The sequence below is a fragment of the Miscanthus floridulus genome, chromosome 8 (assembly GCF_019320115.1).
Source record: "Miscanthus floridulus cultivar M001 chromosome 8, ASM1932011v1, whole genome shotgun sequence".
Taxonomy (NCBI): domain Eukaryota; kingdom Viridiplantae; phylum Streptophyta; class Magnoliopsida; order Poales; family Poaceae; genus Miscanthus; species Miscanthus floridulus.
This window is the reverse complement of record NC_089587.1, coordinates 219,214,588-219,286,676: the sequence shown is the minus strand read 5'-3', so window position 1 is coordinate 219,286,676 and position 72,089 is coordinate 219,214,588. Positions and strand designations below refer to the sequence as shown.

General features: G+C 47.7%; 3 pseudogenes; all 3 read left to right on the top strand.

Moving 5' to 3' along the window:
- The first annotated feature begins 15,796 nt into the window (after window positions 1–15,796).
- On the top strand, window positions 15,797–18,054 carry LOC136475012 (uncharacterized; annotated as a pseudogene).
- Window positions 18,055–18,191: 137 nt separating this feature from the next.
- LOC136470664 (uncharacterized) lies at window positions 18,192–19,757 on the top strand (annotated as a pseudogene).
- Window positions 19,758–38,172: 18,415 nt separating this feature from the next.
- Window positions 38,173–40,356, top strand: LOC136470663 (uncharacterized; annotated as a pseudogene).
- Window positions 40,357–72,089: the final 31,733 nt, after the last annotated feature.

The following is a 72,089-nucleotide window of genomic DNA, read 5'->3' as shown; positions in this document are numbered from 1 at the left end:
TTTTTTATAAATTTACTAGTAAAACTTAAAAATGATTTTTTTCCCTAAAAACGACTTGTGTTATATTTTTTCTTTTTAGGATGGAGTACTAGATACTATATATACTATTACTTCTGTCGACAAAATAATGCAATCCTAGGTGTATTCTTAGTTAACGTATCTAAAGTTTGATCAAATATATAGCTAAAATTATTAATGTTTATGACACCAAATAAATAATAGTATAAATATACATCTCATGATATTATAAATGTTGATATATTTTTATTTATAATTAGTTAAATTCAAAATACCTTAACTTGGCATTGTGATAGAATTGCATTGGAGTACTGCCATGTTCAGTTTCAACTAAAATATAATTCAGACAAACTTTTTAGACTTTGTCCAGTGATGGGTTTCGAGCTATTTAGCCTTTGAGCATACACTCCTAGTTATATATATATATATATATATATATATATATATATATATATATATATATATATATATATATATATATATATATATATAAACGTTATAGCCATATCTTAATACTAATATAAATAAATACTACTCAAAGTTACCTCGAAGACCACAAAAGTTATATATAATTCGTTTACATGGTATATGGTAATAATACAAATAAAACTATTAACTTTGTCCCTTCTTTTTTTTTTATAGGTGCTCCTTAGTGGCAGGCTGCCAGCTGCAGTGATTATGTACGTGCTCGATCGATGGCGCTTTGGACTGGGATCCACATGCTTGATGGCTGGATCAAATGCAACAGCCAGTACGTACGTATACTCTTATGCGATGCTTAAGGCTCTCAAACAATAGAATAAAACAAAGCAGAAGGATTGCTTTCACTCTACAAAGGCATACCTAGCTTCTTTGCCGACTCTACTTGGCATCGTATTAAGCAGGAAAGAGCTAAAAGGCCGAATGCAATGCAATGATGGGAAGAAGCATCATTGAGGAATGGGAGCTTAAGCCAGACCTAGGAGATCACAGCTGGGTATTGAGCAGCCAAGCATGCGAAGCAAGCGCTTTAATGAAATCCTGCGGTGAAACCGACAGATAACCTTAAGATAAGTAGGCCGTGAAACCAGTTCATTGTTTTATTAGGTAGATGCTGGATAACCGTGCTCCGATCCTTTTGTTTTTGCTCTCCTCTCTTTTTTGCAGGGCCTTTTCATCCCTAGCTTAGCCAGCTCTTTTACCGAATTTCATGCACGCTGCATGTGATTTCTCGCCCAATAATGAGCTGGTAAAGGGCGTTCACCGGAACACTGGACGCTGGCCGGCTGCTGCCATAACATTACACTGGAGCATGTGAACAGTTGCGACTGTGTCACGTACGTAGACATCAGTGGAAGTGGTAATACAGACGGAAAGTAGGTCAGCTCATTGACGATGGTAGGCGGCATGGCAGTTCCGATCCTACTGTAATAAGCAGAGAGCTAGAGTACGTACCCGACGCATCCAGTTCTTCCTCTCTTCAACTTGCCACGGGCTTTAATATCTGGATGGGACGGCAAGCAATTTCAAGTCCAATGGCGCGTAAAGCCGTGATCCAATTGCAGTGTTTAGGCATGGTTTAATTCGAGGGCGTAAAGTTTGAAAGTGTCACATCAGAAGTTACAAGCAAGTATCGCATAGGTTGTTTGGATACTAATAAAAAAAAACAAATTACAGAATCCGTCAGTAGAACGCATGATAAATTTATTAAGCCTAATTAATCTATCATTATCACATGTGTTACTGTGGCACCATATTGTCAAATCATGAACTAATTAGACTTAAAAGATTCGTCTCGCAAAGTAGTCGCAATCTATGTAATTAGTTATTTTTTAGTTTATATTTAATATTATGCATGTGTCCAAATATTTGATGTAATAGAGCATAACTAAACACGCCATTAAACACATTTGAGCCTGCAGTGTACGCTGGTCCGGCCGTCTGGATAAGTACATGGCCAACTACATCAACCAGTACATGCATGTGTATCGCCGCAAGCACGTCATTATGGCAAACAGTGAAAAATCTACTACATCTCTTAATTACGTTGCTGGTACAGGCAGATGGATGGATCATGGATCGATCGCCGTCGATCCATTCACAATCGTCTCACCTGGGTGCGTGCTAGTGTGCTGTTTAACTTTTTAACCCTGCCCTGATCGACACGAGTTCGTTGCGCGGTTAAAAAAGTTCCATGCACGGACGAGATGTAGTATACGGCTGTCAGCAAAAGTAGTAGCAGGAGATGGAAAAGGCGTGGCTGGCGACGAAGAGAGCACAAACGCGATACGACAGATGAAAGCGGCAATACCTTTCTCTTCGTTCTTCAAGTGGCATGGGTGGATCCGTGCGTCTGACTGAGCATGCCCGCGTGCGGCCGGGCGGTGCTACGGCTGTACGTACTGATCTCCAACGCCAGGCAGCTGTGTGTACAGCGCGGGCGTCGACGACGACGACGGCGACGGCGACCGGCTCCCTCCCTGCAGGCGGGTGCGCGCCGCTGTCGCGGCCGCGCTGCCACTCGATGGATCCATCGATCTCCCCGACTCCCCCTTGCCGGCCCCACGCCAGAGATCTTGCAGGCGACGCCAAATATTCTCGACCGGGACGGAGGCCAGGCTGCATATGCTTCTCTTCTCTTTTACTACTCATTGCCTTGCCGATCGATCGAGAGTTCACTTGGCGCTCGGATGAGAATGAGACCGAGTGGTTAAAGTTAGAACACAAGGCGCACCAGCAGGCAGGTTACAGGGCGCAAGGCGCGCCGCGACCACATCTTTGGCGGCAGTACTGAACAGCGACAGTGTGATAGAGAGTAGCTGGAGGGAGCCGGTAGATATGCTTGTCAGTCAGGCTGGGCAGGAAAGGATTGACAGAGAAGTACGGTTGCTACTTGCTAGCTCTGCTCCATCCATCCATCGATCACCGTGGACAACTGATCGACTGATCTGAAAACCTACCACCCGTTCCTTTTGTTGTTGTTGTTGTGTGTGTGTGGGTTAGGTTAGGGCGCGTTTAGATGCAATTTTTTTTGGTTTAGCTACTGTAGCACTCTCGTTTGTATTTGGTAATTAGTGTCTAATTATGGATTAATTATGTTTGAAAGTTTCGTCTCCCGATTTCTCACCCAACTGTGCAACTAGTTTTTTTTTCGTCTACATTTAGTACTCCATATACCGTAAGATTCGATATAATGACACTGCGCAAAAAATTTTAGGAACTAAACAGGCCGTGTGCAAGAGTTGCAGTGGCAGCATCAGCTCCGTAATGGTCATAATTCCCGGAGAAAGACATGGCATGCATATTATTTTCAGTAGCAGTACAATAACCGACGCCAGACTGCAATTGCAAAGCGAGGTAGATTCCTCCTTTGAGTAATTAATTATCGCAAGCATGATGTGTTCCTCTGATTATTTGACGACCTGCTGTAGCATATATAGTACTATCTCCGTTCCAAAAGAATACAATTCTAGCACAGTGTCACGTTTTAGTACCTTAAGTTTGACCAATTATAGATAAAAAATATCCATATTTATGATACTAAATAAATATCATCAGATTAATTATAAAATATATTTTTATAATAAATTAATTTAAAGATATAACTGTGAATATTATTCACTAAAGCCTTGGTCAAACGTGAATAATTTTTGTGACACCTAAGTTATAGTTGCATTTTTTTTCAGAACGGGGAATGTTCAGGGGGCTTCAATTCGTTCTGAGAATTTCTTGTTTGTTGCATGGTCATGCATGTCAGCATGTGTGTACATGTTTTGCTTGCTTTTATGCTATGCTAGCTTTCTAAGCACTTGTCACCATCACATCATATGCCAAAGTCCTCTCCCAATTAAAGTGAAGCTAGAGACAGTACTCCAAAACAGCCATCGAATTCCAGCTCTATTGATGGAGCTCCCTGTCTCCTTTAGCTTTTAGATGAGACTTTGGATGCTGCTGCTCTGCTCGGGACCAAACATGGAGCCGCCCGCCCGGCCCAATTGATCCTTGGTTTCAGTGATCAGAACTTGTCCCCGTCCTCCTTTCCTGTGTGCCCCAATTTGCACGTGTACGGCCGTGACCCGTCGACATTAGCAGCACATCATGAGCCAAGCAATTAAGCATTTTTCTTGGGAGAAAGAAGAAAAGTCCAATATTGACGGGCAAACTACCTGGCCAAGCTTTGGCGTCTCCAGCAACATAAGCTAGCACTACCTCTAAGCTGATTGATACAGAGGAGAAAGAGACTGCAGCAGACAATCTTAAACACCGTGCTGTAAAAGAGAGAGATACCATGAAATGTACGAGACTGTGTCTTCGCTGCACGCTAGTCTTTTGTCTTTTACACTACTTAACCATTAAAAAATCGATTAAGCTAGTTCTAAGCTCTACTATTGGAGACGCTCTTAGAAAAAAGTGCCTTTTAACTTTACAACTACTAGTGGTAAGAAAGAGCGCATCCATCAATTTCCTCGGATGATAAACATACCAGTGTGACAGCTGCTGCTGACCGAGGGACTATTTGGCTGCTGTGGAAAACACAAAACGGCCACTTGCTGATGAGAGGATCCGGAGGAGGAGATGCACGCTGACAACTGAAGGGGGTAGTGTCAAGGTGTTAATGCAGATAGGGATGGAGGGTAGGCTTTGCCAAAGGCTTTTTGGTGGTGTTCCTCTCAAAGCATAAGGGTGCGTTTAGATCCAAAAATTTTTTGGATTTTGGCTCACTGTAGCATTTCATTTGTATTTGATAATTAGTGTCTAATTATGGACTAATTAGGTTCAAAAGTTTCGTCTCGCGATTTCTCGACCAACTGTGTAATTAGTTTTTTTTTCGTCTACATTTAGTACTCCATGCATGTACCGCAAGATTCGATGTGACAGTTACTATACAAAATTTTTTGGCAACTAAACGGGGCCTGATCTTGCTGTCGGGAGGGAGATCTCCAATCCTACTATCTACCTAGGATCAACTCTCAGCGCTAGCTAGCGCTAGCGGCTCAGTCCTGAATCCTGATCGAGCTCACCAGCCAGCCAGGGCAGCCACCACCACCACACCTCCTCTTCAGCTTCAAGCCATCCTCCACACTTAGGCAGTCAGGCTGAGCTTGAACGCAGCAGGCCCCGCCCTGGCCCTGCTCATCAAGACAAGCAGGATTCAAGAAAGGGACCGTGGTGGGTGGTGGGTGCTCCTACTGCTCACATGATCCGGTGGAGTAAGAGTTAGAGATATTTATTAATAAGCCTGTGTTGATTGGCGCGGAAGAGCCATACAAGACACAGTTGTGGGGTACAAGGTTGCTTTCAGCGAGGGGTATGTTTTTGCCTGCCCTTGGAATGGAATGTGTATAATTGCATGCTCAATTATTTCCGGGCATCAGGGGATTCAAGTAGGCAGGCAGGCATGCCCAGAATTAGATGAAATGGACAAGAACAAAACTGACGAAACATGGCTACCGGAAATTGGTATATCTGGTCACATTGAAATGGTCAAACCGTGCTAGAAACGCTGCTCAGCGTTCTCTTGCCTATAAACGGCCTGTTCCCTTCTTGGTTTTAGCCTGGGTTTATCAGTCATGATACAATATTTTTCTCTCACAATGGCCATGTTTGGCTTACCTTATATTCGGCTAGTTCGGCTTCTTTTTTCAGTCAGAACAGTATTTTTCTCTCACAACAATTCAGCTAGAACAATGTTTTTCAGCCAGTTTCAGCCAAATTTTAGACCAGCGAACGAGTCCAATAAATCAGTATCAGCTGAGCTTATCAGCCCAGAAACCAACCAACGAGAATACGCAGAGAGGAGCACATAACAAATGAGACACAAGTAAATTAAACCCTCTGTGGCCTGTGCAGAAACAGGTGCACGGACCGTCCTTCTGAACATGCCTGTTCCGACTTTACTCGACCTCCAGTATTCACCATTCAGTTACTTTCAAGGTCCGTGCCTCTTCTGCCCTGCCCATCCCCGGCCGCAGCACGCACAGTGGCAGAGATGCCCATGCATGCCCGCTCAAATTCCACTCCATTCCGAGCAGTACATCCCATTCCTGCCCGCTGACGCTGTGGCCGTACATCTCGTACGCCCACGGTTCACGGCCAATCTGTCGAGCAGCCGCAGCTGCCTGCACCCTATGTCAACACCGAACCAGCTCCCATCTCCCCCGCCTTCGGCGCCGCGACGGGACGGAACCAACGACGACGACTAATGAGGCTAGGACGCGCCTCGCGGTCCGGCGGCAGTAGGCACACGCGCGCACTGCCGTGCCCGTGGCGGACGTGACATGTCGGCATCGGCGCGCACTGGCGGCACCCCTGCACCAGCCATCCGTTTGGTCGCGCTCTCGCCGCGTTCGTTTCATCCAGCCCCGTCGGACAAAATATCCAGGCGAGGACGGAGACGCATCATGCATGGTCCCTCACCACCCCGGCGCGCGACACACACACGGACACCGCAAACGCCACGTCCTCGGCGCCGGCCGCGGCGAGTACAGCGCCATGACGACGCCTGCCGCGTGCTGGGCGCTGGCGGCTACAGCGTGGTACGCCGTACGTACGCGCGCCGTGGCCCGTGGGCGCCGCCCGCCCGGCGAGCACGAGGCCGGGACGAGTTGTCGAGTTCGTAGCAGCAGGTACGTACGTGTAGAAAACAGCTAGCAATCCACGGATGAGCAGACGCTGACGCTGGCTGTAAATAATCCGTTTGAGGGTGGAGCTACGTAACACCCTCGGTATTAAGCACTTCATAAAATCCTAATCATAATCATCATCATGCATAAGCATTGTGGTATAAATGCATTTCATGTTTCATTTATAGCATATATATATGTTGCCTATGTAATGTTTTATACGTTACATGTTAACAATAATATCAACTAAGGAACTTTATGAATTTATATATGTGAAATTGCTTAAACAAATAAATTTTGCTAAAACAAACTTTTTAGTACAAAGTGAGTGCTTTCATGTAGAATCAAAATATAATGGTGTTTCTAAGTTAAATATGTTGAAATTGGACTCTAAAGATTGAATTTAATGTTATTTTTCCCTCAGCATTTTTGTCTAAGTCATGGAAATCAGTGCTAAGTTCAAACTTTGGTGAATTAATAAATAAGTTTTCATAAATAAAAGTTGTCCAAGTGTTGTTCCATTGTTTGGTTTGATGTTTGTGCTTTGATAACGAGTCATTGGTTGTGATGTTTGATCAGTAATTAGTTCTTAATAAATTGCTCAAATGTTGCTAAGCAAAACTGTTTTTCAAACCCTAATTGAAGATCAGTGGTTCAGTTTCGAGGTACCCATGTTGTTCACCCTAACTGAAGATCAGTAATTTGTTCGAGGATTCTTTAAGCAATGTTGGAGAGGAGATCAAGATGAACAACTTTCGTTTTTGGAGCTGATCAAGTTTCTACATGTAATCGGGAGAAAAAGGAAGAAGAAGATGCCATGTCAGACATGAACAGTGCCCTCGGTGCCGTCCCTCTCTTTTTTCTCTCTCTCTGTTCACCGGTGTCCGCCGTGGCTGCTGTGGCGTTTCTCGCACGTGGACTTGCGTTTGTTTGCGTGGCCGAGCTCGCAAAGGTGCTGCCAACGTCGTGACGTCGCCCTCACCTTTAAATACCGCACGCGGCAGCCGTCTTGCTCTTTTTCGCTTTCAGCGCCGCCACGGTGCACCTCAGTTCGCCAGCAAAATTCGCCGCCCTCACTTCACCTCCGCCCGCTCCATCTCGCGGATAGCTCCGCCTCGTTCTTGCGCTTCGCCTGAGCCCGCCGGAGTTGGCCAGAGGCCATCATCTTCCTCACGGCCATCCGCCATCACCGTCGTGACCACCTTACCGTGGACAGACCGCTCGGGTGGGTCTCTCGACCATCTCTCTTTTGCTCTAGCTTCGCCTTGATTCCATGGTGGTGATCGGCTTCTCCTTTTTATCGCTATCGTGTAGGACGCACCGGAACGCCGCCGTCTTCTCCAGTTCGCGCCGCTGGATCCGCCCTTAACGCCGGCAATGCACCTCCGTTCGTCTCCGCTTCAACCAAGTAGCCGGATGTGACTGCGGTGAGCTCCTGGTGCTAACCCGAGCCCTATCTAGGTCGATACCGCAGCGCTGTCGCTGCGTCGCCGCCGCGCCACCGCGCTCTACGCCGCCGTGCCGCCATGGCCGCTAGTGAGGTCGTGCGGGGCTCTAACTCGTTCAACCGGTAGCCTAGGCATGTGTGTGAGGTCGAGGGGAACACGTAGGTGCAGGTCTCGTTGTTGGCGAGGTCGTCGTCGGTGAGGTTGCTGTCGGCGAGAACCCGCTGGTTAACGGCCGTGCGCGCCGTGGTCAACGCGGGCACACTGTGAGCTGGCCACGGGCCCCGCCTGCTAGTCTCTGTGGCTGACTGTGCGCGGGTAAAAATGATTTTTTATTCCTTTTTTATTATCTAAAAATGAATAAATGTGCTGAATCTTGTAAAATTCATAACTAAATAATTTGAGCTGATAAAATTATGAAATTTTTTATGTAGCCTCTTCATGCTGTTATCTACCTAGAAAAAAAATATGAAATGATGAAAATCAATAGTTTTTACATGTTTAAAATTTACCTCTTTTAATTATAAAATGGATCTTATATAATTTTTATAGGCTAAAATAATAATCTTTTGGAGATGATTTTTTTGTGTATACCTTACATGCCTAGACCTGCCTTCATAAGAATTTTGGTACTGTTTTAATAATGTTAGTTATTCATCTAAATTTAAATACCTTTATTCTTTATTAATAATTACCAAAATGATTAAGATAAACCCTTAATTAACTTTGATGAGATTTTGGGATTGATTATGGACCTTGGAACACTAACCCCTTTGATGTTCCTTGGCAACTTAATCACTTCCTTGTTATGATCATAATCAACTTAGTGATAATGATAATAATAACTAAAACTGCTTTTTGCTAACCAACTTGAATAGTATCATGAAGGAAAGTTGTACTCAAGTTTGCTAATCTTGTTTGAATTCATTCATACTCTTGGGTACCTCTCATCATGCATCATGTTTAGCACTTCATCATGTTAAGCATGTATCCTTTATTCACGTGTAGTGACCAAAAGCGAGGAGGTAACCGTTGATCAAATCCCAGAAGAAGAGCATCCAGTAGTGGAGGTTAGGTTTGACATCTGTGGCTCATCGGGAGAACCTAACACCTCTACTAACCAAGGTAAGCCCCGGAGCATTTAAACCCCTTGTGTTTTACAAATGTTATTACACTTTAAGTCCTGTGCTTTGTGCATTAAGTGATTAGGGTTTGGTTGATTACCAACTACTGCATGCCTACCTTGGTATTTCAATCCTTATCCTTGTCAACATTGCAGTAAAGATGATAGGTTAGTAATGCTTAGCCATGCCTATCTAATTAGAGTTGAATGATGAGTTCATCATTCGCAATGGTTTTATACTCGGGAAATATTCTGAGGTGAATAATGAATATGGATAAATTGGACACCGTGCGGGACATGGGTTATGTCTCTGGTGGTTAAGCCAACAGGGTTGCCTGGTCGTGCTTGTCCCCGTCTGTGTCGGTTAATGACCGTTCATTGTTGGCCCTTGGATCAAGATTTTTGCAGTACTAGCCACATACTCCGGTAAGCATGAGTACCTCGCCTATTCCATTATGCGAACTGATAACGCACACTGGGAGTTGAGAGATGGCGGGAGTAGCGTGTACCCACCCTACAAGATAACCGTCTGGGACGGAGCAGGGCGGTGGAGTACTGTGCTCCTGGGTGGTGCGATCCAATTCATTTCTTGGAGGATCCGTGGGAATGGTTGATATATGTAGGTTAGGGACCTGCATATATCGTGTGGTTGGGAATCCCCAGCTAGGTTTTAATCGGTTCGAATCGCCGTTTGCTCTATGGTAATAGGAGACTTGATTCTCGCACCATCATCGTAGTAACTAATGAAACAATGGTACTTATGATCATGAGAAGTGTTGGTTAAAGAATTGATTGACTTAGATCAGGTGCAAACGTGAGACTTATAATGACTTAACTTGAGCTAAAACATTGAAAGTAAGGATAAATCTTTAGTAAGCTTTTATGCAAAAGCAATTCTTGATTCTTACTAAACCCTCCTTGTACCCCATAAGCCTGTATATCCTTGGAGTCTTTTATTTTCGCCGAGTAAGTCTTGCGGAGTACAATTCAGTACTCAGGGTTTGTTAACCCTTGTTGCAGGTGAACCCCAACAGCATGTAGGCTTTTGTCCCTGTTGTATGTCGGTTCTGGCAGATGATAGCCAGCAGTAGATGTGTCGTACTCTCATCCTTGGGCAGGATAATACCTTCATGTAATGAATAAAGTTGTATTCGTTTGAGAAGGCAAAAACTTATGGTTTGTAAAACTTAAATAAATGGTTTGTAATACTTTCGCTCTTTAACTTTGATGTAATATATTTATATCAACTGTTGTAATACTGCAATATCTTCTGTAATGATCCTGATCGGATGTGAAAAGTGGATGATTCGAGATCCCGAGAACACCCGACAGACTACCAGAGTTGTGTGAGTCCCACGCATAATGGTAAGAAGTTTTTAAGGCAATGATAAGTGCGTGTGAATTATCATAACTCTGTTCTGCCACAAGCTACCACGCGCGCTGGCTGGGCCCATCGGGTTGCATTGTTGGTTGGTCGTGGACGCATACGAAGAAGCGTCGGCACGGCACGTACGGCAGCAGATGCACATGCGGAGGCCGGAGGCTCGCTCGCCGGGACAGGCATGTGGATGCCGCCGCGAACCACCGCGAGTTATTAGGCGCTGGCGCACGGCCGGAAACTGATCGATGCCGCGAGCGAGCGAGGTCGCGGTACGCACGCACTCGCGCATGCCGTAGCGTGCAGATCGGCATCGTCTGTTCGTAGTACGTCGCGGCCAAGTTATGTGCTGGGCGGGCTGTTCGGGTGCACGGGGAACCGGCCGGCCGGCCAGCGCGACCGGCCGAGGCGCGCGCGAGTCAAGTCGTTGCCTGGACTCGGTTGCCATGCACTTTGACATGCATTTGCTGACCTCGTGACGAGAGAGATGTTCCGGAAAAGCTACAGGAAGCAAAATTTATGGGAACGGCAGGGTACGAACGAGAACAGATCTGAAATTTGTGCGATCGTCGTCCTTGGCTTCAGCGGTTCAGTACCACGGCGCAGCGCAATTCAATTCCTCGGCGGGGATCCACAAGTGGTAGGAAAGCCGTGCATGCTACTGTCTAGAGCTCCAGCAGCAGCATGAAGTTAGGCAGACTCACTGAGCCCATGACGTCCCCGCCCTGACTGCCTGCCTCTCCTTTTTTATGGTGAGTGAGACGACGCACATAAACCACTCTGAGCATCATTTAAACGTGGTCCTGAAGTAAGGCCTTGTTTACATCGCTGGCACTGTAGTACTTTCGTTTGTATTTGACAATTATTGTCTAATCATGGTCTAACTAGGCTTAAAAGATTCGTCTCGTAATTTACAATCAAACTGTGTAATTAGTTATTTTTTTATCTACATTTAATACTCTATGCATGTGTCCAAAGATTTGATATGATGAAGAGAGAGTAAAAAAACTTAGAATCTAAACAAGGCCTAAACCATAGCACTGCATCTGCGCGTCGTAGCATGCCATGCATGGCAGAACACACACAAAAAAAAAAAAAAAGGAGCAAACGGGCAAGTAGTACATACATGGGCCAGGCTCGTTTGTTTTCTGGTAGTACCAAATGTAGCTACATTCTTATGTTGCAGTGTCAATGTGTCATGAAATATATTCATGGTATGTATTGAAATTGCACCTACCTTGCGTTTGTACGTATACTATACTACAGTTTCCTCTCTCTCTCTCTCTCTGTGTGTATATATATATATATATATATATATATATATATATATATATATATATATATACACACACACACACACACGTCTTTGTCCTTCCCTCCTGCACTGCGTGCTGATTGGATCGGATCAGACACTGTGCCATGTGCATTGTTGCTAGCAGTAGCAGGACCACTGATGCTGAATTGAAGTAAGAGACAGACTGTTCGTTTCCTTTAGATTATTGTTCTAGAATCATAATAGTTACTGTTTACTACCTGTCTAATATTCAAACAAATTATGATTTGTGAAGTAGTACAAGTAGAAGGTGGCCTTCAATGCCCATTCTCCACTTGTCCGTACGTGCCCCAGATAGATAGATCAGCAGGAACCCAAGATCTGACATAAAAACCAGCTGCATTCTACACTTGATGGTCGCAACATGGGCAAGGTTTAAGCGCAGCGAATGTGGATTACAGACGGGTGGAAGCTTAAGAATTCCGTTCCGGCACCAGCCGGAATGGTCGGCATATCTCGTACTGGTGCCGAAATGCCTTCGTACCATACCGGTATTGAAACCGGCTGACACTAATCAACACTGGTCAATACTGGACTACCGGTCATAGTTGTATCGTCTAAAACTCAAGTAACATTTTATCTGGTATACAATTTCATAAGCTTGTTGAACCATACGCTAACTTCATCTAACTCGATCTATATTCTTTTAGAATCATATTTTGACTAAGGACACGTTTGGTTCACACGGATTCGAGTCCCGGAACTGGTCCGGCTAGGAACACTGCTGTATTTTATACAGTCAAGTATCACCGGGAATCGTTCTGGTTAGGGTTGAATCTAACCGAACGGGCCCTAAAGTTATGTATAAATAAAAAATTACATATAATTATTTTTAGGTAGATATATGTATATGTTTTATTGAACTTTAGAATAATATATCAAATATAGGTAATGCTTGGTTCAAGAGAAAAACGGAATGGACATCTGAACCAGGTTTTATTATAAGTACTCCCTTCGTCCAGAAAAAAAAACGCAATTCTAGTTTAAAACTTGGACACGTGTTCAGGTTCTAAGCTAGAATTGCGTTTTTTCTAGACCGAGGGAGCACTGGATGCCGTACAGGTACAGGTACGTCGCCACGCATGCACCTTATTCTAGGGCCTGTTCGGTTGGTATTAAAATCGGCTGAAACTGATTTGTTGTGAGAAAAAAATACTGTAGATTTTAGCTAATAAGTCGGCTGATAAGTTGATGCGAACAGACCACTCCAGAGAGTCTGTTTTTCTTTATTTCCGAAAAAAAAACTCGTAGCCAAGTGGACGACCAGTGCTGTAATAGTACTCGTATACATTAATTAATTCAATTCAATAAGACTTTGCCATCGTGAGTCGTCAGTTCGGGCTCCTGCACAGTGCAGGATATGTCCAGTTCTAGGAAAACATTTCGTTGCATGAGAGCGACGCCATAGCTGCAACAAACACAACACAACACAGGCTGCTAGATAGCTTCCTCTTCGGTATAGATGTTCATGCAGGCCGAGGCACGATGGCACGGCACGAAGCCCGTTTTTTAGCCCGACACGAGCATGGCCCGACCCGGTGATGTGCGGGCTCAGGCTGGCCCGGCCTGAGGGAGCAGGCCTTGCCTGGGTCGCTGCTTAGGCCCGTGGGCTGGCACGGCACGGCCCGGCCTGCGCCGGTCGGCCTGGCAGCGGCCCGACCTCCCCTCTCCCCCTCCTCACTCCTCCCCTCCCCGCGGCCCTGCGCGGCCCAGCTGGCCGGCCTCCCCCCCTCTCCCTCCTCACTCCTCCTCCCCTCCCCGCGGCCCAGCGCGACCCAGCTGACCGGCCTCCCCCCTCCCGGCCCACCGGCCCCGCCTCATATATAAGCCGCACCCACACGCCGCGGCCGCGGCGGCTCTCCCCGCGCAGCCCCACGCAGCCACGCTCCCACCCCCGAACCCTAACTCCTCGTCTCCGTCTCCTCCACCTCCCCATCTCCCCGTCCCCATCACCCCGTCTCCAGCATCAGGCATGGCTGGCGCTGGGCGGCCCCGACCTGCTTGCCCGGCGGCCACGGCGCCTCCTCCATCCCCACCCCAGGCGCGCTCGTGGCACACATGGCGGCCCCTGGAGGCGACAACCCCTTCCTTCACCAGCACAGCAGCGGCCCCTTCCCCCACCACCAGCAACGGCGGAGGTGGCCCCTTCCCCACCAACAGCAGCGGTTGCGGCAGCCAGTTCCCTCACCGGTAGTTGCGGCGCCTTCCCCACCGACGGCAAAAGCGACGGGTTCCTGTGCAACGCGGACGGGATGGGGATCGAGAGCGCGGTGCCCGCGGTGCGGGACGCGGAGGCGCTCCGCGCGGGGCAGATCTACTTCGTGCTGCCCGCCGCCGTGTGCCACTACGGCCTGCGACGCGAGGAGGTCGCCGCGCTCGCCATCAGGGCCTCCGCCGCGCTCTCCTCCCGGGCCACCTCGGCCACAGCGCCCGACCTACCCTCTCTCCCTTCCCCTGCTGATGCGGGCCTCGGGCCGGCCTGGCCTGTTAAAAAGGCCGTGCTTTCCAGGCTGGCCGGGCACGGAAAGTGGCCCGACGGGCCGTGCCTGGGCCGTCGGCTAGGCACGGTGGACTAGGGTGACACGGTCTAACGGCCCGTCGTGCTCTACCGGGCCGTGCCGGGCCAGGTCGGGCGGCCCGAATGGCCATCTTTACTCTTCGGAGAACATGGCCGACCAATAATGCACGGGTTCAACAAGCCAACAACTGACAGACAGGTACGTTTTGGGCCTCTCTACTCTTGCTAATATAACTAGTTAGGAGTAGTACTTCACAAGCTAGCGGTAGGCTTAACAGTTAAGGCCGCATTGCATTAGCATCAAACCATGCATGCATCTCGGCTTTGATTGATTGATGGCATGGGCATTGGGCATGATGTTTTCGAACAGGGAAGCTAGCTGCTGCTGTTGAGATGGGTGTAGCCCAACCAACCACAGCACCTGTCTGTGTCTCCATGGATGGTCCATGTGCGTGCGTGAGCTGACCATGCATGTAATGTTCCACTGTGTCCAGACGTTGACATGACGGGAGCCTCGGATCATACAAACCTGAATGCATATCTTTTCAGGAGCAGTAGCATGGGCCTGTGTCTATCGTGCCAGCCTTTTTTTTTTCCTTCGCCGACCCCCCTGTATATATATAAAGAAAGATGGGGAAAATTCAGAAGGGGCAAAAAAGAAAAAAAAAGGTTATAGGAACTGCGGTCCGATCTCGCGGGCTCCTTGTCCTTGGCATCCGTCGCCGTCGCGCTACGTGACGCCGGGCGCGCATGTGTGGTGGCGCCCGCGCCACGGGTCCTCACGACACGAACCGAACCGCGCGCGCGGGCGGCATCGTCGCGTAAACGTCGGAAAGGTACGTGGAGCGAGAGCGAAGCTGATGGGCTCGTCCACCACCGATCCGGCTATCCGGGAGCCGCGTTTCGTTCCTCCCGGCGTGGCCGATTGGGCGTCACACGTCGGTCGGTCGAACACCCGGGGACCGGCGGGGTGTTTTCCCCGCGTGAAAGGCACAGCTCTTGAGGCTGTTGAAACAAAGAAAAGATCGAATCGCGGCGAGGTTGCAGGTTACTGTTACCGCGAGAAACGGCGACGACGTCGCTGTGAGCCGACTCCGCAGTCGGCGCACAGGAACAGAAGCTGCCACGGCCGGGGGAACGCGATGGCAGATCGATCGCTGTCTGCCTGTCTCAAGTTGGGGGAATCGCGTCAGGGTTATGGCACTCCCACTACTAGACAAACCCCCATTTAACGACGGATACCCACCAACGTTTAATTTATGTGTTGCCGGCAACAGCAGCAACACATGTAAAATGTTGGAACAGGTTATCCGTATCTCAAAGTGTTCCAACGGTAGCGTACCTGGTTTCAACGAGAATCGAACAGCTGACCTCTTACATGCCTTCTATCCACGTTGACCAACTGAGCTGAACTCTGTTTTGTCCAACTTGGATTCACTAATTCTTTTATTTAAGAATAGATGTGAGTAGGACAAAACCCTCTTCGTGGTTTCCCCAGGGTCTACAGCCTAACTACAACAGCCGTCGCCGCTCTGCGTGGTGCCTTGGTGCGGTACCCTGCCCGCCGCCCCCAGCCTAACCACAACGGCCGCCGCCGCTCTACGTGGTGCCGCCGTGTTCTTCGTGGCTCCATGCAAGTTGTGCGACACCACAATGGCAGCAGTGGCGAACGCGGCCACCGGCGAGATAGCGACTACGAGCGCTGAGCAGCAGGCCGGTACGTATGTTTTCAAGTCTCCAATTTCTTAAGCCAATTAACCTGCAAACCACACCCTCTTTGTCGTTGAGATCATGCAATTTGACCCCAAATCATGAGCTGCGAGTACTCCATTCAATTAATTAAATCGAAATCAAGGGTCATGCTTGCCTGACTTGACTATTGTGTCCTGCTAGCTCTTTATTGAAGCATTACTGTTAAAATTCAGTCACAGCATATGACCACAATGTTTGTAATGCTCAAGTTGCTATATGCGATTCTTAGCATTGAACTTACAGCCTCTATTTATTTATACAGCAATAGCTTTTTATGATTTCACAATGGATTTAAAAATCATCAAGCTTCTTTTGGGCTATCCTAAAGATTCTACTCGGTACATAGCTGGTGTAGAAGGATTTGTTAAATTTGCATTTGAAGATAAGGCCGAAAATACCAAGATTTATTGTCCATGTCATACATGCGTGCATAGTAGTCTCCTATCCAGGGATAAAATATATGAACATTTGGTCTGCAATGGGATACTTGAGAATTATGAAGATTGGGATTTCCATAGTGACCCTTCAGTACAACACACCGTTGATGAACAACCACAATCTCAGAATGAAGAAAGGCATGATAACATGAGTCAGCTGCTTCATGATGCATTTTATCACATGTATGATGACATACCTATGACAGATACTGCAAATCTTCCGAATCTACCTGTCAGCGGGCCAAATTTAGAAGCAGAAGAGTTCTATAAATTGGTTGAAGATTCAAAAAAGCCTTTATGGACAGGATGTGAATTAACGTTGCTAACTTTACTTGTGCTTTTGTTCAATGTAAAATCCATGAACAAATGGTCAGATAAATCATTAGGTGATCTACTTGGTATTTTGCAGAAGGCTATTCCAAATGGAAAGGAACTGCCCAAAAAATTTTATGAGGCTAAGAAAATTATTTCCCAATTTGGCTTGGGCTATGAAAGCATTCATGCATGCCCAAATGATTGTGAACTATTTTGGAAAGACAAGAAAAATGATGATTTTTGCTCAAAGTGCAAGGCTTATAGGTGGAAAGGTATGGAACCTGAAACCAAACTAACAAAGAAGCAAAGAAGGAAATCAACGCCTTGTAAAGTATTAAGATACTTTCCTATTAAAGACAGGCTAAAAAGACTGTTTATGTGCAAAGAAACAGCACCTCTCCTAAGATGGCATGATGAAAAAGCACATCAAGGACGGTGCACTACGACATCCAGCTGACTCCCGAGCATGGACAGACTTTGATGAAAAGTTTCCACAAATTAAGTCAGATCCACGGAATATTCAATTTGGCTTAGCTACCGATGGGTTTAATCCATATGGGATGTTGAGTTCTAGATATAGTTGTTGGCCAGTTGTTTTGGTAATATATAACGTGCCTCCATGGTTTTGCATGAAAGAGCATTATCTATTGTTGTCTTTAATAATTTATTGTTCTACTAGTCCCGGGGACAAAATTCATGTGTTCCTTAAACCACTTTTGGAGGACCTAAAAGATTTATTTCAAAATGGTATGCCAACATATGATGCATCAAGAAATGAAACTTTTGATTTGAGAGCAGCAGTGCTAATGACCATTAGTGACCTACCAGGCTTGGGAATGCTTGCTTGTCATATGGTTCATGGAAATTTTGCATGTCCACCTTGTGGTGAAAATGCATGGACCAAACGTCTGAAGCATGGCCGCAAAGCTTGTTTTATGGTTCATCGTCGATTTCTTCCTCTTGACCATCCTTTTCGTTTGGATGGGAATTCATTTGATGGAACAGTGGAGCTTGGAACAGAGCCTCAAACTTATTATGACCGTCCAATTTTGGATGAAATCACTACATTAGGTGATTTCAAGGAGTCAAAAACTTGTAAGGCATTAAGTAGTCTTTTCACATTGCCTTACTAGGACAATCTTGATGTGATGCATATAGAGAAGAATGTGTTTGAAAATTGTTATGGTACACTATTTGGTTTAGATGGAAAGTCAAAAGATAATTTACAAGCTCGTCAAGACCTCAAAGAGATGAACATTAGAGAGGACCTCCACCCACAAGAAAAACCTTCAGGCAAGTTCTACTTGCCACCTGCAAGGTTTGCTATGTCTAAAAGTGAGAGACAAACATTTTGTAAAGTGCTTCGAGACATAAAAGTTCCCGATGGCTACTCTGGAAACATATCAAAATCTATAAATTGTGCTGAAGGAAAACTTATTGGTCTCAAAACACATGACTGCCATGTTCTACTTCAATAGCTCATGCCTATTGCTCTAAGGGGCATTATTCCAAATGATATCACAACAGTAATGTTTGAGTTGTCTGCTTATTTTCGAGGAATATGTTCGGAAGTGCTTTGGGTTGATGACCTTGACCATTTGGAACAATCAAGTAAAGTTACAGTATGCAAAATGGAGATGATATTTCCTCCTGAACTTTTTACAGTTATGGTTCACTTAGTCGTACATTTAGCAACTGAATGTAAGATGGGTGGACCAGTTTGCTATCGATGGATGTACTTCATTGAAAGTACTTCATTGAAAGGTACTGAGTCTAACTAATACAAGTTCATTTCTTGGATCATTTGTTATATATAACCTACTAAATTGATGCTTTTTCCATATGTTGTAGGTACCTATGTAAACTGAAGTCATATGTTTGTAGGTACCTAGAAGGTTTCTCCACAAAGCATAACAAACCATCAAGGAATGATGAGAGCCAGGATCATCTTGAATCTAACTTATATGGACATAATTCCTCTTTGTTTCCTCCTATAGGAAAACCATTGGGAAGACCATCTAGTTTTATTTTAATCGATCTAGAGAAACTGCAAGCACATAGATATGTACTATACAATTGTGAAGCTATCATTCCGTACTTGAAGTAAGTGTTACTGACACCTATCAACATATTACATATGTTCCTTTAAAACTGAATCCATGTTAATTTCCATTTTAGAGAGTATGCCGCTGATCTCAAAAGAAGAAATCATCAACGCCGTCTATCTTTGAAACAAATTGAGAATTTTCCTGACTGGTTCAGACAACATGTAGGTATCAGGGTTTGTTTTTTCTTAAAAAAATAGGAAAATTGACTTAAGTATATTTTGTGATCATACAGATCATGCAGTTGGAGCAAAAAAATGGTTGCGATAGCATTGATGAGGACATTAGATGGTTGGCTCACGGCCCATTGGGTGCAGCAAGAAGACATAGAGCCTTTAGCATCCGTGGTTTCAGATTTAGAGCCAAATGTTATGACAAGGTGACGCAAAATAGTGGAGTTGTTGTGACTGCAAAAACATCAAGTTATTCTTCTGCAGGGGATACTAACCCTATCTTTGGAGATATTACCTACCACGGATGGACACTTAATATAGTTGAGTTAGAGTATTATGGAAGATTCTCAGTGGTGTTTTTTAAATGTGAATGGGTTGATGTTACTCGAGGAAAGGGAGTGAAAACAAATAAGTTTGGTTGTACACTTGTGAATTTCTCACAGCAAATTCACAAGGGTGACAAGATTGAGCATGAGCCTTTTGTATTTGCGAATCAAGTTGACCAAGTGTTATATGTCGAAGACGAGTATAACAACCCAGGATGGTCAGTTGCATTGAAGATGAAGCCTAGAGATGTATTTGAAATGGGAGAAGAATGGAATGATGTAGAATGTGAACCTTATCATGTCAGTACTCTTGAGGACGTTTTTGCTAATGCACATAATAGTCATTCATGGACTAGAAGAGATGTAGAGGGTACAACTGTAGAGGCAAAAAAAGGTAGATCCTAGTACAAGTTCTGATCAAGAAGATTAGCTCAACAAAATTAAAGGTCAGATATGTTTGATTTTTGTACTGTTTAATATTGTATAGTTGTACTAAGATTATGTACCAACAGACAAGTTTCTTTTTAACTGTTTGTATTATTCCGCTCATGGTCCAGAAACCAACATCATCGCTGCAATGCATGACATCTTGAGCTGTTTTGCCAAGTTGTAATTTTGTGTATTCCTCTGAGTTTTTACTCTAGAAAACTTCAATAAACGTGATGTTCAATGTTTGACAATTTTAGATTTGAGAATTCACAATATAATTGTATGGGGTCACAAGTTGTATGGTGTCAGCAAAACAAAGATCACATTTGAAATTTGAGATTTCAGAATATAATTGTTTATATGTCCATCATAAATCTATTGGCAACAGGCCCATCATCTCTGTCGGTAGGAAATATATTGAAAAAAACAAAAAAACGCCTTGTGAAGGTATAAGATTGAAATGAAATGTCTACAGGTGCGCCACAACTTAGGTGCGATTTCTAAAAAAACAAAAAAAAGCCTTGTGAAGGTATAAGATTGAAATGGAATGTCTACAGGTGCGCCACAACTTAGGTGCGATTTCTAAAAAACACAAACAAAAACACCTTTCAAGATGTGATTTCTAAAAAACAAAAAAAAAGTTGTGATTTTTTTTTAAAAACAACTTTCATCATGTGATTTCTAAAAAACAAAAAAAAACACCTTTCAAAATGTGATTTCTAAAAAACAAAAAAAACTTTCATCATGATTTGATCCCACGACCCTCAGCCCCCAACAAACTGAACACATCTCTACCATTAGACTACACATGCATTTGTTAGTGTATATATATTTTTATCAATATTTCGTAACCTTGTGATAGGTTGCACGAAAAACTTCATAACTTTCTCATATGATGTCCGATGAAGACGAACTTTATATCAAAGTTGTAGTACTTTTCGAGATCTACAACTTTATAGTTCAGACTTTTAGATTTGAGGTCATTTGGATATTCAAATATGTATCATAAGATTTATAGAGTTAATATCAAATGAGTCCATATGCTCTAAAGTGACAAGTGAGTGTGTGTGGTAGAAAAGGATCTCGGATAGAGAAACAACCAAAATAAAAGTTGGAGATCTCAAAAAGTTATAAAACTTTGTAGTTCACAACTTTTTTATTTAAAGTTGTTTTGATGCTAAGTATTTGTTTCACCAGATTTAATAGAAGTTAATACCAAAGGAATCCATATGCTTTATGGTCATAAGTGAGTGTGTAGTTGTATATAAGAATGTCGGATGGAGAAGTGACCAAAACAAAAGTTGTAAATCTCAAAAAGTTATGCAATTTTGTAGTTGACAACTTTTTTCATTTGAAATCATCTATCATTCAAAAATTATGTGTGAATTCTCACATTTAAAATTTGAATTTTCCAAACAACCTCGGATGGACAAATGACCAAAACAAAAGTTGTAGATCTCGAGAAGTTATGCAAGTTTATAGTTGACGACTTTTTTCATTCGAAATCATCTATCCAAGAAAAAATCATGTGAATTTCCTCACATTTGAAATTCGAATTTTTCAAACAACCTCAGATGGAGAAATGACCAAAACAAAGTTGTAGATCTCGAGAAGTTATGCAACGTTATAGTTGATGACTTTTTCATTTGAATTTATTACGGTCCTGAATACTCATTTCAAAACTAGATAAACATAGATTCAAGCACCTAAAATATAGCAACTCCCTTATTATTTACTTTTAAGTAGAATGCCAAGTACCAAGAAACTATTTTTCATTAATATTTTTCTTATTAATAGAAAGTAATATAATTGGCCACATTAAATTGATGCCACTAGTCATTACTTTAAAATAGACTAATTTGGTACATATTATTAATACTATCACAAAACCAATATATGTAGTCATTACTCATAAAGTAACTCTTAGATAGCGAAATCTAGTAGTATATTTTTTTAGATACAAGGACCGTACAGGATGTCCATCAACTGTTCTTTTAGATAGCTAAATCTTATTGTCGGTGTAGAAAGTGACCAACTAGTGAATATTTGTAGTTTGCTGTACATTGTGATCGGAGGTGGCCTAGCACTCAATGACATAGGATTTATACTGGTTCGGGCAATGTGCCCTACGTCCAGTCTGGGTCAGTCGGTGACTTTATTCCTGAGCCCAAGTGCTCAAAGTTTGCAGTGGGGTTACAAACGAGAGAGAGAAAGATGGGGTGTACAAGAGGTCTGGTCGGCTTCGATCGGAAGGGCCGAGAGTGACAGGAACTTCGCTAGGAGCTAGGTGTTCGAGCATGTGCTTACGGTCGAAACTTGGTGGTTCAGCGGTTATGAGGTGTTGATGTCGATCTAAGGAACTCTGGCTTCCTTGAATCGGTCCCCTTGTTGGAGGGAGTGCATCCCCTTTTATAGATGAAGGGGATGGCTCTACAGGTGAGAGGAAGAGGGTACGAATGTCTTTAAGCCTTGCTGCCCATGCTGATGAGGATTGTATAATAGTAGGCGCTCCCAACACTATTGATGTCGCTGTAGAATGTCAGATGTGCACGGGAGGTTGTGCTATCTTCTTTAGGAAGGATGGACGCTGGTACCTGCAAATACTATTTGATGCCTAGTGGCATGTGAGGAGTCGCGCTATGTTCACTTGGTATGGCAAATCCTGGTGCCTCGGTCGTGGGGTCAGAGTCGGAAGTAGGGCTAGGGGCAGGCCTTCCGATCGGAGGCCTGCTGGAGCCTGAATCGAGCGATCCGGTCGGATAGGTGGGCTGAAGTAGCCGACGAGCGGGCGCTGCTCTTCTTGGCCCTGGCCTTCCGGTCAGTTGCTGGACCGCCCCCTTGCCCTATTGTTTTTAGACTCTTGGGCCGGCCCATGAACTACATGTTGTTTTCCTGGGCCGAGCCCGGGCGTGGAAGCCGGTCCCCGAGGGACCCCGGGTTTATGAACTCGACAGGAGCCCCCGGGCGATTTGAGCTGAATCATCTGGGGTTTTTTGTCTTGCCGATAGGTGCTCGCGAGTGCACCCGCGGGTGTAGCCCCCGAGCCCCCAGGCGGTTCGGGCAGAACCGGCTGGGGGGTTTTCTACATTGTCAGCGGGAGAGGTTTTGTGTCATGTCGGTGGGTGCGCGCGAGCGCACCCATGGGTGTGCGTTTTTTTAGTTTTGAGATGGAATTTGTTTAACCATGGCGTTGTTATACAACCGAGGCATTTTTAGGCGCGGGGATTGGATCGTGACAGAACTTACTGATCCCGGCGTCGATGCGCGCCGAGGATCAGGCGATGAAGTTTAGTTTGAGACAAAACCTGGCGTCGGTGAGCGCCATGAATGGAGACAACTTAGTTTGGATGCGACAGAGCTTGCTGATCTTTGGCGTCGATGCACGCCATGGAATCGGGTGAGGCGGAGTCACGGGTAGACCCAGGCGTCGGTGCACGCCGTGGGTTCAGGCGAGGTGGAGTCATGAATAGACCCAAGTGTCGGTGCGTACCGTGGATCGAGAGAGTTAGTTTTAGTTAGTGAAGCCGTTACGCGAGTTCGGAGTCGTGGTCCTAAGAGCCGTAGCCAGATGTCGCCGATCCTATCGACATGAGTTTGGGGTCATGGTCCTAAGAGCCATAGCCAGATGTCACCGATCCTATCAACGTGAGTTTGGGGTCGTGGTCCCAAGATTTCTTTAGAGCGCAGTCAGAAGTGAAGCTGTTACGAAGACGTTGTTAGTTAAGTTAAAAATCGGACGAGGCGGTGCTCGTGGATCCTAGCATCGGTGTGCGCCATTGGACCAGGCGAGTCGTAGTCGTTGATCTAGCGAGTTCAAGGTCACTATCCTTGGTGTTTTTCTTGAGCCCTCGAGCCCTATTGGGCCTTCATGGGGGTTGATGTGAGTATTGTGCGTTACCCCATCCGGTTCCTCACAACCGGAGGGGCTGAGTTTTATCGCCTGTCCCGATCGCTTGGGCTCAAAGACTAGCTTGGTGAGCTCGCTAACGGGTGTGATCGAGTGGAATCCGGGTCTATGTGAGTATTCCACTACTCCTTTACCTGCAACTCAACAGATGCCTAGGTCATTCTGGAGACCGACCCAGGTGGCCTAACGGCCTCCCCTTCGATGGAGATTCTATGGGCCTGGCGAGAGGTTCATGATCGAACGAGAAGGTTGAGATGACCCAGTCTATCGGACTCGGCTAGGGCCGCACAATGCTCATCTATGGTTTTCTCCCCTGGCTCTATTTGGTTGCTCATGTCGAATGAGGCAAACCACCGCTTCGTGATGCAACACGGAGCGTTGTGATGCATTTCACTGCACATGCGATGCTTAGTTCCCGAGCCCCCGGGCGGTTCATGCCCTAACCGTCTGGGGGGTTCAGGCGTATGAGATGAATGTGCGTATGGATGTATGAATGATTTATAAATAAATAGAGGGGGTTTTGGTAATATTTACCTTGCCAACTGGAGTGACGGGGCTCGGAGAGCTTCAGTCGAAAATGTCCGACCAGGACCTGTGCTCGTCGTTTGAGACAGAGTCGGCATGGCGTGCATGAGGCATCCCTTTGCTCCTTACCTGTCGCCTAGTGTCCCTCCTAGGTGATTCGATCGACTTAGGGAGGTCTGGTGGTCTCTTCTGGTGGAGATTTCATTTCTGGTCCCTACACCCACGTGCGGTGGTGCTTCGGTTCCTGTGCCCGTCGTGTGGTAGTGGTTGATCGTGCGGTAGTGGTGGGCCATGGCCAGGCCATGTCCCATCTGATTAGGAGCCATTCCATCGAGTAGGGTGCGTCTCATCGGTTTAGGGCATGTCTCACCTACATTAAATGGAAAAGAGAGAGAAATTCTTGCTCTGCCGCTCTGCCTTCCCCGATTGGCATGTCCTTCCTTAACCGCTATTCCCTTTCTTTTAAATAGGAGCAGGGAGAGGGTTTTTGTTTCATTCTTTTGCTTGCTCTTCATCTGCCGCTGCCTTCTCTCCTCCTTTTTTGTCGTGAGCGTTCCTGAGAGCCACGGAGGTTTCTAGGAAAGAAGGGGGAGAGAGCAAGGGAGAAGAGAAGAACTCACTGACCTTTTTTTGATCTAGAGCGAAATGTTGGACTAGCCGGCGTCCAACGTGAGGAAGTTGGTGCTGGAGGCTTTTGTCGCGAAGGGGTTTCTGCCGCCGCAGGAGGTGGTGCACTAGAGGGTCCCTGGAGGGGAGGAGTTCCCGCAACCTTGTCTCGATGAGGTGGTTTCTTTCCTTACCTTCCACGAGCACGGATTAGGATACTCCGCGCACTAGTTCTTGCGTGGGCTCCTCAACGAGTGGGGCCTGGAGCTGTAGCATCTCAATCCAACGGGGGTGCTGCACATCGCTGGCTTCATCATCGTCTATGAGGCTTTCCTTGGGATGGAGCTGCACACGGATCTCTTCTGGATTTTCTTCTCTAGGAGAGCTATGGCGGACTAGAGTTCGGCCGAGATCGCACTGGTCGGAGGCTTTAGCCTACAGAGGAAGCCACATGTGGGAGGCTCGTATCCTATGTACTCCCCATGTGATTCCAACTGGGGATGGCATGGGGAGTGGTTCTACATTAGGAATCCAGCGAGGGCGCCATTTCCAGCATTTACTGGCGGGAGGCCGGTGAAGCAGAAGAGTTGGTCATGGGGTTGCACCCACACGAAGAGGCACAAGGTGGAGGCCATCGAGGAGGAGCTCCAGAAGCTCATAAGGGGTGGCCTCAATGGGGTGCGTGTGTTCCACACCCTTTACCGCCATCGGGTTGCATCGTTGGCGGAGAGGACGCACCCGATGTGGACGTACGGTGGCCGGTCGGACCCAGACCATGCGTCGCCAGAGGAGCTGCCGAACAATGAGATCTAGAGTCACGTCGGCCGAGTGTTGCAGCTGAGGCCTAGAGAGATGGTGGTGGGAAAACCCATACCGTTTAATGCCTCGATCATGCCCACGCTAGTATGCTCCCTTATTTTGTTCGTGCTTTTTTCTCTGCCCCCCTTCTTTTTTGATTTTGGTTCATTCATTCTATAGGGGCTTGGGAGGTACAAGTCCCGGCCACACCTTCCCAAGGGACTGGCTGGTCGGGCCCGGCAGGCCGCCTAGAAGGAGGCGGCAGATGCCCGAAAGAAGGAGAAAACCAAGGAGGTTCAGCGGAAAGAAGAGAAGAAGAAGGAGGTCGCCCGGTGCGTGAGGGCCGAGGAACGTATGAGCGACGTCGAGTCAGAACTCACGTCAGATGATCCTATGGATTTGGACGACATGGTCTTCTCCAACGAGGAGGAGAGTCAGGAGGTTGTTGCGACCTCAACGGTGCATCACGACCCTATGGCGATGTCCACTGGTGAGGAGCAGGAGGCCACGCGGCGTGTGGAGGTTCCTGCATCGAGGAAGCGTGCGGCGAGCACGGATGCCGTTGGCGAGCGAGTGGCGAAGCGAACACGATCACCACGCCTCTCGGCGATGTCGCCGGTCCTATTGTTGCCTGTGGCGAACGCGGCTGGGGGAGTCGGGCGGTCCGAGGAGCGAACCAGCGCTTGTGTGGCGATAGGGCTGGTGCCAACGCTGGACTTGCGGCCAGAGGAGGCCTCGCCTGCCGTGGGTGCGGTTGAGCAGTCCAGGTGTTCTGAGGGGCAGACTGGCACCCGGTCGATGCGCGACTCGCAGTCAGGGGATGCCCTGCCCGCTGCTCCGATCGAGGAGCCCCGAGCCAGAGGTTGTAGCGACCCGCAGGCCGGGTAGGAGCCAGTTGGGATGACTCTGACCCCGTCTGAAGTGAGGGGGCACGGGTCATAGTCTGGGAGTAGTCCTCGTCCTATGGGCCCATCGTCATTGGAGCCTGCCTTCAGAGTAGTGCCACTCGCCACCCGATATGTTTTCTTTTGTTGCTTGTTCGACTTTTGGTGGTTGAGTCTTTTTTTGGAGTGTGGCTTACTCGCAATTTTTGTCAGTGGCCGGGGGATGCCGGGGTTGAGCATCGCCCCAACCCTCGTGCGGGAGGTTTGGAGGCCCACTCTGCAGCGTGTTGTGGAGAGCGAAGGGGGCAGCAGGGTGGTGGCGGCGAAGCCTTCCCTCCTAGGGGTGGTGCCCCTTGGGGCGGTTGCTGATAACGTGACAGCGGCAACGACATTGTTGGCGGCGATCCCAGTGTCGATGGCGGAGGTGGTGTTGGAGGTAACTCTTGTGGCCCCTCCTCCACCGGTCGTGGTGGAGGGGATGATGGGGGGGGCGAGCTCCCTACCTCGCCTAGTGGAGGGCTGCACGACCTATCCTTGCCGTCGGTGCCAAAGGCGTTAGAGGGAAGCGTGGCCAGGACAGAGTTGGGATGCCTGGCGGCATCTCATGTGAGTGATGTGGTGGAGATCCCGATTGACAATGAGGCAGATACCATGGCGGAACCGCCGGTGTCGCTGCGGGAGTTGGCTATGGTCCGGTCGGAGGCTCGACCCTTCGGTGGTTCATCAGAGGGTGACCTGGAGTGGCCCTACCCTAAGGACCCATCGAAGGTGTGGTTCATCCTCTGGGATTCTCGGGAGCGTCAGCTCTAGGACATTTTTGGGGGGCAAGGGCATGCCATGGTGTCCAAGCTCACCAAGCTGTCCGCGAAGCTTGAGAACACTTGGAAGTAGGCTCAGTTTGCTCAGCAGCTGGTTGAGGTCGACCTGCAGCTCGCCGCGGAGGTGAGTTTCTGGTACTTCTTGTTGCCCTTTGAATCTTTCGTCGGTTGTTTTTAGCATGTCTGTTTTTCACAGGAAATAAGGAAGGTGTCGTCCCACAAGTCTTACTTCCTTTAGGCAGAACATGCCTGGATGGCCGAGCTTGAACGCCGGGTGGAGTCCACTTGCCGTGAGTCCCAGGTCTGAGCGGCTGAGGCGGCCATGGCATGGGCGAAGGGGCAGCATGCAGTGGGGCAGGCGACTATTGCCGAGCAAGGGCTCGAGGCGGCAAGGGTCTGCCAGGCGGAGACTAAGGTGGGGCTACGGACATCCCTGGTGAACATCGAGGTGGTGCTTCAAGAGGCCTTGGCAGCCCTTGAGCCGAAGCGGGCCACCCTGGAGTCGGCACAGAAGGCCCTGGAGGCAGAGCAGAGGGCTCGGTCGGAAGCGGATCGGGAGGTGCTGATGCTCTGGGACCAGGTGATGGGGATGGAGGATGCGAGTGCCTAGCTACGCTAGCAGGTGGCTCGATAGACAGAGAATCTCTCCACCCTTGAGGCCTCTCACATCAGTGCATACCTTTTTGTTTTCTCATGGTGTTGATTTTTCCCCCAGCCTGTTTCTAAGCTTGTCGCCCTTCTTGCAGAGCTGGGTGAAAAGGTGAAGGCGCTGAAGCGAGACCTGGAGATGACCAAGGCGAACTTCAGCCAAAATGTCGAGGAGCTGGCCAAGTCCCGTGAAGAGCGACATGCTCTCGAAGGGGAGCTTGGCTAGATCCGCAACGCTGCCCAGCTCGTCATCTCAGAAGTCTTCGGGTCGGTGCCAAGTACCAACGCACCCACGGTTCAGCTGGCGGAGGTCTCAGACGCGATCAAGGACCTTGTCAAGAGCGGGCTGTTTTATGGAGCGTCGGGGGTGCTGACCTCGGTGGCGATGTACCACCCGAATCTGGACTTCGCCACTATCTATAGCAGGTATGCTGAAGGCCTGAGCATGGAGGACATCCAATCAATCAGGGAAAGCTTGCTGCCGCACGCGCAGTCAGTGTCAGAGCAAGTCTCCGCCGAGTGGGTGATGGATGTTCACCGTCAAGACATGGCCCATAGCATGCGCAGAGAGGATGCTTCCAAGTCTATGGATAGCCCAAAGCCTGGTTTGGGGGGGGGACATCACCTCGGCCTTGATCGAGCCGAACATCGTGCCGCCGGGGTGTGAGCAGCCTGCGCCTTCGTCGGTTGCGCCGCTAGCAGATGCCGCCGGGCCAGTTTAATACCTTGATAAATATAAGTAGTTAGTAAATGTAAGAAGTTTAAGTTCATGGGGGGGGGGGAACCCCTATGTAAAACATTCGTGTGTGTTTTAATGACTGCAATCGGTTTTTGTTTTTGTGATGGAGTTGCTCCGTTCGGGGAAGCTTGTTCCCTTTCATTCCTTAGTTCTCCCTTAGCATAATTTTGTTTTAAATTTATTTCTCTCTCGTGCCTGCCCGTTTGTTCCTAGGCTGCAACTTTGCGAGCCCGGGGCGTGGCCCATGAGGCTTGGCTGATCGTAGCCATAGGAAAAGGCGGGGTGCGATCAGTCGGAATGTTCTAAAGCAAAGTTACGTAAGGTAAATTAATAGAACGAACTGCCCTTTTGTTCGGGTAGGAAGGAGTTTCTCCATATGAAAATAAAAGAGTACTTAAGGTAAAAACAAAAACAAAGGGGTAGTAGAGCCCCCTAGTGGAGCCCCCGAGCGCCCCGAGCCAAAAAGTGTTCGGGTCAGGGTGCTTTTATAGGAGCGTTTGTTAAGTAAAGGTAAGACTGAAACTTAGGAAAATTAAAAAAATGACATAGCTGTTCCAAGGTCCTCGGAGAGAGCGTCGTTGTCATTGTCCTTTAGTTGGTAGGCTTCTGGTCGGATCACTTCAGTCATCTGGATCCTTGCCTGCTGCACCCCTTCCTTTGGTTGATGCTTCCTCGCCTTTTTCTTCCTTTGGCCTACCAGCTTACCTCAATAGGCGTTTGAGGAGCTGGCAGTCCTTATAGAGGTGTTTTACGAGGTAGTCATGGTTGGTGCACGGGCTCTCCATGAGATCGTGGAAGTGTCCCAGAGGGTCTTGCTGAGGCTGTGTGCCCGCGTGATCGGCCGCGGCGACCGACGCAAAGTTAGCCGGTTGGCGGCGATCCTTTCTATTCTTTTTTCCCTCTGTGTGGAGGGGCCCTCGTCTTGATCCTAGCGCTTGGCCTTACCTTTGTCGCGGCCTCTGTTAAAGCGTGGTGGGAACGACACTTGCTGGAGGTGTTGGACAAAGGTCCGTGGTCCTAGGTGGTCAGGGCTAGGACTCCGGTCAACGCTGGGCGTGTCTCGGTTTAGCCTGAGCCGCACGTAGATAGGCGGTCGGCACAGGGCAGTTGTCAAGTTGAGGTGAGGTGCCATTGTGGCTTCCTGTGCCACACTCTATGGCTATTGTGGTGATAGGGTGTAGTGCCCCATCTACTGCGTCCCTATTCCCTAGACGGAGAGTGAGGTCATGAGTCGGTGTCGTGATATGGAGTACTCCACCTATTGAATGGCGGTGGTCTCTAGAAGTTCCCGGAGGTTTTGGTGGATTGCTCGTTCGCGAGGGTCGTTTGGCTCGGATAGGTCACGTAGGAGCATTGCCGCGGCGGCAACGTTTTGACTGGCCCAAGCAAACTGCAGGGGATCAGTCCCCCGAACTAGGATGTTGCGCTGGGGCTGACGGATGCGACCCCGAGCGCCGTTCGCCGGTCTATGCACACGGGGAGCAGCGTGGTGCGCCGAGCATGCTAGTGCAGTCGGTGGCTGATGCAGCCATCATTGTAGCAGGTCCTCCCCGTGCTCAGGTGTGAGCTTGGGGGTCTCCGCATGAGGGCCCAGAGGGGCGTGAGTCCGTGAGAACTCCACTTCCATCGATGGGTGTCCTGGAGGGACCGCCATGGCGCATTCCTAGGATGAACGGTGGCTAGGTGCCATGTCGCCGATGCTAGAGCCGTCACTCTCGCCATCGTCATCCATGAGGTCAAAGAAATAGGTGGGAGTATAGCTCGCCATTCCCACGAATTCGGATGCGAGAGGGGGCGGCACAAGCATCCTTCGGAGCCCCCAGGCGTATGCGTCCGCGAAAGACGCGAGGCCATAGGGGAACTGGCCGTACGGTGGTTGCGTTAGGGACAACAAGGTTCCACTGGGTAATCAGCGGAAAATAGAGAATAGTGAGTACATAGCAGTGTATATATTACTCACAGCGGGGTTTGAGCAGAGAGTTTGCTCGAAATAAAGCGCAGATGCCGCGCCGTCGAAGTTGCGCGTCCCGGAGTCAATGGAGGACATCCCTCCAATGGGTGCCGGGTCACGAGCCTCCTCGCGGAGGTGGAGTACGCCAAGTTGGTCAGCGACGAAGTTTAGGCTTCTAAAGAGGAAGGCCTGGGATGGCGCGAAGATGGGTGGAACCCGTATCCCGGCGGGCGAGAGTGCGGGGAACTCCAACGAGCCAAAGCGAATCATATCGCCTGAGCCCGCTAGGATGAGGGTGGCGGAAAAGTGGGCCATCCGATGACCAAAAAGTGTTGAACGTACATCGTCTTCCCCACGGACGGCGCCAACTATCAGTGCAGAAAGTGACCAACTAGTGAATATTTATAGTTTTGCTATACGTTGTGATCGGAGGTGGCCTAGCACTCAATGACACAAGATTTATACTGGTTCGGGCAACGTGCCCTACGTCCAGTCGGGGTCGATCGGTGACTTTATTCCTGAGCCCAGGTGCTCGAAGTTTGTAGTGGGGTTACAAACGAGAGACAGAAAGATGGGGTGTACAAGAGGTCCGGTCGGCTTTGAACGGAAGGGCCGAGAGTGATAGGAACTTCGCTACGAGCTAAGTGTTCGAGCGTGTGCTTGCGGTCGAAACTTGGTGGTTCTACGGTTGTGAGGTGTTGATGTCGATCTGAGGAACTCTAGCTTCCTTGAATCAGTCCCCTTGTTGGAGGGAGCGCATCCCCTTTTATAGATGAAGGGGATGGCTCTATAGGTGAGAGGGAGAGGGTATAGATGTCTTTAAGCCTTGCTGCCCACGCTGATGAGGATTGAATAATGGTAGGCGCTCCCAACACTGTTGATGTCGCTGTAGAATGTCAGATGCGCACGAGAGGTCGTGCTATCTTCTTCAGGAAGGATGGACGCCGATATCTGCAAATACTATTTGATGCCTAGTGGCATGTGAGGAGTCATGCTATGTTCATCCAGTACGACAAATCCTGGTGCCCATACCATGATCGATGTCTAGAGACACGTGGGGGCTTACCGTATGGGAGTTTTAGCGGCCCCTATAATACTGTAGGGGGAGATATCAGCGCCTACAATATTGTTTGTGTCATGGTGGTTGTAGAGTACTATTTCGTGTAGGGTATGGTCCCTAGTAATGGAGACGAGGGTCTCAATCTTCCGTCAGGTTTAAGATAAACAACGATTTGTTCGGAGAGCGACACACCAATCCGGCTTCAGATCATAAAGACCCAAACCCTACAACCTTAGCACCATGTCTTCTTTGGTTATCAACCGTGTCACAATCCAGTTGACCTCACCAAGAAGGCTTATCCCTACTGCGAATCGAAGAACACAAGCAAGAACAAGATAAAACGCAACTCAATTGAAGTGACAATTGCAGATGAATGATTAAGTACTCGAAGTTGGGGTCTTGCAAACCGATATCGGTGACTGTTCAATGACAGATTGATCTAAAACAAAACCCAAAACCTAATGTAGGTGGTGGCTACTTATTATATAGCGTAAGGGACGTCCAAGGATCCCTCTTCATGTCCTAAAGGTGTCCCAGCAAGTTACAAGGCCCAAAAGACGACGACGTAGCGCCGTGATAGATCCTGGATGTCAACTTGTTTCAACGATTCCCATTGATTCTGATGAAATTTTGATGTGGGGCCACTTCCATTGGTTTCCTTATGAAATTATCTTCCCATCCATATGTGGATCATCAAAAACAGAGTTCGGATGCGTCCTGGGCATCCATTTTAATGCAGACTGGTCCTGACGGCCGAGACAGACTCGAACTCGGATTGGACTGGGCCTCTGGCTTGGCTTGGACGTCCTTGCTGGCCTCCTAAGGTGGTGGCCAAGGAGGAGGACGTCCAAGGCCATCTCTTAGGTGTTCTACATCTTCTTTGGGCATGCTCCAACTTGGGCCTGGGTCCCAAGGTTGTCTAACAAGCCCATGACGACAGTGTAGCTCCCGCCAAAAATAGTGACAGAATATATTGGTTATTTGGAAGCCTTGCTGACGTGATATTGAGATGGAAATAGATCTATTTGAAAGCTTATCAAACAAGCTTTCCATCAAGTGCTCATTGACCTCGATCGCACTCCGGATGGATGAGTTATGGCCTTCCCAATGAGGCACTGTCGGGCTGCCGACGAACCGAAAGTTCAACTTTGATAAACTTCCATTATGAAACACATTTGAACCTACAATCAAATAGTGACATGTACATGTGGAACCAAGTGAATTATAACCAAAGCCACTATGCAAATGTAGGAATGAGCGCACCTTATAATCATTGTTTGTATCCGAAGGTGCCATGTCCTCATCATCCTCCCCTTCTTGACAACAAACCGTCCTCGGTTTGAGCTTAGCTGGTGGACAAGTTGTCGGTAGTAGCCAACATTGCTCCCCTTCTTGAAATTTAACCTATTGCCTCATTACAAAACTTGGGGATTTCGACATGACAACATTATCGCTATTGGTGCCCTCTAGTTGATCATATTTTTGCACAATGAAAGGAGATTTTAGAGTTGAACAAATATAGACATGATGCACCATATACTCTCCTTTACAATTATATTTGCCAATAAAGTGATATGTGTGTTTAGAAAACCAAGGCAAATCAGCATATTTAAAAAGGCTCTCTTCCAAACAATCTAGGTTACACAAAATATCAAATTCAATGTAACCCAAAGTATGTAAAGAAGACAACAGTTTGAACTCATCAATTTTAGTAGCAATATGAATAACATGTTTATTTTCAGCACAAGTCACTGGTTCCAAAACATGTAAAACTGAAGCATCTTCAACCAATTCATCTTTGTCACAAGGAACATCAAGAAAATTATCATGGGACAAAGATAAATCAAGAGAGGATTCTACTAACAATTGCTCTATGACAGCATGGTTTGTGGAAAAATTTAGTACATTAAGACAATTTCCACCTTCCATGAGTGTAGGACCATGAGCATTACCTGTGTTCTCAGTAGGAGTAATAGGTGCATGGTGAAGTGATGGTTCTGAATTTGCATATGAGGTTGTGAGCTCCTCATTTTCTTCCACGTCATCCTCTCACTTATGTACATTATTCTACAGAAGGTTAGTCATAGCAAGAGGAATAACAACAGACTCTTTCTCTAAATGGTGCACCTCAGCATATGAAGTCAAAACAGGAGGTGAATTAACAAAGGTTTCTCGCATAAGAAGTTTCATATCATTCCAAGTTTGAGGTTTTTCAGAAGTATCTAAAGACTCCCACCAAGATAAAGCAGAATGTCACAAAACACTAGCTGCATTTTTTACCTTTCTCCTTGGACACATAAAGTGAGTAGCAAATATGTTATCGATGGCAATTTCCCACTCCATGTACTCATCAGCACATATACCATCATAAGTCGGTGGATACGAACAACCTGTCATTGTAAACACAAAAACAAGGAACAAACAGTGAAAATTATCCCTACCAAATGACTACGTGGTTGCAGTGGTGTCACTTTTCATAGCAAGTGGAAGCGTCTTACCAAGCTCTTACAAGGTTCTTACCAACGCAAAGCAGTGGACGGTACAACCGGTGGCTGGTTTGTGATACCTGTGAGGGTGTGACACCAAGATTGTAAGGGTCTTTTTCTATACTGATCTGAAGTATATGTGGAGCTTGGGAGGTACGAAAAAGAACAAATATATATATGTGGCACACAAGTCAGTGACAGATAGCAATATTGAATAAATGTCCAGAGCACTTGTCCTAGTTGCTGGCCTATATGTGTTTCTATCACCAGTTGTGATAAACAAGAGAGGAAACAAGGATGAAAGGAAACAAGTATTAAAGGTAGCAACGGATATGAATAAGGCAAAAGATACCACAAACAATAGAGCTATTGAGTGTTCCTTATATGCTCCTTTTCGATATCTTCTATTCTCTTTTACTATTTTTTTCTTTTATTTTTTGTCCAATCTTTTTTCTTTCTTTTGCTCTTTTGATATATTTTCTCAGTAAGGAGCACACAAGAAAAAACCACAAAAAATTTGAGCTCAATTGAATAAAAGATGTGGCCTATAGAAAATTAGGGCTGTGCTAAAAAGCATACCAAAACTTGTGGGCCCAGAAACTCAATTTTCCTAATCGAATTTCACAAATCTAATTTTTGCGAACCCAGCAGTGCTGGGATGAAGTAGATCTAAAATTTTCTAGCATTCTCCGTAGATATAAAAATTTTCCCGTTTTGAGTTCGGATGCAAAAGTTATGACTGTTTTAAGGAAGCTGCTCGAATCAGGGATTTAGTGGACACAAGATGCAAACCGATGGTGATATAGAATAGCGGCGGGTGGAGGTATCAACACAAACTAGAAAAGAACACAATCTAAACCAGCAACAAGACTTTGACCTAGGACACAAACTCAACAAAACGGACTCTGAAACTGAATCATGCAAAGGCTATGGCGCGGATGGTTATAGGATAGGAAACAAATATGGCATTGGACTATGGGATAAAAGCAAAAACACTCGAACTAAGGGTAAGATGTGAACTTGATGGTATACCTGAAGCTCTGATACCACTTAATGGAGACGAGGGTCTCGATCTTCCGTTAGGTTCAAGATAAACAACGATTTATTCGGAGAGCAACACACCGATCCGACTTCAGATCACAAAGACCCAAACCCTGCAACCTTAGCACCACATCTCCTCTGGTTATCAACCGTGTCACAATCCGGTTGACCTTGCCAAGAAGGCTTATCCCTGCTGCGAATCGAAGAACACAAGCAAGAACAAGATAAAACGCAACTCAATTGAAGTGACAATTGCAGATGAATGATTAAGCACTCGAAGTTGGGGTCTTGCAAACCGATATCGGTGACTGTTCAATGACAGATTGATCTAAAACAAAACCTAAAACCTAATGTAGGCAGTGGCTACTGATTATATAGTGTAAGGGACGTCCAAGGATCCCTCTTCACGTCCTAAAGGTGTCCCAACACGTTACAAGGCCCAATGGCCCAAAAGACGACGACGCAGCGCCATGACAGATTCTGGACATCAACTTGTTTCGATGATTCCCATTGATTCTGATGGAATTTTGATGTGGGACCACTTCCATTGGTGTCCTTATAAAATTATCTTCCCATCCATATGTGGATCATCAAAAATGGAGTTCGGATGCGTCCTGGGCGTCCATTTTATTGCAGACTGGTCCTGACGGTCGAGGCAGACTCGAACTCAGATTGGACTGGGCCTCTGGCTTGGCTTGGACATCCTTGCTGGCCTCCTAAGGTGGTGGCCAAGGAGGAGGACGTCCAAGGCCATCTCTTAGGCATTCTACATCTTCTTTGGACGTGCTCCAACTTGGGCCTGGGTCCCAAGGTTGTCTAACAAGCCCATGACAACAGTGTAGCTCCCGCCAAAAATAGCGACAGAATATATTGGTGATTTGGAAGCCTTGCCGATGTGATATTGAGATGGAACCAGATCTATTTGAAAGCTTATGAAACAAGCTTTCCATCAAGTGCTCATTGACCTCGATCTCACTCTGGATGGATGAGTTATGGCCTTCCCAATGAGGCACTGTCGGGCTGCCGACGAACCGAAAGTTCAACTTTGATGAACTTTCATTATGAAACACATTTGAACCTACAATCAAATAGTGACATGTACATGTGGAACCAAGTGAATTATAACCAAAGCCACTATGCAAATGTAGGAACGAGCGCACCTTATAATCATTGTTCGTATCCAAAGGTGCCATGTCCTCATCACCTGGTACAGTGATTTTGACTTGTGAGCCTTGCCATGCCTTTCTCTGCACATCTTCTGGTTCCTACCGAATGAGGCGCCCTCGGTCGGATGGCTCCAGTCGGCTCTGAGTGTGTCCATCGGAGAAGAGCGGTGAGCAGGGTTCCCATGAGCCTCGGTCATGGGGTCAGAGTCGGAAGTAGGGCTGGGGGCAGGCCTTCCGATCGGAGGCCGGCTAGAGCCCGAATCGAGCGATGCAGTTGGATAGGTGGGCCGAAGTAGCCGACGAGTGGGCGCTGCTCTTCTTGGGCCTGGCTTTCTAGTCAGTTGCTGGACCATCCCCTTGCCCTATTGTTTTTAGACTCTTGGGCCGGCCCATGAACTACATGTTGTTTTCCTGGGCCGAGCCTGGGCATGGAAGCCGGTCCCCGAGGGACCCCGGGTTTATGAACCTGACACTTATATATATATATATATATATATATATATATATATATATTGTTTAGATATATAAGCACCAGAAATCCAGAATCGAGAGGCGTGGAATATTAGTTTCCCTTCTTAAAACATTGACTGAAATTATCCCACCAAATTTTCCCTCCAGAAATCCATTTGCCGCTCTGTAACATTTGCTGCTCTAATCTAATCTAGCAAATAAAAACTCAAAGGCCCTCCACAATCCTCATTCCCTCCAACTGACCAAAGCTCCTAGGTCAGCGCTGTGGCGGCTCCCTTCCCTCCGGTTCATCTCCGGCCACAGCGTTATCTTCATCATCGGAGGTAAGGCTCCATCGATGGCGGCGGCATCCGCGGCCTCATCCCGGTCACCATCATTCCTCGGCCAAGTTGCAGGTACGCTGAACAAACCCTGTCACCCCCAAGTGCCCATGGATGCCTAGACCTAGCCCTCTCTCTCTCTCTCTTGTTTCGTTACTCGCAATAAGGGCACCATGCCGTAGGCCGCAGCCATCAACCGGCCGCCGCCCCTAAACAACGCCTGTCACGAAGGATCTTATGGGCCACCAGCCCCGCCTCTGGCCTCTGAGCCCGTCTGAATGCCCAGTGTATTGATCAGTTTGTTTAGCCACAACCCAAGACGAGGGATCAATATTCTTCGTTAATTATGATATAGTTTCTGTGGTTGATTAGTGAATCCACAAAACAGTAGCTCCAGGGAGAATTACGGCTTCTATACAATTCAAAGTGAGAATGTCACCTAAACTGATAGGATTTGCGCTTATAGCCAATGCAGTTAGATGGCTGACAGACTCCTATATAAGTGATGCCAAGACGATAATATGGTTGTTCCACTGTTGAAGTTGCATAATGCATATGTTTCAACGGTTTTTTCAGATTGAGTTCTTTCTCCCTAGTTTATATTATATATAGGAGCTAGAAATTGGAATCGGCAATTCTACTGAGAAGATAGGATGCTGGATTTAACAGACTTTTCAATAGGGTCCCATTTCATGGTTCCAGGGAGGGAAAAAAACTTCAGGCCTATTCTTTGTGAATTATCCTATGCTTTATTCTTATTTTCCTTTTGGTGCTAAATTTTATTTAGATTGTGCCACCATGGCGGTGGATAATTGGACCATAAATCTGGAATGCGACGGGAAAGCTGAAGGACATAAACATGTGCAAAGGGAAATGGATAGAGATGAGATATGCTTTTTCAACTTGATTGATCTGATCAAGGGTTCTGGGTACACATCAGTCGACTATCTATACTACAAGAGAACAAATAGCTTGGTTGTAATAGAACAAGATTATGATGTGATGGAAATGCTCAATGAGTGTGAGAGCGAAAAGACGGTTAATTTGTTTGTGACGAGGCAGAGACTGGCCACTTTAGCGCCTACCAAGTCCAACAAAGAACCATCCAAATCTAAACCAAAAAAAAGGTATTAGAATGAACATATAATTTACTTTTCTATGTATATTTGATTATTCAAGGACAAATATTCTAAGTCATGTTAGTTATCAATGATTTATTTTCATCCAAGATTAGCATATCCAACCCCACCGTGGTATGTGACTTAATAAATACAATCTTGATAGTCTAATACAAATGTCTAGTTGTTTAATAAAAAGATTACATATTGTTTATTATATTTACTATGTCTTTGATGATGTTGTGCAGCCGACATGGTGATTACAAGAAAGCGCACAATTCAAAGTAATGATGAATATATGTTAGAGCAAGATACTAGGCAAGAGAGTCCTCAACGAAATGTTGCGGCATCTGAAGTTTATACTAGTGCTAGAGGAGACCAGATTGACAGCGAGGTTAATGTCCAAGGTAACTCATAACCTACAATTCTAATTAACATAAACTGATTTCCTACAATTTTTGTCAGTGAATATTTATTTTTTGCAATGTACCGTTGGCTAGATGAAACTGAAGGTAGAGTAAAGCGTGGGAGGACCAAACTGAAAGATATTTGGAACCTTCCTAAAGGTCATTGAATTGTGGTTGCATGTAATGAACTTGATCAGCCAATTGGAGTAGAAGCTGGATTTCTAGGAAAATTTCTTGGCACAGTGGCTAGAAATGGGTGCTTGTGTAGCTTGAGCTACAAGGACAGCAGACTTCTAGTAGGAAAGAAAGAAAGAAAGAAACACCAACAAAGAAAAAAATAAGAAGGATATACTTAAGCAAGTAAAGGTATGCAATTCTGGTGGTTATGCGATAATATTATTCGCTAAATTTTAATATCTAACTTATAATTTTGAACCATATGCCTTCTGCTATTAGTCTGTAGATGAGATTTCTTTACCCTTTACGCATGGGCAAATAGATACTATGAACCCTCGGAGAGAGATGGAGGCAACACAAGTCAAATCTAAAATCAATTTATTTTGATGTGCACAAGATCATGGAAACTAATTGCAACAATGTGCCACCCGGTGTAATTGCTGACTAGTGGGTTGCACTTGTCAATAACTGGATGACCCAGAAATCACAGGTACCTACATATTGTTCAATTTATGTGGTTCTCAATGCATACTAAATTTTCCAAAAATTCCGCATAACTTAAATGCTTTTCTTTGTATTTGTTATTTTGGGACAGGATATAAGTGAGGCAAATAGGATAAACTATACAAAGAAGAAGTCAACCCATACTGCTGGAACAAAGAGTTTTGCTCGAAATAGAGAGGAGTGGGTAATATTCTTGCCACTCTAACTGTGTGTACAACTCTGGCTGCATTCATATATATGATATAATAATTATCATGTCCTTGATATTAATTTTCATGTTCAACAGAAGGAAAAAGATCCTAAAAAGAAATACCCTCATAGGGCTGTTTTGTATATTCATACACACAAGACTAAAAGTGAGAAGGACACGAATGCACATGTGGTAATTTAATTATGAATGCTCAACTTTGTTTTTTTATTCTACTACCTTTACAAATTTATTTGATTCATATTATGGCCATGTACAGGATGATTTGAAGAAACTCATAGGGCAGCAACCAGATTTAGCAGACACTAGTCAAGCAAAGGTTGCATGGAGAGGAGATGCACTAAATAGAGTACTAGGAGAAGAGAAGCCTGGTCATGTGCATGGCTTGGGACTTGTTCCAAATCCAAATCAAGTTTTTGACCCTTCAACTTCAAAGCGCCTTAAGAATATAAATATGACTTCGTTGTATGACAAATCTAGTGAAGATGTTGCATCTCTAAGACTTCAAATGGAAAAGTTTGGACGTCAAGTCCAAAATCAAGATGCTACAATACTAGAATTACAATAGAAGACAAAAATCTTGTAACAAAGACATATCCAACAGGTAAATTTACAGAACCTCTACAGTAATCATTTTCTGTAATAAAATTTTGATTTCTTGTCACAGGAATGTTTCGATGTTCCATTGCAAGGTGGTTTTTCTACTGATGTGCCAAATTCAAAATGAAAAGTATGTGTCTCTATGGAGCATTAACGGAACATAATCTTTTATGTAAAATTATTTTTTGAACAATTAGTTCTGATGTATTATCTTTTGTCTCTCAATAGCGAGTATATAGTGACCCTCGAAGTGAAGAATTTGGCATGGTTGATCAATTGAATTGTATAACAGTATGATTGAATGGGCATGATTCTCCAACCAGATTTGTGTAAAGAAAATTTAGTTATTCTTTTCCATTACAGAGGGAGCAAACTACTAATATTGAGTGGACACACTACAAATATTATTCTACTGAAGATAAGGTTAGTGCACATAACTTAACGTGGATGAAAAGCAATTCATTGTGTTTGTATTTGTGGATACCAATGCTACATCTATTGCTTCAAATCTCCTGACTTGTGTCATTCTAGAAAAAGAGATTTTAGTACATCTTGACATAACATGCAAATTCATTTATACTAGACTTATGGTTCAATAATGAATTTTATTTCATTACCATTGTATAGTAATGAAAGTCACCTATTCTGATTGTTTGTTGTATGTAACTGTAGAGCAAGGAAGCTAATGCCCATCATGAAAAAGTACAAGCCAATAAAGTTTCTGCTGCACATAAGGTTAATTCATATACTTATTTCTGTTCGAGAAAAAAATTCATATACTTATTTCTAGTAGCATATACTTTGTAGAGATTGACTACTATTTATGATTTTATTATTGGCCAAATCAAACCAAAATGATATAAGATTGGACAAAAACAAGTATACTACAACCAAGGTGATCAGTGTCATTTATTTTGTTATATGAATTTTATTAAATTGATGGCCAGAGCGTTGTAATCAAACTAGCATATATATTACAGGTTGTGGACCAGGAAATATCTTCCAATTGCTCAAATCATGAAGCATCTTATTTCCAAGTAAATAATCTCTTAGCAATATATTGATGTTATATGCAAATTTTAAATTATTAGCTAACTTGCTGTGACTTTTTGTCTGCTCCACAGAATAAGAAGATGTTAACAGGAGCTAGTGCAGCTGTACTTGCTAATGTATAAGACACATATTCCAAAAATAATTTCTATTTCCTATTTTCTAACAATTCATGTAACTACAAACTAATATTCCACATAATATAATTTTGCAGAAATATCAGCATGGTACTAAAAATTTGGCGGCTGACAATTCATTGAAGGTATGAGTGTCTAATTAATGTTTGTACTATGTTTCCATTATGTTCTTATTTATTCACACAATTTTATATGTGAACTAGGTTGGCACAAAAATATTTTTAAAGAGCATGAGAAACCAAAGCAAGGATATTGCCTTTGCTGCAGTAGTAAGTTGTGACCCAACACAGAAAATCGAGGGTGTTCAGCTAGGCAAAGAATTTTTGATGGTGCGTGTTAGTATTGCATTGGCACAAGATGAACCATTGGTACGACCATACAAGAATTACAAGGTTATTGGAGATGTAACTAGAGCTTCTATAGCGTGGCCTTCAACATTTGTACGGTGTTATCCTGTTGCCCTATTAAATTTTATTTATCCTAAATATCGCATTAACATACTCCAATTTTCATTGTAGCTCGAGAAGATAAATGGATGAGATAGACTGAATATGAGAATGGAGGGATGGACATGAGAATGGAGGGCTGGATAGTTGGTGGCATTCTATAGGACTTCTTTGTGTTTTATATTTTATTTCCATGTGTGAATATGTGTTTTGAACAAAAAAAATATTTCATGGATTACGTTGATGGTACTTATTGTAATGCAAAAATTGCTTTTAATATATGGCTTACTTTTGTTATTTCTCATATGTGAGATGGTCTCTAATTTCCCAATTAAATTGCATGTGCGTGATCTCTTTATTTGGCCCCAAATTGAAATAATTTCCAATATTGTTTATCGGTGGTTTATTCCTAGCTACGCATATAGGCGTTGCAGCAATCCAAGTCTATATGTTACTGCGAACTATAGAAGTCATTCATCCGTGATTGGTACAAACACATATAAGCATTGCCATATCTCATAAATATTCGTTGCAAGTTTGCAACGGTTATTCCTAGGTGTTACCAACGCATATATAAGTGTTGCAACAAACCCTTGCAACGCCATTTCTGGCAACACATAATTAATGCGTTGGTATAGACCCCACCAACATTGTAGCACCCGGTTTTAAGAAGAAAACCAGAAACACACCATATGTGAGCCCAGGAAGTCAAATCTCACATATAGCTACAAATAAGGGTAATATCAATAGACAATACTCTATATATAACATACTTAGCATAAAGAATAGAACCTTAGATAGCAAACAGTGGAAAGACAACTCCAAACTTTGGGTGAAGACTCCAATTCCACAGGGATAACTGACTGGTTGATCACAAGTCTAATTCATCCAAACTCTAGCAATTTGGTACCCATCTAGGATTTTTCCAAAGATTAAAAAAATAAAGCAAGCGTAAGTACATGTCGTACTCAACAAATATAGCATGGGGTTCATGAGGCTCAAAAGACTAACACTGGTTTTCTATGATTAGCTTTTAATTATCACAATTTTAGCATAGGAGTAGCAACAAGTTTATCACCAGCCCATATAAACACATGATCAGGTAAACAATAATGAATAGCATAAACAGTAATCATTAGTGAGCATCTTTATCATCAGTGTTCATCATCTATTCCATAAGGGTCCAAGGCCGCTCGTGACCATGAGCACGGCTGATATACTAGTTTTACACTCTATAGAGGTTGTACACTTTCACTGTGAGTCATGATTTACCCTATCGTCCGAGGTGGCCAACCTCTTGACCCACTACCAAGGAAGGTCGGCAGGGTTCACTATGAAGCCTTTTAAAGGTTGGTCTAACAAGTTAGGGCCATTAGATTTACTCAGCAAACTGATATAGAGCCCCCTTCCCGATGGCACAATGACATGTAACCTATACACAAGGGGACAGAGGCCGCACTATACCCGATTCGACAAGCCAATCTTATGCCAATAAAGGTAACCTCTAACAAGCTAGAAAAGGTCCTCATATTGAGATAAATCTAGAGCCATGTAGCCCTCACAGTTATACTGTAAGCCCTGGATGTTTGCTTACAGATAAGCCTTAGGGAGAGGAATCTAGAGCACCATAAAATAGCCCAATGCTCTAGCCCCCTTGTTCCATGTTGCTAAAAAGCATCTTTTAATGTTTATTGCATATTCTATTAGTTAAGTTACAAGATCATGGTTGTAGTTGAGCACTAGCATCATACTATACGTCAGTGCGAAATGTAGCCAATAAGTAAATATTTATAGTTTTATCATGTGTTGTGATCGAATGTGGCCTAGCACTCAATGACACAACATTTGTACTAGTTCAGGCAATGGCCCTACGTCTAGTTTTAGTCGGTCGATGACTTTATTCCTGAGCCTAGGTGCTCGAAGTTTGCTGTGGGGTTACAAATGAGTAAGGAATAAGAAGGGGGGTGTTAAGGGCCTAGTCGGACTCTAAACTAAATGGAAGAGAGTGATGGGTGCTCTAACATGCGCTAAGTATTGGAGCGTATGCTCTATGTAGCTATCGAGTTCTAGAGCTATTGAGTTGTTCGAGTCCTCAGGTCATCGAGTCCTCAAGTTGTCTTGCCCCCTTTCTTTGGAGAGAGCGCATCCCCCTTTATAGTTGAAAGGGATGGCCTTATAGGTCAGAGAGAAAGAGAGAAAGTATATACATGTGCTGCCTAGCTTTGTTGCTCATGCCATCGGGTATGGGATGGCTGGCTATGCCCATAATACTGTTTATGCCTAGACGCGTGTGGTAGGCTCTACCATGTTCGCCTAGTATGGCAAATGACGGCGCCCACAACACTGTTTATGCTTTGACATGTCTGGCTAGCACTACCATGTTTGCTTGTCATGCCCTGATGACACCATCCTATAGGTGCACAGGGCATGGTAGGGTATGGTCCTTAGTATTACAGTTAACTTGAGGGCATTATCTTATCTGCTCCGCCGGCTCCCTGGGCCCACACCGAGCGAGCATCCCCAGTCGGTTGCTCCCAGTTGGCCCTGGCCATGTAGGTAGGGAAAGAGCAGTGAGTAGAAGTCTGGCGTATCCTCGATCATAGAAAAAGGGTTAGAGTCGGACTATGGTTCCACCATGGCCAGACCTTCTGGTAGGGGTTCACCCAAAGGTCGAGCGAGGCGGAGCCCCCGACCCAGAGGTCAGATGTGTGCGGGGCCTACCCCTAGAGGCCGAGCCTTTCCACCTCTCACTCTAAAGGTGTCCAGAGCGGTTGTCGAACTCATTGGTGGGCCAACCTTCGAACTCCTAGGCTTAGACAGGTTGTTGGAGCACCTTTAGCTCTGTATCCCCCTTACCTACGATGGGTCATGGCCTGTTCGAGGAGGCCCTGGTCGACGGCGTCGGTCTGGGACCGGATCGTGGTCTTGGCCTGTTATTATGTATCTAGGCTAGCCTAGGCGTGTGCTATCGTTGCGGTGCCTGCTAGACTGAGTTTTGTAGGGAAGCGGGTCCATTTGGACCTTGGGTTTATGAACCCGATAGGAGCCCCAAGCCCCTTTGGGACTTCTGTGAAGTCATGAAGGGGTTGTTATTGGAACTTTAGTATTTCCCCCTTGGTTTTGAAATGACCTGATTTCCGCCAAGGGAAATCCACAGAGTCGAAGTGTATTATGACCGTTGTAGATCATATTACCCAAATTCTAGTCGAATACTACATCCATACAATGATAATATCAGAGTACATAAAGTGTGGAATTACATAAATTATTACATCACCGCATTGGTGGAATCAAAAGTAGCATTCATTCATAACAGCTTGAAGATAAGATCGCCAAACTCGAGCGTAGGAATGAACCCCTCAACCGTTAAACTCCTCAGAGCTATATTCCTTAGTGAACCTGTATGCCAAAATTTATCTGTACAATTTGTACTGGCCACTCCCACCCTATGAGCATTGCTTTGTGGAAGTTGGATATAATCAAAAAGGGACCTATAAGGTTGGGGTTTCCTATATATTAGCATATCAAGTATATAATAGTATAGTCAAGTTTTAACACCATTCCCACACACATTCCACCCCATTCCCGTCTAGAGCCAGGTTTCAATCCTAGGACCGATATACCACCATCTCCATATCATCACCATACCATCGCTCAGTCGACAGGCCAACTCCCTCTCGGCACTGTCTCATGGCCCGTAGCCCCTGGCTATGTCCGACACTCTCTCACGGGGGAAGAAGAGAAGGACTCATCTCACTATCTAGTTTAAGCGAAACCCAGGAAAGGTCCATAGCCACCGAGTCGGCATATGTATCGATCGATCAACCATACACTCTGCAGAGGTTTTACAAAACCACAAGATCTACCTTTTTCGCTGACTGTCGTCAACTGGGCTAATTTCGGCCGCTTGCTAGCCTAGGATAGTGCCACTCTACCATTCAGCCCTGGTACACCCCAAGTCTAGTCTAGGGTGGTTGAAACTGTGAGTCATGAGCCAGGTCCACAAGGTCTCCATGAAATCTCAGAAGGGTGTGGGGGAAATCCTCCGTGCCTCGTACCTCCTTACACTGTCCGCTATCAACCTAGTAGTAGTGGCAATATCCTACCAAGTAGTCTGACCGTCCCGCACCATGTAGGGCGAGTGGTACGTAAGGCTTCCTAGTGAATCTAAGTACTAGTAAGTCCTTAGGGGTGACCAAGCCAGAATGTCTTCATCAGGGTTTCCATTTACCGTGCCACCACAGCACCTCCACCCTGGGCTCCTCTCATCATAGGTTCACACCTAGGGCCACCTCATATATCATTTACCCACCATAGGTATCCATTCCAGGGGTGCCTAGGTAGCACCCCATAGCAAGACTTGCCCTAGGCTTATCGTATACTCCAACTTGGTCGACACAACCCTCACCCTCCACGCACCTAAGTCACACACGCAACACTCTCCCCATAGTTCAGATAACACCAGTTTCCACCATGCATCAATGTAGTACAAGCATAGTAGAAGTATAAGAAAAATATAGCAGCAAGCGTATGTCTAGCCTATTAGCAGGGTAAGCAGGGGTAAGGTTGCATCAAGGTAAGGCCATCAAGTAAGCATACTACCATGCAAGTCCTATCATAGTGTGAATATAACAATAAAGTAAAGCAATAGCAGTTCTATATGAGCCATGCGTAATAGGTGCTATGAGGTTGGGTGGAATGTGGCACCTTCAGCGAAGTCATCTTCATACTCCTCACGGTACTCTCGGTCCTCGTCTGTCTGGTTCTCCTCCGAGTCTACAAACGATCGCATTATAGTCGCGTTAGCGACTCTATAGAATAGCACAAAAAGCAATGAAAATTCAGAAGAGCCAAATGCACTCAAACATGGGTTCATTACGTAGAGCTCGATTTTAGATGAATTTTGGTCCTAGTGTTGTATTTTTCTGAGTTCGTATGAATTAGTTATGAATTTCTGAAGTTTCAATCATTTCTGAAAATGGGAAAAGGCTGAATTAATATCGTGCTGGCATGTGTCACATTCCTGTTGGTCCACGTGACATGCTGATGTCAGCATGACATTAGCATGCTATCATCGTCTTGGTTCTGGTACTAACAGGTGGGGTCCCAATGATGTCATCATGACGTCCGCATGACATCATCTACGTCATCAGCTACCGACTGGTGGGACCATGGGCTCTTGGGTCACTGACATGTGGGTCCGGTCTAAGTCAACATCAAGTCAACGGGCGAGTCAACGGTCAATAGATCACAGTCAATGACATGTGGCCCTGGTCAATGGTCTACGTTGACTGGTCAATGGCCAATACATGTCGGGCCTCGACTGGGCTGGTTGGGCCTAGATTTGGGCCAGGCTTGGCTCGCCATAGGGCGCGCGCTGGTGCAGCCACATCGTCTTACTAGGCCACTAACGGGCTGTGATCCACGGGCGTAGGTGAGGCGTGGTTCATGGTGAACCCGCCTATGTTGGTCCATAGACCGTAGAGCCAGTCTATGAAGGACTTGGTCCACTTACTCCTTCCCAGGGTTTGGTTCACATGCATGACGTGGTCGTGGTTAGAGCTCGGCGGAGCTGCTCGGGATGTGGTCGATGTGGTCGTGGTTGGAGCTTGGTGGAGCTGCTCGGGACATGGTCGACGTGGTCATGGTCGAAGCTCGGTGGAGCTGCTTGGGACGTGGTCGATGTGGTCATGGTCAGCGAGGGGAAAATCCCCTGCTCTTCCCCGATGAGGCTCCCGCCGGCGGTGAGGTCACCGGCGAGCCTCTCGGGCAGTACTGGTGCGCGATTAAGGTTGGAAAAAGCATTGCCAAGCCTCGGTAAGTGTAGTGGTGGGGTCAAGGCGGCGGTTGGGGCTTCCTAGGGTCTCAGCCATGGTGAACGGCAGCGTGGGTTCATTGGCGTGCATGGATAGGGCTGCAGTGGTAGCGAGAGCCCAGTTCGAGGAGCGTGTGAGCTCCACGGTGCTTCTACGGCCATGGTGGGCGTGTTGAAGGAGCTCCTAGTGCTCCTAGTGGCTCTGGCCATGGTGGTGGGGGCAAAACAGAGGTGGTGCCACTATGACGAGGTGTGGTGCGGCAACACAGGGCTTCAGTGGGCTTCTTCCTCGGCTAAGGTGAGCGTAGTGTGTCTCTCGTCATGGCAGAACTAGTCGGGTATCAATGTTGCCTTTACCACAACGTAGAAGATGCGGTGGTCTTGCCATGGTTGTGCTCTCGACCATGGTGAGCGTGTCCGTGCATGTGTGCTCCTGCTCTGATGTACAACGTCATGGCTGGGCTCCTCCTTTTGGCCAATGGCAGCGCGCACAGCGTGTCCTGGGTCTCGGCAAGCATGGCCATGGTGGTCTCCCTAGCTAACCAGTTGGGCTAGGCTGGAGCTCCAAGCTTCAGAAAGGTTTCGATCATGGCGGTGCACGTTCCATTAGGCTTGGGAGGTGGTCTCAGCAAGATGGCTCACCGTAGGGTTCGTGGCGGTAGGATGGCAGTGCGGTGGCAAGGCGAGGCCATGATGAGGCGATGCAGTGCCATGCCGAGCAGCTTATGTTGCTGTAGCTGATCGGGGCGACGCTCCTGGCTCTGGTGAGGTCCTCCCCGCAGCGGCTTCCTTCTCCACCTTGCTTCTCCCTCCTCCCTCTCTCTCGGTTTGATGATGTGTGGTGCTGTGCCACCAGTGGCGGTGATGAACGGGCTGAGGGTTAGGGCTCATGGACGTTGGCTTTTATAGCCGAGCTCCAAGGGCTCTGATGGCGGACGGCGATTGGGCGATGGTGATGCGTGCGGCGCATCCGACGGCTCACGTGCGGTAGCATAAGTGCGGTGCAAGGGGGAACAAGGTCATGCGATTTGTGTGACCCTGGGCCCATGCCTGCCACACTGGTTAGCCCCCGGTCACGTGGGGAGATTGCATGGGCGAGGGGAAGAAGATGCTACTGCGCTGACAAGCGGGGTCGGCTCATCAGGCGCTTGGCGTGATGTGGCTGCGTGTGGCGCGTGATAGCTGACATGTGGGGTTGGCTTGTCAGCGGCTGTGCGTGTATGGGTAGTGATGCTGGGCCGGCTTCATGGGCCGCGTGAGCGAGTGGGAGGGCAGGCGGCTGGTTAGCTGGGCTGGTCGAGGCAGGCTGGGCTGAGCTGCTGCCTCCCTCTTCTTTCCTTTCTCTTTTATTTGTTGCCAATTTGGTTAGGGTTTATCATAAATATTAAGTAAGTTAGTTAAACATCACATAAGGCAAAAGAATCCAAATCACAAGTGGGTCTAAGGATGCATGCATGATTTATTTATTTAGGAATTTAATTACTCATGTGGCATAAAACCAAACTATGCTTATGATTTTTAACCTAGTTGGGTCACATCCAATCCAGAACTAAGGTTGGGCTTCTACATGTGTCACCCAACATCACATAGGGCTAAAACAAAAATTTTGTAGTTGTGATTTTTGGTGTGTGAATTTTTGGGTTGTTACGGTTTGTTGTACCGCATAGGGTAACCGATGAGGATTTAGGCACCCAGCCTCCATGTGGAGGATTGGCAAAGGACGAGGAGGCACGCAAAGTGACTATGGGCGCCCAGCCTCCGTGGGGAGGATCGGTGAAGGCCACGGAGGCGCGCCATAGGGATATTGGCACCGAGCCCCTGAGGAAGGGACTAGCGAAGGCCGTGAAGGCGTGTCACGCAGACATAGGCGCACAATCCCTTAGGAGGAGACTCGCTGGTAATCTATTTTCTATCGGGTGCGCGCGAGCGCACCCGATGGGTGTAGCCCTTGAGCCTGCGGCCGACTAGGGAGTCAGTCAGAGGCTGAGCACCTTGGTACTCTTTTTTGGGGTTATGGACTCTTGTGTCTCTTCCGGCCGGGGTGTTCGTCCATGTCCGTTCCGACCACAACCTGTGCGGTCGGCTAGACTCTCGAGTAGGGGTCAGGTGGCCCAAGCCCCCGAGCCCCATTAGGCTCGGTAGGGGTCAATCGAGTTTCATGCATCACCTTGTTCATGGTTTCTACAATAGGAGGGGTTGAGTTAACGTCGCTTGCCTTGATGGCTCGAGTGACGCACTCGGTGAGCTTACTAACGGGCCTGTCCGAGTGGAATTCAAGTTCGTCATTCATAATGGGGTCAGCATAGCCCTCATGTGGCATTCCACTGCTCCTTAACCTGCCTCCTGGTAGATGCCCAAGCCATTCTAGAGACTGACTTAGGTGGCCCACTAGCCTCCCCTCGATGGAGATTCTGTGGACATGGCTTGAGGTTAGGATCAAATGTGAAGGTCCAGATGACCTTGTCGCTTCTGGGCAGATTGGGCGAAGGCCTCTGGGGTTCATCTGTGTTTCCTCCCCTAGCTTTGTTTGATGCGAGAAAGCCTCGAGCCCTTCGTGGGCTGGCCTTTGAACCCCAGTCGGTCACCGCTCATATCGAATGAGACGACTACCGCTTCGTGACGCGACATGAAGCGTTGTGATGCAACAATTGCATATGCAATGCTTGGATGTATGGGATGAATGTATGAATGCATGCATGATAATGGAGGAATGAATGATCATGCACTGGAAAAGTAGAATGGGGGTTGGCAAAGTTACCACGATGGTTGGAGTGATGGGTTTCTAAAGCTCCTATCGGATATGTCCGAGTGGGATCCAGGTCCATCGTTCATGACGAAGTTGGCATAACCCGCATGGGGCATCCCACTGCTCCTTACCTATCCCTCGGCAGCCACCCGAGCCGTTCGATCGACTCAGGTGACCCGTTGGCCTCTCCTCGATGGAGATTCTGTCGGTGGGCCACAATAGAGTTAGAGTAAAAATAGTCAGTTTATGTAAAAGCTGAATTTATGGGGGAGCCCCTGTGTGAATAGTTTTACATTCGTGAATATTTTAAGTTTGTTTTGTGATGAAATCACTCGTGCGGGGAAGCTTGTCCCGTCCGCCCTTGTTTTTATCCCTATGTAGCTTTGTTTTTTATCCATTATTTTTTGCACCTGCCCATTGGCCCACGAGGCTCAGCTACTCGTAACCATAGGTCATGGTGGGGTGTGATTAGTCAGGAGGTTAAAGCATAAGTTATGTAGGATAATGAAAGGAATGAGAAGCCCTTTTATTGGGCGACGCCCTTTTGTTTGGGCGAAAAATGTTAATATATGACAGTAAAAAGGAAAGGGGTGGTATCACACCCCCGTGGAGCCCCGAGCGACCCAGGCCTAGAGTGCTTAGGCTGGGGCACTATAGGAGCAAATGTTGAATGGAAATAAATGGTAAGACTAAGCTTTAGGGAAAGAAATGACGTAACTGTTCGATGTTCCATGTATTGGTGAGAACGTTGTCATTGTCGTCCTGCAGCCGGTGGGTGCCCGATCAGATCACCTCAACCATTGCATATGGTCCTTCCCATGGTGGAGAAAGTTTATGTTTGTCCTTGGTTGACTGAATCCTCTAGAGTACGAGATCACCGACCTCGAGGATCCTTCGCCTTATTTTTCTTTCATGGTACCTACGGAGAGTTTGCTGGTAATGAGCAGAGCGAATGACGATCATCTCATGAGCCTCCTCGAGTAGGTTGACCGTGTCCTGTTGGGCCTTCATGGCTCAGTCTTGGTCAAAGGCCTTTACTCTTGGGGCGCCATGATCGAGGTCAGATGGCAACACTACTTTGGCTCTATATACTAGGAAGAAGGGGTGAACCCTATGGATCGGTTTGGGGTCATTCTTAGGCTCCAGAGGGTCACTAGGACCTCTTTAACCCAACGCCTAGCATACTTTTTGAGTTGGTAGAAGATGCAGGGCTTGAGTCCTTGGAGGACCATGCCATTGGCCCGTTCGACCTGACCGTTAGTCCACGGGTGTTCGACTGAGGCCCAATTGATCCTGATGTCGTATCCATCACAAAAGTCCAAGAACTTCTTCCCGGTGAAGTTTGTTCCATGGTCGGTGATGATACAGTTAGGAACACCAAACCAATAGATGATGTCGAGGAAGAACTTGACCAACTCTTCGAGTGGATATTGGTGATGGGCTTCACCTCTATCCACTTGGTGAACTTGTCCACCACCAGGAGTAGGTGAGTGAAGCCACCCGGGGCCTTTTTGAGGGCTCTGACCATGTTGAGGCCCTAGACCACGAATGGCCCGATGATGGGGATGGTCTGAAGCTCCTGCATCAGCAGGTGAGTTTGTCGATCATAGAATTAGCACCCTTCACACCTACGGCCACCACCTCTGCATCTCGCAGCACAGTGGCCCATAGAAACCCCATAGAAACCTTGGCGAAAGGCTTTCCTGACTAGCGACCTTGGGGCCATGTGATGTTCGTAGATTCTAACATGGACTTCGAGGAGAAGTTGTTTCCCTTGGTTGGTTGAGATGCAGTTCATGAGTACTCCCAACGGACTCCATTTGTAAAGTTCATCACCGAAGGCGATGAACGTCTTGGCGCATTGAGCGAATCATCATGCTTTAGTCCTTTTCGGTGGGAGAACCTTCTCGAGGAGTAGGAGAGCAGTGGTGCTCTCTAGTGGGCTGGATCGAGTGCCATCATGGTGACATCGGCAGGCGATGTTGCCATGCAAGCGCTAAGGGCGGAGCCCCTAAGTGCTCGGTCAGGGTTGAGGCACGTTGGCGGGTCAGAGCCCCCGAGTGCTAGATTGATGTTGGAGCGCGTCTGGGTTGAATCCTCTCAGATGCAGACAGATGGCTCATGGAGGTCATTTACAAAGACCCTGTCGGTGGATAGTTCCCATCTGGCCGCCAATTTTGTGAGGAAGTCGGCGGCGTCATTGTCCTTTTGAGGGACATGGTGCAGTTCGATCCCTTGGAACTTGTCCTTGAGTTTGTGCACCTCCTGGCAGTATGCCGCCATAAGAGGGCTCTTACAGGAGGACTCCTTCATGACTTGGTCGACGACCAACTCTGGGTCACCACGGACTATCAATGAAATATGATCGACAGTCCACCGAGGGGGGTGCCCGTGGTGGTAGATTGTCGGTAGATGATGTGTGTAATCAGGAACCAGATGGTGACACAAGGCATAGAGACAGCGATTTAGACAGGTTCGGGCCGTCTGGTTGACGTAATACCCTATGTCCTATGTCTTTGGTGTATTGTATTGAGATGTATACAGATTAACCTGTCCTCTAGGGGACCCTTGTCTCTCCTTATATACTCCGAAGAGACAAGGTTACAAGTAAAGTATCCAATTTGGTACTATTATAATATCTAGTACAACTTGTAATCTTGATGTGCACGCCTTGATCTTATGGGCTAGGCCACCTCGGATGGTGCGGCCCATGTACCATCTTGTGGTACCCGGGGGTATATCCCCCACAGCTAGTCCCCGAGCACCATGTATTCTGATGTGACACGCCATTTCAACCTTCTCTGAACAGTGAGGCTTGAGTTCTTGACATCTCCGACCACCGTTGTCGCCGGAGAAGGAGGTTGTCCGAAGAATGTATGGTGCTCTTAAGAAGAAAGAAAAAGATTTCCGTCCTAGGAAGTGTGCCCACTTGTATTTCTGAAAAGAAATGTAAGTGCGTCTTGAAGCATAGCGTCCTTGATCATCAGAGGCATAGAGGTCAAAAAACAAACACATTCACCATAAGGTGAAGTGTGCCCACTTAGTCCCCGAGCCTAGTTGTAGGTGACGTAGGCACGTGGTGCCAGGGTCTAAAAAGAATTCCTAGTTCAGTTGAGTATCCAATCGTCGTACAGGCGATACGAGATGCATCGGCAGGTGCATCGTACCGATGTAGTCCCCGAGCTTGCTGGAAGGCGAGGTATGAGCCTTGTAGCAAGGTCCAAGTGAGAAAAAAATATCCCAACTGTATGCGAGTTGCTAGTCACATGTAGTCAAGACGCAAAGTCCCCGAGCCATGGTTAGAGAGTGGTCGAGGCAGTCCCCGAGCATAGGTCGAGGAGCGAGCGACGAAGTCCCCGAGCCATGGTCGGAGAGCGGTCGAGGCAGTCCCTGAGCACAAGTCGAGGAGCGAGCGATGAAGTCCCCGAGCCGTGGTCGGAGAGCGGTCGAGGCAGTCCCCGAGCATAGGTCGAGGAGCGAGCGACGAAGTCCCCGAACCATGGTCGGAGAGTGATTGAGGTAGTCCCTGAGCACAGGTCGAGGATCGAGCGACGAAGTCCCCGAGTCAGAGAGTGATCGAGGCAGTCCCCAAGCACAGGTCGAGGAGCGAGCAACGAAGTCCCCGAGCCGTGGTCGGAGAGTGATCGAGGCAGTCCCCGAGCGTATGTCAAGAAGCGAGCGACGAAGTCCCCGAGCATAGCTCGAAATTACTACAATATAAATATGTAGAATGGTAGTACATGATGTACAAAATAATAAATTATGGAGAAAAAATCAGCGGTGAAGAAACAACGCTCAGCAGTCATTTGCAAATGAGCATGATGTGATAAAGCAGTTGGTGCTTTGTAAACATCAGTGTTAATATGAAGTTTGTGTTTATACTTAATATAAATCGTCTGACCAGTTAGTATGTAGCTGAGCCTCTAGCCCTAGCTAGCCCGTTAACCATAACGCGGGGCGCGGAGCCCGTGCACGTGTAGGAAGAACAAAGCCTCGCTAAGGAGCCACTGCCGACCACCCATAACGCAGAGGGCAGACGCTCGTGCACAAGTAGGGAGGAGCCAGAGACAGGGCCTTTTCTAGAAACATCGAGCGTCAACATGACTGGTCAAGGATTTGCATTAAGTATAGCTGTATGTTATATTTAAGATGGTATACATGGACAAACATTATTTGAAGAATAATCATGACGAGGACGTTTGTGGAGAAACGATGTAATGAAAAAATATATTAAATATAAATATTAGAAGTGTACTTATCTTTGGATAGAAATCTGGTCGGCGGTGATGAAGTCGTCCGGTCCTCGAGCTTTCCGACCTGTCATCATGACGGTGGTCGCGGTTGTCGTAGCGTCGTTCTTTGCGGTGATCATCATTGCGATGTGGTCTGGTGGTCGAGGTGGTCGGTGCTCGGTAGAGCCGCTCGGGACGTGGTCGACGTGGTCCACGGTCGACGTGGTCAGAGCTCAGCAGAGCCGCTCGGGACATGGTCGACATGGTCGATGTGGTTGGAGCTCGGTGAAGCCGCTCGAGACGTGATCGACGTGGTCCGTGGTCGATGTGGCTGCTCGATCAGTTCGGTGGTCGGAGCTCAGCAACGTGCGGAGTCGTGGCGTAGCTTGACGAAGTCTAGAGCATGGGTTGAAGTTGTCGGCGTCGATCCCGTTGGTGTCAAAGTCAAAAAGCGTCGAAGTAGAACTGTGTTCCTAGGGCGAAGCGCATGGCCTTGACGTCCGCTGGTGGAGAGACTTGGAAAAAGACGGCTTGCTTGTATGGTGCATGCATACGTGCAAATTGGCTTGCATGCATGGTCTTGTACGAAGTATCAGATGCTATGCAAGAAAACGGTGACATATACATGTATACGCACTCCATTGATGCATGGCCCTGTATACCATGTATATGCTTCCTTGGTTGCATGGGCATGGTTCGATCGTTGATGTGGCCTCTAATCCTTCTGGTGATGATGCACGTAATGACTAGCACCGCCCACGATGTCCGATCAAGGCCTATCACGTTGCAGTGGTTCCGTCGCTAGATTTGTTGAAGTGCAGGTGCCGCTCTTCATCACGATGCTGATCATCGAGGCCACCTATTGATCCCATGACAAGTTGCCTGGAGATGCCACAGTCCCACGATAGGAAGAGCGCCGCCGTTGGATATCGTCGTGGGACGACGCTCACAGGTCGTCGATGGTTGTTGCCGCGATCTGACGAATTCTCACGGATTATGTTGATGATCTTGCCGCTCGGGACAAGGTCGACGTGGTTCGATGCGGCTCACTCAGCGGCTCGCTTGATGGCTCAACGTGGCTTGCTAGCAGCTTTTCATGACTTGCGTGATGACTTGAGCGGCTTGCTTCGGCTCAGTTCCACCTTTCTTGATAGCATGATCAGTTTGAATGACTTGATGGGCTCGGACGAAGTCGAACTCATGTTGGAGACGTGGAAGGGCAGCAAAAAATCTATATGTAATGTACGGCTCACGTACATGCATACGTATGAATTTTTGTCCTTGCATGGTCTTCAATATTTAGCTTGCATGACTTTCTGGTAATCGGCTTGCATGGCACTTTGTAGATGTACGTATATATCTCTTTCTTTATTTGCTTGTCTTAGGACTCGGACGTGCCCTTGCTTGCCTATTTGGAGTCATGGCCGAGTAGATGGACGTGGTCCGTATGGCTTGCTTGTGGCTCGATGCGGCTCGCTTGGCTCGATGTAGCTTTCTCAGCGGCTCGACGTGGCTCGCTGAACGGCTCGCATGCCTATCGGAATCGGAGTTGGCGCTAGAGGTTAGAGTTGTAGTCGGACAAGCATAGTCGGAGCCTGACAGAGTTACCCAGCGTAGGGAGGCGAAGCCCATGTCTGACAAGGCGAGGCGCAGTTCGAGGTCTTCCTCCTACGTGCATACATGGCGATCCTTGTTGATTTGCTTGCTGACCGATGAGATCTCGTCGTCTGGGCACTTGGGCTAAATTCGGGCGTACAGCATGTCATGCATGCACGGACGTGTGAATTTTGCCTTGGTTAAATATCTTGCATGGCCCCCGTACATTCTTCTTGTTTGCTCATGATAGAACGCTGATCTGGCCAAATCTTCATGGTGCTATAGAGTAGACTAGACGCATGCTTGACTGGGATTATTTTTTAGGCAGTCGGGCCCAATAGTAATCACCAATCATTATGCACGTATCGAACTAGAGCAGGACTCCTATGCATGTCCGGTCGGAGTAGGATTCCTGTATTCCCATGCGGATGCAGCTCGGCATGTTCGTCGAAGCCAAGTGGGACCGATCGGAGGAGGATGAGAGTCACACCATCATGTAGTTTGTTGTCCTGTGATTGGATCTGGAGAGCTGAGGTGTTGTCCATCACCATTGTAGATGGAGCGCTCGAGCTAAGGGATATCAAGCCTGTCAGGCTATTGAAGCACGCCGCCACAGGAAGTCAGGTTGCCACGAGCGGTGTCGATCTTGAGATCCCATCTGGTTCGCCATAGATCAGCACACATACACCCTACCTGGCGCACCACTGTCGATGAAATATGGTCGGTAGTCCACCGAGGGGGGGTGCCCGTGGTGGTAGATTGTCAGTAGACGGTGCGTGTAATCAGGAATCAAATGGTGACACAAGGCGCAGAGACAGCAATTTAGACAGGTTCGGGCCGTCTGGTCGACGTAATACCCTACGTCCTATGTCTCGGGTGTATTGTATTGAGATGTATATAGATTAACATATCCTCTAGGGGACCCTTGTCTCTCCTTATATACTCCAAAGAGACAAGGTTACAAGTAAAGTATCCAATTTGGTACTATTACAATATCTAGTACAACTTGTAATCTTGATGTGCATGCCTTGATCTTACGGGCTGGGCCACCTCGGATGGTGTGGCCCATGTACCATCTTGTGGTACCCAAGGGTATATCCCCCACACGGACATATAGCCATGTTGCGCCAAGCTCGATAGCGATGCACAGCCCATTGATGAGGGCCTTGTACTCCACGACATTGTTCAAGGCTGAAAAATGGAGATGGATTGTGTAGCAGAGCCTGCTCCCATCTAGGGAGATCAGAATTACTCCAGCCCTTGAGCCAGGCACCATGACCGACCATCATAGTACATCATCCAATACTCATGGGTGATGTCTAGGGTCAAGAGCTAGATTTCTATCCATTCGGTGATGAAGTCAATGAGAGCCTGAGACTTAATAGTGGTATAGGGGACATACCTGATGTCATGGCCCATGAGCTTGAGTGCCCATTTGGAGTTCGTCCCATTGCATCGCGATTGCGGACGATGTCTCCTAGCAGGTACGAAGTGACGACGATGACCTCATGATCAGTGAAGTAGTGTCAAAGCTTCTGGGTTGCCATCAAAACAATGTATAGAAGCTTCTAGACCTAGGGGTAGCGAACCTTGGTGTTGGTGAGTACCTCACCGATGAAGTACACCGGTCAGTGGACCTTCAGGGGGTGTCCTAGCTCCTCCCTCTCAATGACGAGGGCGGCACTCACAACGTGGTTGCTTGGCGTGATGTAGAGGAGGAGGGATTCTCCCCGTTCATGTGCGACAAGGATTGGGGTCAACATCAGTGATGCTTTGAGGGTTTCCAAAGCCTGCTGTGCCTCCTTTGTCCATACAAATGCATCTATCTTCTTAAGAAGTTTGTAGAGAGGCATCCCCTGCTCACCTAGTCGGGAGATGAACCGGCTCAGGGTGGCCAAACAGCTAGTGAGCCTCTGTACGCCCTTGATGTTGTGTATAGGGCCCATGTTGGAGATGGCCATGATTGTTTCGAGGTTGGCTTCGATGCCGCACTCGAACACGATGTATCCGAGCAGCTTCCCCTTCGGAACCCTAAAAACACATTTTTTGGGATTCAATTTGACGTTGAACCTTTGGAGGTTCACAAATGTGGCGACCAAGTTTGCGATCAGGTCGCTAGCTTGAGCCATTTTCACCACTATGTCATCTACACAGACGACGATTGTTGGTTTTGGTGGCTCGACTTGGTCAGGTTGGTCGGGTGGGTCAATTTGGTTAGTGAAGCATCGCTGCATGCACTGTTGATAGGTGGCACCAACGTTCTTTAGACCGAAAGGCATGGTTATATAACAGTACGAACCATATGGGGTGATGAATGAAGTCACGACCTGGTCAGACTCTTTCACAATGATCTAGTGGTAGCTTGAGTAGGCATCTAGGAAGGAGAGGATTTCACACCCTAAAGTGGAGTCGACTATCTGGTCTATGCGTGGCAAAGGAAAATGGTCCTTTGGACATGCCTTGTTGAGGCCAATATAATCAACACACATTCTCCATTTCCCATTCTTCTTTTCATAAGAATAGGATTAGCTAGCTAGTCAAAGTGGTATACCTCTTTGATGAATCCGACTGCCAGGAGTTTGGCGATCTCCTCGCCTATGGCCTTGCGCCTCTCATCGTCAAAGCGATGCAGACTTTGCTTGGTAGGCTTTGAGCCTAGGATGATGCATAGTGCGTGCTTGGTGACCTCCCTCGGTATGCATGGCATGTCAGAAGGTTTCCACATGAAGACATCATGATTAGCGCGTAGGAAGTCGGTGAGCTCGCTTTCCTATTTGGCCAGGAGCTTGGTCCCAATCCGCACCGTCTTGGTTGGGTGGGTAGGGTCGATCCCCACCACCTTGGTTTCCTCGGTTGGATGGAAGGCACTTGAGGAGGTCGGCTCGTTATAGTCAGGGACTGCTGGAGTCACTGAATTCTCGAGCTTTGAGAGCTCAATGGAGTTGGTTACGACAGTGGCAAGCTCGTAATGCTCACGGTCACACATGTAGGCGTGCGAGAAGGTGCTACCTATGGTGATGACACCATTCAGCCCCGACATCTTTAGCTTGAGGTAGGTGTAGTTGGGGATCACCATGAACTTGGGATAGCATGGCTGCCCTAAGATGGCATGGTAGGACCCTAGAAAGTCCACTACCTCGAAGGTTAGGACCTCTGAGCGGAAGTTAGCGCGGTCGCCAAACATGATGGACAGGTTGATCTACCCGAGTGGGTACACCTGCATCCCTAGGATCATGCCGTGGAAGAGAGAGCTCACTGGGCAGAGCTCTAACCGAAGGATGCGCATGGCGTCGAGGGTGTCGATGTAGAGAATGTTGAGGCTGCTGCCTCCGTCCATCAGAACCTTGGTGAGGCACTTCTTGTAGATGATGGGGTCAATGATGGGCTGGTAGTAAGTTGGTTGGGAGACGTGGGAAGGATGGTCTCTCTGATCAAAAGTGATCGAGGAGTCCGACGAGTTAAGGAAAGAGGGGATGGCTGACTCGACGGCGCATGCCTCTCATAGCGTACCTTGTGCTGGCGCTTGGAGTGGATAGCATCGGATCCCCCAAAGATCATGAGGCATTCCTTAGGGTTAGGGAAGCCATCTCCCTCCTGACCCACCATGCCTCCCTTCTTGGCCGTGTCCTCCCTTCTTGGCCACATCCTCCTTGCCTTTCCCTTCCTTTGGCTTGCCGTCTGGCCACAGGAAGCGCTTGAGGAACTCATAGTCCTTATAGAGGTGCTTGATAGGGTAGGTGTGGTTGGTGCATGGACTCTCCATGAGCTTGTTGAAGTGGTCGGTCCGGCCCTGCTGGGCCTGCTTGCCCGCTCGGTCAGCCGCAGCAACCAAAGCTGGGTTGGTCGGTCGACATTGATCCTTCTTGTTCTTCTTGCCCTTTTGTGTGGAGGGGCACTCACCTTGGTCCTCACGCTTGGCCTTGCCCCTGTCCCAACCTCAGCGAAAGACCGTCCCGACTGCCTCCTTGCTGGAGGCGTGGTTTGTGGTGATGTTGAGTAGGTCGTGGGTGGTATGGGGCTTCACACAGTCGAGCTTGTATATCAAGGACTTGTAGGTTGTCCTAGAGAGGAACGCGCTGATGACGTCCGTGTCGATGATGCCCGAAAGGGAGTTGCACCGCTTTGAGAACCTATGGATGTAATCCCACATGGATTCATTGGGCACCTGTAGGCAGCTCTTGAGGTCCTAGGAATTCCTAGGGTGGACATATGTCCCCTAGAAATTTCTGATGAAGACCCTCTTGAGATCTGCCCAGTCGCGGATGCTGTCGGGAGAAAGGAATTTGAGCCATGCTTGAACATGCTCCCACACACAGATGGAGAGGTACTGGATGATGAAGTAGTCATCATCCACTCCTCTGGTTTGATAGGCGAGCTGAAAGTCTTTGAGCCACATACTAGAGTTCATATCCCTGGTGTACCTAGCGATGCTGGTGGGTGGTCGGAAGCACGGTGGGAACGATGTTTTTTGGATGCGACGACCAAAAACCCTTGGCCCTGGGCTCTCTAAGCTAGGGCTCTGCTCATTTGGTCGGCCACCATGCCTAGGGTGCGTGTCCCCACACTCCTCAATGGTTAGGCCGAGGCCTGTGTCACCTGCTCTCACCGCCACTCGATGGACATCATCATCGTGCTGGGCGTGGCATTGATTGTTGATGACGCTGTGAGCATCATAGTTCAGCCCGAGCCATTTACGCACAGGTGGTCGATGTGGAGCAGGCACCGGGTTGGGCTATGGTGTAGCCACAACTTCCTGCTCCATGGGGGACACGAAGCCATAGGGGAACCGGTCGCATAGTGGTCACGGTGGGGACAATAGGGTCCCTCTGGAGACTCAGCGGAAGGTGTTAAATAGTGAGTAAAGAACAATATGTACATCACTCACCATGGGGTTTGAGCCCCGCATGGGCTGGAGGCGAAGCACGAGTGTCTCGACGTTAAGGTCGTCGAGTGGCCTAGGGCCAGTGGAGGACGCTCCTCCTCCAGTGGACGCCGGGATGAGTGCCTCCTCGTGGAGGCGAAGTACACTGAGCTAGTCGGCGATGAAGTCCAGACTTCCAAAGAGGAAGGTCTAGAGCGGCTCGAAGATGGGAGGAACCCACATCCCAATAGGTGGGAGCATGGGAAACTCCAGCAAGCCAAAGTGAATCGTATCGCTCGAGCCCGCCATGCCAAAGATGGTGGAAAGGTGGGCCATCCGATGACCAAAAGTGTGAACGCACGACGTCTTCCCCATGGACGGCGTCAACTGTCAGTGCGAAATGTTTGCAGTTCTACCGTGCATTGCTCCTAGTTGGCCCTGATCGTGTTAGTAGGGTAAGAGCAGTGAGCAGAGGTCCAGCGTATCCTCGATCAGAGAAAAAGGGTTAGAGTCAGACTGTGGCTCCACCACGACCAGGCATTCCAGTCAAGGTTCACCCAGAGGTCGGGCGAGGCAGAGCCCCTGACCCAAAGGTCGAATGAGTGCGAGGCCTACTCCTAGAGGTTGGGCCTTTCCACCCCTCACTCTAAAGGTGTCCGGAGCGGTTGTGGAACCTATTGGTGGGCCAACCTTCAAACTCCTAGGCCTAGACGAGCCATAGGAGCGTCTTTAGCTCTGTATCACCCTTACCTTTGATGGGTCGTGGCCTGTTCAGGGAGGCCCTAGGCTATCTGAGCTAGGGCTCTGGTCATTTGGTCAGCCACCATGCCTAGGGTGCGTGTCCCCGCACTCCTCGATGGTTAGGACGGGGCCCGTGTTGCCTGCTCTCACCGCCACTTGATGGACATCATCATCGTGCTGGGCGTGGCATTGATTGTTGATGACGCTGTGAGCATCATAGTTCAGCCCAAGCCATTTACGCATAGGTGGTCGATGTGGAGTAGGCACCGGGTTGGGCTACGGTATAGCCATGGCTTCCTGCTCCACGCCTGACAACTGCTATGGTGAGTGGATGGAGCAATTTGACCGGTGCGGCCCCAGTCCCCCAGTTGGGTAAGAGGCCATGAGCCAGTGTCACAACATGGTGCTCTCCTCCTGCTGAATGGTGGTGGTCTCCACCAGCGCCCGGAGGTTCCGGTGGATTGCCTATTCCTAGGGGTCGGTAGGCTCGAGGAGGCCGCGTAGAAGCATCACTGCAGCAGCGATGATCTGGCCAGCCCAAGCAAACTAAGGGGGGTTGTCACCTCCATCTAGGATGTTATGCTAGACCAAACAGGCACGACCCCGAGCACCGCTCACCGGGTTACGCGCATGTGGCGTAGCGAGCTGCGCCGAGCGCGCTAGCACATGTGGTGGCTGGCTCTGCCGTCTTTGTCGTAACTCCTCGCCATGCTCCTACGCATGCGCCAGGGCCTTCGCATAGGGGTCCAGAGGGGTGTGAGTCTGCAGAGACTCCACTACCACTAGTGGCTGTCCCGAGGCATCCACCGTAGCGCACTCTCAGGACAAAGGGTGGCCAGGTGCCATGACATCGTCGATACTGGAGCCATCGCTTTCAACCTCGTCATCGACGAGGTCATGAAAGGAGGTGGGAGCGTAGCCCTCCATCCCCACAAACTCAGATGTGAGAGGGGGCTGTGTTAGCATCCTTTAGAGCCCCCGTGCGCATGCGTCCATGGGGGACACGAAGCCGTAGGGGAACCGATCGCATGGCAGTCACAGTGGGGACAATAGGGTCCCTCCGGAGAGTCAGCGGAAGGTGTTAAATAGTGAGTAAAGAACAATATGTACATCACTCACCCTAGGGTTTGAGCCCCGCATGGGCAGGAGGCGAAGCACGAGTGTCTCGATGTTAAGGTCGTCGAGTGGCCTGGGGCCAGTGGAGGATGCTCCTCCTCCAGTGGATGTCGGGATGAGTGCCTCCTCATGGAGGCGAAGTACGCCAAGCTAGTCGGCGACGAAGTCCAGACTTCCAAAGAGGAAGGTCCGGAGTGGCTTGAAGACGGGAGGAACCCACATCCCAATAGGTGGGAGCATGGGAAACTCCAGCAAGCCAAAGTGAATCGTATCGCTCGAGCCCGCCGTACCAAAGATGGTGGAAAGGTGGGCCATCCGATAACTAAAAGTGTGAACGCACGATGTCTTCCCCATGGACGACGCCAACTGTCAGTGCGAAATGTTTGTAGTTCTGCCATACATTGCTCCTAGTTGGCCCTGACCATGTTAGTAGGGTAAGAGCAGCGAGCAGAGGTCCAGCGTATCCTCGATCGGAGAAAAAGGGTCAGAGTCGGATTGTGGCTCCACCATGGCCAAGCATTCCAGTCGGGGTTCACCCAGAGGTTAGGCGAGGCGAAGCCCCGACCCAGAGGTCGAATGAGTGTGAGGCCTGCCCCTAGAGGTTGGGCCTTTCCACCCCTCACTCTAAAGGTGTCCGGAGCGGTTGTGGAACCTGTTGGTGGGCCAACCTTCAAACTCCTAGGCCTAGACAGGCCATAGGAGCGTCTTCAGCTCCGTATCATCCTTACCTATGATGGGTCGTGGTCCGTTCGAGGAGGCCCTGGTCGGCTATGCTGGTCGGGGACTGGATCATGGTCTTGGCCTGTTATTATGTATATGGGTCGGCCTAGGCATGTGCTATCATTGCACCGCCTGCTAGGCCGAGTTTTGTAGGGAAGCGGGTCATTTGGGGACCCCGGGTTTATGAACCCAACACTACCCAATGCAATAACCCATAGGAATCAAGGTACAAGGTACAAAGTACTAGGAAATCCTTAGTGGTAGTCAAGGTAGACACATGTAGCATGAATTAAATGATTAAAGGTGTATAGGACAACAAGGAAGATCCCATGCTATACTTACCTTAAAACTCTGATCTTCTTCTATTGAATTGTAACCTCCAAAGGACTTCTTCTGGATCACTAACTTCTTTTATATCACCAACGTAAAGCACACAGACTGGACATGATTATAAAGCAACACACAAGCATCCATGCAATCATACACAAAGCAAACAGTAGAACTAAATTAGAACAGTACACTAAACATAGGAAACAACAAGTAAAAAGGTTTTAAAGAGATTCTACACGTTACTACGAACACACAGATACAAAAAGCACTCTAATCGGAGCTATAACGAAGAAGTTATGAATTAAACAAGATTTCCTTTAATAAAATAATAGATTAAATCTAACCTTGAATTTAAAAAGTTGAAATCATGTTTAACATTAGCTTGAACATGTAGATTACTCAATTACTAATCTAACGCAACTTGAACGGGTCAAATCGGAATTAAAATGAAGAAGTTATGGCCTAAAGAAAACTAGTGGCAAAACTGTAAATAGATGAAAATGTATTTTAAATCTACTAGAAAGAAATTACGCTTTTAGAATAGGAAAACGTATTCTGGAAGTGCGCCATGGACTGCGGGTTCAAAATCTAGAAAAGACAGGGGCTCTTATGCAATGTTGCCAACGAAGGGGTACGGTTGGATTTAAGCCGTCTGATCGAGATTGGACGGTAGGGATTAGATGGTGGGTGAGTGAGGGCGCGGCCGGAACAGGGAACCGGCGCAGCAGGACGCCATTGCCGGCGACGTAGAGCTCGTCAGCGAGCGTGAAAACGGTCCTAGAGACCACGGGAAGGCAAACTAGAAGCACGGGGAGGATGAGGAGAGAACTGCAAACTCGGCTATGCATCTTACTGGGCACGAAGCGGACAAAGGCGGCGCGGTGCTCGACGGGGCAACGGCGGACGACAGCGCTAGAGTTGCGGCTCGGCGCAGCGACTCGGCGAGATAGGAGCTTGTTCAGAGGCTCGGGATGGAGGCGGTACTATGCGGGCTACTATTTATAGCCAGGAAGCAACGTGGGGCGCAAGGCAAGGCGCGGAGTCGTGGCAGCATTGGGCTCTCGCGGCGGACAGAGTCCGTGGAGGGGACGACGGAGGTAGGAGATGGCGCGACTGACAGCTGGGTCCCACAAGTTAGCGACAGGGGAGGTGCGGGAGAGAGAGGGCACGATGACGTGGCTACGCGACTGGGCTGGTGGCGCACTGGGCCTATGGTTCGGCGGGGCAGGGAAGCAGGCCGAGAGAGGAGGGGGGTGGCGCGAGCGCACTGGGCCGCGGGAGAAGGAAAAGCGGAGCTGGGCAGAGAGCGGAGGCGCTGGGAAATTGGGCCGCAGTGATGGACTGGGTCAGAGCGGGAGGGGAAAAGGTGGGAATGGGCCAGGCCGAGGAGAAAAGGCCGGCGGGCCAGATGAGAGAAAGGAAATTTCTTTTCTTTTTAACTCATTTTTCTTTTATTTTAAAGCCATTTCAAAACCCTTTTTAAAAAAACAATTTGAATTATTTTGAATTTTATACAAAGCCACACATTCCAATAATTTTAATGCACCAGCTTGTATGCACAAACAAGTTGCTAAACCTTAGGATGAATTTTTAATTTAATAAAAAATATTATTTTTCTATGTTTTCTTGAGCACAAAATTGCGTAATTAAATCATTTTATCTTTATTTCAAAAGAAGCAAATTTTAGGGTGTTACAAACATATATATATATATATATATGGACTTTTAGCAACATATATATGGGTTGCAAAAGTGTATATATTGTAGTGCCCGAGGCAAGTAGGCAGCCGTACGTACAGCAGGCGGGCTTTCAGAGTTCGGGCATGCTTGCTTTATTTGTGGCAAAGCCTGCTTCCAACAATGGCAGATCGATCGGATCCTGCCGTCTCTTGGAGCGAGTCACAGAGGGCAAAGGTTTTTTTTTTCTAGAACACAACTTAACATGTATTTCATTAAGAAGTAAGAGTGCCGAAAGAACGACGTACACGACGCAACTATGGGAGAACCCATAGAGCAGGATACCAAACCATAGAGCAAGTGGTTTAGGACAAAAAACACAATTGAAAGCAAGAAGCGCGGCAGCGGAGGGCCCTCCGCCACAACCTAACTGACTGGACCTGCAAGAAAATAACGACGCGAAGGCGGCCAACAAGGGAGATGAAGCCGCGGTGGCAAAACATCCACCGAGAAGAGGCGACTACGGCGGCGAGCATCCGCCCGAACAAGAACCACGGTGGCAAAAAGCATCCGCCAAAGATAATGTGGCAAAGTATCCGCAAGCACACCACGACAAAGCATCCGTGGGCCAGTAACGACAACGGCGGCAAAGCATCCTCCCAGACAGAGAGCGGCAAGTATTCGCAAGCTATGGGGGGGCCATCACGCACTCAGCAGCAAAGCATCTGCATGAGGGGAGACCGGAACGACATCGACGGCAAAGTATCCGCCCAAGCAGCAACAACGACAAAGCATCCGCCAAAGATATCGCTAGCGGCAAAGCATCCGCTAGGGAGAAGCGACGACTGCGGCAACACCATCCAACCCAGTTGAACAGACCAAAGCGTAGAGTAACTTGAAGCACACGCAGGCACAGTACAGCAAGGAGCAACTCCAGCCAGGAAGCGAGAGATGGATCGGCACGACAGCAGGAGTGCTTCAACAAAGCCTTCATGAAGGGACTGACATCCGTAGACGCCATCATCGTTGAAAGAGGCACACAGTGAGATTTTCATCCTAGAACCTGGCCTGGCAACCTACGCGACGGATAGACGATTCGGTGACGCCTCCAAGAAGGTGAATGAGGCATGCTGCGCCACCGCCGTCGGCCCAAGCAAGAAGCAGGGCAGGGCTTTCGCCCAAGGTCTATTCGTAGAACGCGCAGGTCCGAGACAAGGCCACTTGTGGCACCCGGAGCGCGAGCAGCAAGCAGCCAACGCACCAGCACCACCTGCGCAGGGCCCAAGCCACCAGCACGGAGACTGGAGCGCCGCCACAACGACCACCAGCCGCGGGCCCACCAAGCCAACGGCGTCAGTCTGCCACCGCTGCGCTACACCCTCCAACCCGGGGGTCGAGTAGCGCCATCAGCACCCCCCACGCGGAGCCGCAGCGCCAAACCCGACGTTGTGGCCCCAGCACGGCCACCGGTGACCCGCGGCCCGACGCGGGCTTGGCCAACGCCACGAACGCAGGAAGCAGGCATGGCACGGACGCCACCACGGCACCCACGCGGCCACATGTGACCCACAGCCCGACCGGGCTCGGTCCACAACGCCAATGCGAGATGCAGGCGAGGCAACGACGCCACCACGGCACCCACGCAGCCACCCGCGCACACGGAAGGGAGGAGGGGGAGCCATCATCGTGCCGCCAGATCCGGCATAGAAAACGCAAGATCTGGCCAAGGAGGGCCAGGATCTGCCTCGCCGACGACGCTAACCACCGAAGGAGCAGGAGGGGTGGTGGGGTTGGACTAGGGAGGGAGGCGGGACTGCGGACGGGGCTTCACTCGGGCGCCGCCGCCGCTCGCCGGAGAGCGGCGGAGGCGGCTAGGGGAGTGGCAGGAATGGGTGGCCTCCGGCGGCGCCGGCGATGCACCCCCGAGCCACCCGTTGGAGCGCTCGGGGGAGGGAAAAGTCTCAAAAGTTACAGAGGGCAAAGGTGACTTTTTGATGTTTCGTTTCGCCAGAAAAAAAAAAAACTGAAGTACAGGTTGACTGTACATGGTCCAGGGTTTGTGCCTCGCTTATCATGCTTTTCACATGTCTGTATTAATACTCCTAATCTCTAGTAGGAGACATGACATTTAAAAAGACCTCGCTGGAATTCAGATGACGATGCATGGTTTCGTGACGCTGGTCGGTGATCAGGATCAATTCTAGGAGCCCACTTGCATCCCTGCCCTGGCCTGCGCTAGCAGCAAAGCATTCCTATTCCACTGGCCACCCGGCGTCTAGAATTAGGGCCTGTTTGTTTCAGCCTGTGATCGAGAAAGGAAAACTGGGCGACAACTTGACAAGAAACATGTAGCGTGACAGAGGGAGCAAGGGCAGGCCCAACACAAGCCCAACTGCCTGAACTCGAAGCGCATATGCTGTCCATTACAGACGACACCAATAGTGTGTGACACGTTTTCTGGCTTTCTGCATCTCGGACAGCTACAAGTTGTTCGGAAAATAAACACACTGAAGTTTAGCTAGCATGTTTTCTATACCCTAAATCGGTTTCCTACATACTACTAGCTAGCTGCCATTATTTTGATAGGAATGAAAGCTGCCGGACATGTTGGGTCTTGCTAGTTTGGCGGCTTCATCTGCTTTACGCAGATGGAGGCGAGGCCGCGTGGGCCGAGGGACGATCCAGGCAGAACTCGCAGTGACATCCTTTGGGATCCAAGCAGACGCCGACGCCGTCGTGGTACTTGTTGGCGCAGTCCGTCTTGCATTGCTGGCGATCACACGGCTTGCCTGGATACAGGGTTATGGACTCCGGATCCGGGCACCTAGCTGAAACCTTGGCCGTCATAGCTGTGGTAGATCTCAACAGAAATGGCATAGTAAGGGGACTGTTACAAGCTCTTAAACGTCGCAAAATTACAGATTATTAGTTTGAAATGCACAGACAGTACGTCTGAACGATCATCGAAAGTACCTGAAGATACTACCAGGAGGGCAATGGCAACTAGCAACAGGTGGCTAGTCCTCATCCTGGTTTCTTACAGGAACGTCGAGTTCAGATACTCCTAGTGTGCTGTTGATAGCGAATGGACGGTAATATTGCTGTCTAGCTTATGATGGTGAGCTATTGCAAACCCATGGGTTTTATAGAAGAAGCTGTACTGGCGTTGCTTTGGATAACTATGCAGTAAGCCGCAGCAATCATCAGTAGCTAGTTTTGACTGACTTTGTTGTAGTAGCTCTTAAGCACAAAAAAAAAAGGAAAAGAAGCTGTAGTAGGCTATTAGCTATAGGATTAGGAGACATTTTTTAGGGCTCATAGTTAATAGCCGGTCGACTCATAGCAAAATCTATTTATATTTTCAGCAAAAGTAAAAATACATTAGGCTCTGTTTGGATCCATGGAATTGAATTCATTCTAATATTATAATTTAGGCACAGATTAATTAAACTAATATGGTTGTGTATGGAATATATTTGTATACTATTGTTAGCCATACAAGGGAGATACTTATATGTTGTATTTTTACTGTAGAGAAGTAAGTTGAAGAGCGTGCTATAAGTTGCAGAGTAGAAACATAGCATGATAATATATAGAATCAATTTTCATCTTTAACCCAATGAATTTGAAATAGGCTTTTATGTGAGCTTGTGAAAGTCCATTTATTTTCTCTACACTATCCCTTGTTTGGAAAATTAGGGATGAAAAGGGACAGAAAGAAATCCCGTTTAGTCCCAACCCGTTTTCTACTTTTGTCCCGCCCCTCTATGTATTTGCATGATTTCGATTTCGTATTTTCATAAACGGAGAGGGTGTTTCGTGTCGTTTTGATCTCGTTTCAACTCGAGATGAACCTATATATTTATCATGTTTTCATCCTGATTTCGATCTATCCAGGATATGCCTAACAATTATTTGTCCTTATGTTACATTAGTACACCTAATAATTACCAATTATGCATGTTAACAAGTTAACACACATAGTATGCAAGTGAATATGTTCATACATATATTTTGTTGCGTGACTTTATTCATGCATAATCCTAAATTTTTCGGCTTTCCGTAAGTGATTGTCCGTTTTCGTATATCCATATATCTGTTTTCAACCCCGACCCTATTTTCGCCAAAAAAATATAGAAATAGAACAGGAAAGGGGTTTTCCTGCCTGTGTTTTCATCCCTAATCGAAATAATATATTTTGAGCATTGTTTGGTTTGGAGGAAACTGAACGAGTTTTTTTTAGGAGCAGGATTATCCCCTTGGCCATCCCTTGTGACGATTGGGTTAACCGATAAAGCAGCTCACGATGATAGCCTGATATTAGATGATCATTGATCAACACCCTTAACTGCTAAAATGGTATGCTTGACGGCTTGACCCCATCAATCTAAACCACGATGAAATTTAGTTCCTCTCTGTCTCAGTTAGAGATTGTAAAAAGCACGTCTTGAGTTTTGGATGGTCATCAAATGATGGCAAAAAGCTGAAGGTTAAAAAAACTGGTAGATTATGGACATTCTCTCTTTTTTCTTGCTCATACATAGGTCATGCTTATCTTTTTCTTCCTCTCACCCCTATCTCTCTTTCTCCCTACATGAATAGAAGGTAACAACAGATGCATCCATGGCCCATCTTTTCTTTGCGATCTCAACACGATTCCATGATCTCATCGTTCCGATCCTTGTCCCCCATTTCTTCTTTTTTTGCTGCCAGTTGACTTCAGCTGCTTTGTTAGGAAGAAAAGTGCAGAGACCAGTCCTGTACAGGAACTGCTTTCAGCGTGGACCTTGAATTGGCACTCCCAAATTAATCACACACGTACTCCAACAGAGAGACTATGCAAAGGCCCAGTAGAAGCCCATGTTATGATGCACAATCTACGACGCGGGGATTTCTGTCTGAGCCGCGCGCAGTCTAGTGCAGCCAAATGGCGTTGTAGCCTTATGGGCCTTAACGCTGAAACAATTTGGCCATGCTAGCTTCCGTCCCCGCGCACCCGCGTGCGTGCTGCTACGCCTGCTGGCTTCCAACCCTGCCCGCATTCTTCGCGCCTGGATCCGCGTGTGCTGCTGCTGCTCCGCCTGCCCGCGTGCTTCACGCCGCGCCTGCTGCTGCTGGGTCCATGCGGTAGGGCCCGTCTAGTTGTATGAGAGAGAGAGGGTGGGAGCAGTGCACGTACCGTATTGATCCCGGCTGCATGCTCCAATAAAGATGGCAATGGGCCTCGATACCTAACGGGTATTTGATTCATTAGAAAACGGAAATGAGATCATATTTTTTACCCGCGGGCATATAAATGGAAAAGAATCTATCTCCGACGGGTATAACGGGTACGGGAACGTTCTTTGTTTATTCGTCCCCGTTACCCGTTGGGGAACCCGACTATTTGAGCTGTCATACGAGTATTAGGCCCAAAGAAGGTCAACATAGGTATTTTGGTCCAAATATGAACAATCATATATATAGTTTGTGTGTTCTAGGAACCCTAGTTCAATTTTTCCTCACCATCTCCGCCAGCAGCACAAACACGCCTGCCTCACGAGCGCTCGTGCCCCTCGCTTTCTCAGTTCGGTCTCTCTGCCACCTTTGCTCGTCCTTCTCGCAACCTCGCTCCTTCTCCTCGACATCTCCGAGACTCCGACACTTATACCCGTGTGAAGAAGAAACGTCTCCGATTGCAAAGCTACGACCCTAAGTGTCCTTGTTTATCGTGTATGCAGTACCCATCGGGTATCTGTTACCCGACCGATGCCCAACGGGTACGGGGATGGGCAAGAATCTATACCTGAGACAGTTAACGGGGACGAAGACGGGATGAATTCTCCGTAGCGGGGAAGAGAACGTTCCGGCGATACCCGACGGGTACATCCTCGTTGCCATCCTTATACTCCACCGTGAGGGAACAAAGCTTGTTGTTGCAGGTGTGCCTAGTTCTGCGTCCATGGGTGCTGGCCAACTATGACGCTCTGCATGTGCGCATGTACTTTGACCAGGAAGTGCTCGGTGATTTGGGTGTTTACCACTCGTTATGTGCACGTCCTACTATTGGAGCTAGCCCACATGATACAGATAGGCAGCGCTGGATGGGTGCGTGCAGCGCATGAATGCCAGCGAGTTAGAGCGCATGGGGAGCAACATCTGTTGCAAAATACTGAAACGAGGTGAAACAGTTGAAACATACGTTTGCAACATATGTGTATAACCACTGCAACATGTGCAACGTCCATATAAAAC